The sequence below is a fragment of the Schistocerca americana genome, chromosome 9 (assembly GCF_021461395.2).
Source record: "Schistocerca americana isolate TAMUIC-IGC-003095 chromosome 9, iqSchAmer2.1, whole genome shotgun sequence".
Classification (NCBI taxonomy): Eukaryota; Metazoa; Arthropoda; class Insecta; order Orthoptera; family Acrididae; genus Schistocerca; species Schistocerca americana.
In genome coordinates this window covers 151806061-151878149 of record NC_060127.1, presented here as the reverse complement: position 1 = coordinate 151878149, position 72089 = coordinate 151806061, and the positions used below count along the sequence as shown (strand labels likewise).

At 42.5% G+C, this 72089-nt stretch overlaps 1 pseudogene; it reads right to left on the bottom strand.

Moving 5' to 3' along the window:
• Nucleotides 1-19902: 19902 nt before the first annotated feature.
• LOC124551514 lies at nt 19903-20019 on the bottom strand (annotated as a pseudogene).
• Between the last annotated feature and the right edge of the window lie 52070 nt (nt 20020-72089).

Genomic DNA, 72089 nt, shown 5'->3' with positions numbered 1-72089 from the left:
TATGCACCCTTAAAAAAATCGATTTTGGCATACTGGGTCCATATGTTTCTGGATGTCGTGAATTCGTAGCTCATGTGCTTCCTTCGAAGACTTGACCTCAGTTGCTTCGAAGGAAGTACTTGCCCTACGAATTCACGACATCCCCCCCCCCCCAAAAAAAAAAATTTAAAAAATTGATTATTTTTCAGATGTGCGCATGGGGCCTCAAGACGGCATAAGGTGATGCCGAAACTAGTACTAAAAAAGAAATAATATCTCACTTGCACGGCTGTTTGGCGAATTTCATAGTTAAATAAAACTGTTAAAACTCTGAGGAAAGGTGACCTCGAGATGGGCTACCTCAGCTATCTTCCTCTCATGGTCCGATATAACATGCGCCCTGTGAACCAAGGAACCAAATGAAATAGTGAAGGCAGCAGAGGAGCAAGTAGGTAAAAGTACGAGGGCTAGTAGAAATCCTTGGGTAACAGAAGATATATTGAATGCAATGGATGAAAGGAGAAAATATAAAAATGCAGTAAATGAAGCAGGCAAAAAGGAATACAAACGTCTCAAAAATGAGATCGACAGGAAGTGCAAAATGGCTAAGCAGGTTTGGCTAGAAGACAAATGTAAGGATGTAGAGGCATATCTCACTAGGGGTAAGACAGATACCGCCTACAGGAAAATTAAAGAGATCGTTGGAGAAAAGAGAACGTATGAATATCAAGAGCTCAGATGGAAACCTAATTCTAAGCAAAGAAGAGAAAGCAGAAAGGCGGAAGGATTGTGTTGAGGGTCTGTACAAGGGCTATGTACTTGATAACAATATTATTGACATGGAAGAGGATGTAGATGAAGATCAAATGGGAGATATGATACTGCGTGAAGAGTTTGACAAAGCACTGAAAGCCCTAAGTTGAAACAAGGCCCCGGGAGTACACAACATTCCATTAGAACAACTGACGGTCTTGGGAGAGCCAGCCCAGACAAAACTCTACTATCTGGTGAGCAAGATGTACGAGACAGGCGAAATACCGTCAGATTTCGAGTAGAATATAATAATTCCAATCCCAAAGAAAGCGGTTGTTGACAGATGTGGAAATCACCGAATTATCGGTTTAGTAAGTCACGGCTGCAAAATAATAACACGAATACTTTACAGACGAATGGAAAAACTGGTAGAAGCCGACCTCGGGGAAGATCAATTGGGATTCCGTAGTAATATTGGAACACGTGGGGCAATACTGACCCTACAACTTATCTTAGAAGATAGTAATAAGAGTCGAGGGGCATGAAAGGGAAGCAGTGGTTGGGAAGGGAGTGAGACAGGGCCGTAGCCTATCCCTGATGTTATTCAATCTGTATATCGAGCAAGCAGTAAAGGAAACAAAGGAAAAATACGGAATGGGTATTAAAATCCATGGAGAAGAAATAAAAACTTTGAGTTTTGCCAACGACATTGTAATTCTGTCAGAGATAGGAAAGGACTTGGAAGAGCAGTTGAACGGAATGGACAGTGTCTTGAAAGGAGGATATAAGATGAACATCAACAAAACCAAACGAGGATAATGGAATGTAGTCGAATTAAGTGGGGTGATGCTGAGGGAATTAGATTAGGAAGAATTAAGTCGGGTGACGCTGAGGGAATTAGATTAGGAAATGATACACTTAAGGCAGTAAATGAGTTTTGCTATTTGGGGAGCAAAATAACTGATGATGGTGGAAGTAGAGAGAATGTAAAAATTAGACTGGCAATTGCAACGAAAGCGTTTCTGAAGAAGGGAAATTTGTTAACATCGAGTGTAGATTTAAGTGTCAGGAATTCATTTCTGAAAGTATATGTATGGAGTGTAGCCTTGTATGGAAGTGCAACATGGATGATAAATAGTTTGGACGAGAAGAGAATAGAAGTTTTTGAAATGTGGCGCTACAGAAGAATGCTGAAGATTAGATAGCGTTGCAGATCCAGCACAGAGACAACGCCGTTGCAGATGCTACTTGGTAAAGTACCATTGTACATTAGGCCACAGTAAATGCTGAGTCGAGATTTTGCTCACTCCAACTTGCATACGCGTTGACCGTTGAATATCAAAAGCTAGGATACTAACCTACCCTCCCATTGAGTACATGAGAGTTTTTTCATTGATTTAAAAAAGTAAATTTAATCTCCACCAACTCACATAGGTAGATCACGTAACTAATGAGGAGGTACTGAAGAGAATTGGGGAGAAGAGAAATTTGTGGCACAACTTGACTAGAAGAAGGGATCGGTTGGGAAGACATGTTCTGAGGCATGAAGGGATCACGAATTTCGTATTGGAGGTCAGCGTGGAAGTTAAAAATCGTATAGGGAGACCAAGAGATGAATACACTAAGCAGATTCTGAAGGATGTAGGTTGCAGTATGTACTGGGAGATGAAGAAGCTTGCACAGGATAGAGCATCATGGAGAACTGTATCAAACCAGTCTCTGGACTGAATATCACAACAACAACATCAGCTACCTCTCAAACGCACCTAAATATAATCACGTCTTCCGTAGCGGAATTTTTTCTTTCCAGAGACAGTTCGAGAACATAAACTCTACAGACATTAACAGAGCCGTTCTACCTTCGATCTCTTGGCCTTAATGAAGATAGGAGCTGTGTACGGTAAACACGGTAAACATCCACAGGTACCAGGTTTCCGGAGGCTGCTTTAAGGAACGTCTTAGAAGCGGCAAGGCTAGTGCAGTACTGCATTCTCCTTGATTAACTTTTTCCGGCGTTGCTCTCAGATCGTTACGACATCTACTTCTCCTTTCCTTTCTTTTTTTTTTTTTTTTTTTTTTTTTTTTTTTTTTTTTTTTTTTTTTTTTTTTTTTTTTTTTTTTTGCTACCCGCCACGAATTCCTTTCCTGTGCTAACCTCTTCATCTCAGAGTAGCACTTGCAACCTACGTCCTCAATTATTTGCTTGACGTATTCCAATCTCTGTCTTCCTCTACAGTTTTTGCCCTCTACAGCTCCCTCTAGTACCATGGAAGTCATTCCCTCATGTCTTAGCAGATGTCCTATCATCCTGTCCCTTCTCCTTATCAGTGCTTTCCACATATTCCTTTCCTCTCCGATTCTGCGTAGAACCTCCTCATTCCTTACCTTATCAGTCCAGCCAGAAATGCCTTTTTTGCCATAGCGAGTCTGCTTTTGATGTCCTCCTTGCTCCGTCCGTCATTGGTTATTTTACTGCCCAGATAGCAGAATTCATTAACTTCATTGACTTCGTGACGATCAATCCTGATGTTAAGTTTCTCGCTGTTCTCATTTCTACTACTTCTCATTACCTTCGTCTTTCTCCGATTTACTCTCAAACCATTGCTTCCTCGATGTACAGATTGAAGAGTAGGGACGAAAGGCTACAGCCTTGCCTTACACCCTTCTTAATACGAGCACTTCGTTCTTGATCGTCCACTCTTATTATTCCCTCTTGGTTGTTGTGCATATTGAATATGACCCGTCTCTCCCTATAGCTTACCCCTACTTTTTTCAGAATCTCGAACAGCTTACACCATTTTATATTGTCGAACGCTTTTTCCAGGTCGACAAATCCTATGAAAGTGTCTTGATTTTTCTTTAGCCTTGCTTCCATTATTAGCCGTAACGTCAGAATTGCCTCTCTCGTCCCTTTACTTTTCCTAAAGCCAAACTGATCGTCACGTAGCGCATTCTCAATTTTCTTTTCCATTCTTCTGTATATTATTCTTGTAAGCAGCTTCGGTGCATGAGCTGTTAAGCTGATTGTGCGATAATTCTCGCACTTTTCTGCTCTTGCCGTCTTCGGAATTGTGTGGATGATGCTTTTCCGAAAGTCAGATGGTATATCTCCAGACTCATATATTCTGCACACCAACGTGAATAGTCGTTTTGTTGCCACTTCCCCCAATGATTTTAGAAATTCTGATGGAATGTTATCTGTCCCTTCTGCCTTATTTGACCGTAAGTCCTCCAAAGCTCTTTTAAATTCCGATTCTAATACTGGATCCCCTATCTCTTCTAAATCGACTCCTGTTTCTTCTTCTATCATATCAGACAAATCTTCACCCTCATAGAGGCTTTCAATGCATTCTTTCTACCTATCTGCTCTCTCCTCTGCATTTAACAGTGGAATTCCAGTTGCACTCTTAATGTTACCAGCGTTGCTTTTAATGTCACCAAAGGTTGTTTTGACTTCTCGTATCCCCCGAAAAATTTGTCAGTTTCGTGATCAGGGGCTACTTTGCCTCACTGCTCGTAAAAAGATTTAGCTATTTTTCCGTGGAAGTTACGTCATTAACCAGGAGTAAACAAGGCAGTAAGCAGTCACAAATCGCAAAACATGATGTAAAAAGATGTGACTTTCACGAAGTTATACCAGTACTGGGCTTGATGTATGTAGTAAATATTTTAACTGGTAGTATGTCCCGAAAACTTTCGCCTGGAGGCTAAGCTAAAAATAGGCTGAATATAATTTTGCATGCCATCAGTATTAGATAATAAGGTGCGAAACTACCGTAAGTGTGGAAAACAATGTAGATAATATTTTGAACATTTGTGAAATTATGCATATTATTTTTAAAAAAAAATATGCTTTTACTTCTACATCTACATCTACATATATACTCCGCTAGCCACCAAGCGGTGTGTGGCGGAGGGCACAATTCACGCCAAAGTCATATTTCCCCGCCCCCCCCACCCCCCCCCCCCCCACCACCCTCTACTCCACTCGCGGATCAAATGGTTCAAATGGCTCTGAGCACTATGGGACTTAACATCAATGGTCATCAGTCCCCTAGAACTTAGAACTACTTAAACCTAACTAACCTAAAGACATCGCACACATCCATGCCCGAGGCACGATTCGGACCTGCGACCGTAGCGGTCGCACGGTTCCAGACTGTAGCGCCTAGAACCGCTCGGCCACAACGGCCGGCACTCGCGGATCGCGAAAAGGAAAAACGACTGTCTGAACGCCTCAGTACGAGCTCTAATTTCCCTTATCTTGGAATGGTGATCATTGCGCGATTTGAAAGTTGGTGGTAATTGGTCGTAATAATATATGCTCTACATCCTCGGAGAAGATCGGATTTCGGAATTTAGTGAGCAGCCCCTTCTGTTTAGCGTGCCGTCTATCTGCAAGTGTGTCCCAGTTACAATGAGATTTGTAACGCTCTCGCGATGGCTAAATGTACCAGTCACGAATCTTGCCACTCTTCTTCGGACCTTCTCAATCTCTTGAATCGGACTCAACAGACGAACAGACGAACAATACTTCAAGACTGGACGAACTAACGTATTGTAAGCTATTTCCTTTGTTGAAGGACAGCATCGCTTCTGGATTCTTCCACTAACCCACAATGTAGAGTTCGCCTTACTTGTTACTTCTGTAATGTGACCATTCCATTTGACTTCATTTCGAATAGTCACACCCAGATACAGGGCATTTATTTTGTACTCGTACATTAATGGGGATTTTAGCCTTGTTATACGCAGTAGGTTACACTTACTAATATTGAGAGATAACTGCCAGTCATCACACCACGCATTTATATTCTACAAGTCCTCATTGATTTGTTCACAACTTTCGTGTGATACTACTTTCCTGTAGACTACAGCATCATCGGCAAACAGGCCGCTGTCAATACCATCAACCAATCACAAAAAGCAGAGGACCTATTACGCTGCCCTGGGGCACACCTTAAGTTACTCTAACCAAAGCAAGCCCAAAATGAGGATGCAGTTGAACTAGAATTTGGCGATGATTCTGAAAGTGTTCCTCAAGTGCAAGATGATATCCAGCAACAAAAAATGTTTATACATAATTCTGCAGCCGGGCAAAACATAACAGTTTAACACGACAAAGAAAAATGTCCCAAAATTGTGACTATGGTTAGTAATGAGGAAGCTAATACGAACTGCAGATCGAAAGGCAGAGTCGTGCTATAAATGACGAGAACAAAAAGATAAACTATTTTGTCCTTGGGAGGATTTGATAAGAATTTACAGCCCATCGCCACTAACAAATCGTTGTTATTTTCAGGAGCCAGAGCTTCAGTTATTTGTGTAATAAGGCGCATAGCTATGCTGCACACTGTCCTTAACACACGATATATTGCGTTTAGAGCTACAATAGTGTAACATGAAACTTGAAAATGAATTAGTTAATTGCTCATTGTACACTTGCATATTTATTGCAGCACTTTCTGAATGAAGTACGGTATTTCCTGTTTCTGACTTCAAAATTTACTGTTTCATTTGTTCCCCACACTCCTGTATGTCTACTGTTGAGACACTCATTGAGTTTGATTTGTCCCAACATTGTATCAGCCCTTTTTATTGAGAAATGTCTGAGTGGGTCAAAGTAGCCCCCAATTCGGGTAACACCGGTCCTCTTTTTAATGGTATCACAGCAACAACTTGTGACGTGTTTTGATTAATATCTTTCTTGAATGGTGGCACAAATCTTTGAGAATGCTAGGAAATAGAACGAGGAATTCCGACGTATGCCGGACACCTTCTTTGTTTGTAACATATTATACATCTGTTGTTCATAGTTCACAGCTGACATTTGTATTATCGACCTGCTGCACTGTGTGTTGTTTATAACATTATCTCTAAAGTTCTAGTTGTAATTAATTGGCAAAGGTATGTGTGCATCATGTAAGAAATGTAAACTAATGCACACATCCACTCTTCTGTCAGTTAAACTATAGCTTTAGACACAATGTTATAAACAACACACAGTGCATGAGGTCGATAATACATATCTCAACTGTGAACTATGAACAAAGGATGTATAATATCTTACAACAATTATTCATTCACAATTGTAAATGTTATGTACCAAAAGTTTCGCTAAATATTAATATGTAACAACAATTTTACAGTAAGAAAATAAAAAATAGCCCGCTGAAGGTAGCACAAAAAGTGCTGAAAAATGTCTGGGTAAAACAAAACAGAAAATGTGTCTTGCATACGCTGGAATTCCTCGTCCTATTTTCATAGGAAGCACGGACATAAAAAGAAGAACTGCAACATCACAGATCTTTAATACTAGGAAAGTGTCTCTGAATTTTTCTCTCACCATCAATCTTATGTTTTCTTGCCATTTACAAAAGGGCAGGCAAAAATTGGGTCAAAGTAACCCCAGTTTACGGTTTTTAATTTGTTTTTCCTTGTAGTTTTTGTTTTCTTCAATACACACACCGCACTCTCGCCCCGGTTCAGGTACTCTTTCTCCCCAGCATGGGGCTACAGTACACAAGATTACTTTTAGGAAAATTTTTATTACTCTTCTAATAGTAATTGACAATAAATAGTAATTGACAATAAAACTTTTACACAATGTTCCCAAGATTTCAAACTAGGTGTAACTGATATAATTATGCTGCAAATCTTCTTTCAATATTTAGTAACACGAAAAATGCTTATTTTTACCCCCACCAACCCTACTGGCAGTAGAAAATATTCCACAACAGGAATCGAAGGCAAGAGTCGAGCGCCAAGCGGCAGGCAAGCGTTGGTGAGCGCGGTGTAGTATGTATGCATATATGCGTACATACTTATGTCGATTTTAGTCCTCTCTCTGCTCGCGACACTGAGTACTATAAAGTGAACGGAATATGCAAATCCACAGCGTAGCGCTTGTCGTATTGCAACATCGACAGTGAGCGAACTGGAAAACGAGCTTTCTGTATCTTGTTGGGCGTGCTTTGAAACGTTTCGTGCAAATTGCAGTGTAGTTATCTATCTATCGACCTTGGCGTTAAACCGTTCCCCTTCCATCCGGGCGCAAAACCTGTAATTCTCGTATCACTCGCGAAGGGCAATGGAACGTTGAGCCAATGTAATGTCACTCTGACATTAAGCAGATTCTCTCATCGGTTGTTGCCGATCAGGTTGCACATAGTTACCCTCACATGTTGGCCCGTCCTATATGTACACTAAATAATCTTCTTAAATATTACAACATCAGCAAGGACAGAACATTTTTATTTTTGTATTATTTCTGTCTGCGTTTCTACAACCCCGTATCATCTTCTGTAAGTCTAGCCTTTATTTCTGTGAAAATTACCTAAAACCTCAGACCCATTTGAGGTTAAGACAGGAGTCAGGCAAGGCGATGGACAAAACTCGAGTCTTGGTTAACTGTGTTCTTGAAAGTGTGAATGCAGCATGGAAACTGGTAGAACCTGTAAGATATTTGTAAGTTATCGATTTGCACGTCAGAGAAAGAGCAAGTTATGTTACTGTTAAACAATCTTTGGTGTTGTTGTGGAACTGTCTTTGCCTCTGAGCAGTCCGGTACATTCTTAGTTAAAATGTGGTAGGTGATGGACGTATTCAGTAGTGTTGCGTTGATTTATATTTGTATCTGTTAGACGAAGAAGGATTTATTGTAAAGGACAGCAATGATGAATATGAGGTTTGTCTTGGAAGGCAAAAACAATATAAATATTGAATAACGTTATTATTTTCGAAGATAAGAAATTTGAGGGAAGACTGCAGCTAGTTTGTCAGAATAGTTATTGTCAGCTAGTTAACTGCTCAGAGCTGAGAAAAAGACCACCCCACTTCTCTGAACCATGTATTAACATATTAACTGATTAAGCTATTTGTCTTTTACAGAAATTCTCCGTTAACATTGTACCCTTTCCAAATCATTGTTCACTTTATCAAGCATCGTATTGTTCAGACCAATGTGAACTCTGAAGTTCACGCGAAATTTCACTCAGTCTTTTTGAATAGATACTTTATTACAAAATCATTGCCTTGGAATGTTATTTCATAGCAATAGTTAGTCTTTCCATCCAATTGTTTACAAAACGTTTATCATTACGTCGTAACTTATCGTGCAATGTGCTATGCAGCAGTCTGAATATTGTTTGGAATTTTTATTTAAAAGTAGAAATCTAGCTTAGCCGCTATCTGCTTACTGTTGTACTTTCGAGAAATCTACAACAATGTTGCCTAGAAGCGAGGTAAGTGGATTGTTAATTGGGGCCAGATAATTATTTTACTTCAGTCGTCCGTTTAATATAAAAACAAACTGTGTTCAGACAAGCTAAAGTTCAATTAAAATTAGGTTCTCTTTCTATGTTAACCGGGGACCTAGAAACGACGGAGAGGCTCCGTCCCCGCCGCAGCCGCAGTGGTCCACAACCCCAGGACGACTACCACAGTCCACTTCACCCCTCCGCCGCCCCACACCGAACTCAGGGTTATTGTGCGAACGTCTCACACCAGACGTGTGTAACCCGTATGTTTGCGTGAGTAATGGTGGTGTACGCGTACGTGGAGAACTTGTTTGCGCAGCAATCGCCGACAGCTGAGGCGGAATAAGGGGAACCGCCCCGCATTCGCCGAGGCGGATGGAAAACCGCCTAAAAACCAACCACAGACTGGCTGACTCACCGGACCTCGACACAAGTCCGCCGGGCAGATTCGTGCCGCTCCGGAATAGGTTCTCTTTAGTCAAAGGTTAACATTTGAGTTTACGGTGGATAACAGAGTGTGGGTACCTAGTTTTGGTAATACAAAGATTTTTTATAGAGTGAGAGGTAAATCTGCGCTTAGTTTAGTACCGAAACCTCTAGTGGGGAGACTACAAATCCAGCATTAAAAGAGGAATACTAACTCCTTGCCTGGAAAAGGGATAATTTTAAAACTGATTGTTTAACATTCGCTGGTGTGGCTTTTTAGCAATTCTCATAGACAGTGAGCCTGTAAGAAAAAGAAACAGCAAGAAAAGCAGGGTCAAAAAATCTACTTCGAATAACTAGCTTTGCTGACAACAACAAGACTGCACCGTCAAAATGTAGCAAAGAGTATGGAAGTAACAGAAAAGTCGTCAACATCATGGAGACTGAAAAGTACCAATCAGGGCAAGATGGACTTGGCATTTTCCCGAAAAAAAGGATGCTTATAATTAAAAAGATATTCTAGACACGCAAAGATTCATCATTACAAGACAGATATTTGGACAAAACGCACTTGTGGATCAGACACTGATTTTAGGGTCAATAAAATATAATCAACGAAAATAGGGAAACGGAAGAGTGATTGCGAAGAAGATAAAACCATTCATAAGAAAAGCAGAAACTGTAACATAAAAGCTAAGGCAGAAATATATATACGAGGGCAGTTCAATAAGTAATGCAACACTTTTTTTTCTGAAACAGGGGTAGTTTTATTCAGCATTGAAATACACCAGGTTATTCCCCAATCTTTTAGCTACACAACACTATTTTTCAACGTAATCTCCATTCAATGCTACGGCCTTACGCCACCTTGAAATGAGGGCCTGTATGCCTGCACGGTACCATTCCACTGGTCGATGTCGGAGCCAACGTCGTACTGCATCAATAACTTCTTCATCATCCGCGTAGTGCCTCTCACGGATTGCGTCCTTCATTGGGCCAAACATATGGAAATCCGACGGTGCGAGATCGGGGCTGTAGGGTGCATGAGGAAGAACAGTCCACTGAAGTTTTGTGAGCTCCTCTCGGTTGCGAAGACTTGTGTGAGGTCTTGCGTTGTCATGAAGAAGGAGAAGTTCGTTCAGATTTTTGTGCCTACGAACACGCTGAAGTCGTTTCTTCAATTTCTGAAGAGTAGCACAATACACTTCAGAATTGATCGTTTGACCATGGGGAAGGACATCGAACAGAATAACCCCTTCAGCGTCCCAGAAGACTGTAACCATGACTTTACCGGCTGAGGGTATGGCTTTAAACTTTTTCTTGGTAGGGGAGTGGGTGTGGCGCCACTCCATTGATTGCCGTTTTGTTTCAGGTTGGAAGTGATGAACCCATGTTTCATCGCCTGTAACAATCTTTGACAAGAAATTGTCACCCTCAGCCACATGACGAGCAAGCAATTCCGCACAGATGGTTCTCCTTTGCTCTTTATGGTGTTCGGTTAGACAACGAGGGACCCAGCGGGAACAAACCTTTGAATATCCCAACTGGTGAACAATTGTGACAGCACTACCAACAGAGATGTCGAGTTGAGCACTGAGTTGTTTGATGGTGATCCGTCGATCATCTCGAACGAGTGTGTTCGCACGCTCCGCCATTGCAGGAGTCACAGCTGTGCACGGCCGGCCCACACGCTGGAGATCAGACAGTCTTGCTTGACATTGCGGCGATGATGACACACGCTTTGCCCAACGACTCACCGTGCTTTTGTCCACTGCCAGATCACCGTAGACATTCTGCAAGCGCCTATGAATATCTGAGATGCCCTGGTTTTCCGCCAAAAGAAACTCGATCACTGCCCGTTGTTTGCAACGCACATCCGTTACAGACGCCATTTTAACAGCTCCGTATAGCGCTGCCACCTGTCGGAAGTCAATGAAACTATACGAGACGAAGCGGGAATGTTTGAAAATACTCCACAAGAAATTCCTGGTTTTTTCAACCAAAATTGGCCGAGAAAAAAAAATGTGTTGCATTACTTATTGAACTGCCCTCGTATATATATATAAAGAGAGAGAGAGATAGTCGCTTTGCTGTCCTACTGGCAAATAGAGCGAGGGGAAAACGGCTATCTATATGGCTCCCTACGTGCCATAATTTCTCTTATCTTCGTGGTCCTCACGCAAAATGTACGTTGACGGCAATAGAATCATTCAGCAGTCAGCTTCAAATGCCGGTTCTTAAAATTTCTCAATTTCGTTCTTTGAAAAGAACAACACATTCACTGCAGACATTTCTACTTGACCCCCATAAGCATTCAGTTAATACTTCCGTCTTGATTGAGCCTATCGCTATCCGGTCTAACATCCCGCCCCTGAACTGCTTTGAGGTCTTCCTTTAATCCAGCCTCGTGGTGATTCCGAACACTCGAGCTGAACTCAAGAATGGGTCGTACTACTGTTGTATACCCGACCTCCTTTACAATGCAGTTTGCTAAAATTCTCCCAATAAACAGTAGTCGATCATTCGTCTTTGCAACGACAGTTCTTACACGATCGTTCAATTTCATGTCGCTTTGGAACGTTGTACATAGATATGTAACTGATTGTGTCAAGCAGCGCACTGATAACGCTGTATTAGAACGTTATGGGATTGGTTTTTCTAATCTGCACTAACTTACTTTTTGCAACATATACAGAGTGTTACAAAAAGGTACGGCCGGACTTTCAGGAAACATTCCTCACACACAAATAAAGAAAGTATGTTATGTGCACATGTGTCCGGAAATGCTTAATTTCCATGTTAGAGCTCATTTTAGTTTCGTCAGTATGTACTGTACTTCCTCGATTCACCGCCAGTTGGCCCAATTGAAGGAAGGTAATGTTGACTTCGGTGCTTGTGTTGACATACGACTCATTGCTCTACAGAACTAGCATCAAGCACATCAGTACCTAGCATCAACAGGTTAGTGTTCATCACGAACGTGGTTTTGCAGTCAGTGCAATGTTTACAAATGCGGAGTTGGCAGATGGCCATTTGATGAATGGATTAGCACGGGGCAATAGCCGTGGCGCGGTGCGTTTGTATCGAGACAGATTTCCAGAACGAAGCTGTCCCGACAGGAAGACGTTCGAAGCAATTGATCGGCGTCTTAGGGAGCACGGACCATTCCAGCCTATGACTCAAGGCTGGGGAAGACCTAGAACGACGAGGACACCTGCAATGGACGAGGCAATTCTTCGTGCAGTTGACGATAACCCTAATGTCAGCGTCAGAGAAGTTGCTGCTGTAAAAGGTAACGTTGACCACGTCACTGTATGGAGAGTGCTATGGGAGAACCAGTTGTTTCCGTACCATGTACAGCATGTGCAGGCACTATCAGCAGCTGATTGGCCTCCACGGGGACACTTCTGGGAATGGTTCATCCAACAATGTGTCAATCCTCATTTCAGTGCAAATGTTCTCTTTACGGATGAGCCTTCATTCCAACGTGATCAAATTGTAAATTTTCACATTCAACATGTGTGGGCTGACGAGAATCCGCACGCAGTTGTGCAGTCACGTCATCAACACAGATTTTCTGTGAACGTTTGGGCAGGCATTGTTGGTGATGTCTTGATTGGGCCCCATGTTCTTCCACCTATGCTCAATGGAGCACGTTATCATGATTTCTTACGGGATACTCTACCTGTGCTGCTAGAACATGTGCCTTTACAAGTACGACACAACATGTGGTTCATGCACAATGGAGCTCCTGCACATTTCAGTCGAAGTGTTCGTACCCTTCTCAACAACAGATTCGGTGACCGATGGATTGGTAGAGGCGGACCAATTCCATGGCCTCCACGCTCTCCTGACCTCAACCCTCTTGACTTTCATTTATGGGGGCATTTGAAAGCTCTTGTCTACGCAACCCCAGTACCAAATGTAGAGACTCTTCGTGCTCGTATTGTGGACGGCTGTGATACAATACGCCATTCTCCAGGGCTGCATGAGCGCATCAGGGATTCAATGCGACGGAGGGTGGATGCATGTATCCTCGCTAATGGAGGACATTTTGAACATTTCCTGTAAGAAAGTGCTTGAAGTCACGCTGGTACGTTCTGTTGCTGTGTGTTTCCATTCCGTGATTAATGTGATTTGGAGAGAAGTAATAAAATGAGCTCTAACATGGAAAGTAAGCGTTTCCGGACACATGTCCACATAACATATTTTCTTTCTTTGTGTGTGAGGAATGTTTCCTGAAAGTTTGGCCGTACCTTTTTGTAACACCCTGTGTATCCAGCTGTCATACATGACACCAATTAGAAATTATTTTCAAGCCATCCTGCACCCTCCTACAGTCATTGAACGATGACACTACTCGTACACCACAGCGTCATCAGCAAACAGTCGCAGATTGCTGTTCACCCTAACCGTCAAATCATTTATGTATACGGAGAACAAGAGTGCTCTTATCACGCTTCCCAGGGGCACTACTGACGATATCTTGGCCTCTAATAAACAATCGCCGTCGGAGATAACACCGTAGCTTGTAATAAGAATTCTTCGAGTCACATATCTGGGAACCTGTTCAATACGCTCCAATCTCCGTTAAGTCTGCATTGGGGTACCGTGTCTACCACAGTACGAAAATCTTGAAATATGGACTGTTGCCCTTAATCCACGCGTTGCACGAAATTACGTGAGAAAAGTACAAGCTGAGTTTCGCACGAGCGATGCTTTCTACATTTATGATGATCTTGGGTCAGCGTATTTTCTGGTTTAAGAAAATACAAGGGATTGAAAAAAGGGCCGAATACTTTGAGAGGAGGCAGTACCCATCGAAACAAGAAAAATAAGACAAATAAACGTGGATCTGGTAATGCATACTTTGTGAGATAAGTCCCATAAATATGGGTCCGGAAATGCGCACTTACTGCAATAAACACGTGTTTATAGGAGGTATTAAGGTTGGCGTCCGTTGGTGACAATGCAGTCCTCTGCCTATGTAAGGAATGACGATCCCTTTGTAGTATACGCGTATGTTGTTGTACCTGCCACCGCGCATTGAAAACGCGACCCTGAAGGGTCCACACATCGTTGATTGACGTGGCGTAGGCAGGTCTATGGGACTGAGGTCTGGGGAAGGAGTGAGCAGTTCAATTCTGCCCCCTCCCCCCCGAGCAATTGTGACGATACTGTGCTGGTGCAACATTATGCACGAAACATATTTATATTCGTTGCTACAATGGCACAGCCTCCAGCAAGATAGGCGTAGGCAATACATTAATGAGAAAGTCCAGATAATGCATCCCCTTTAATCTTTGGTGTAATCTATAGCTAAGTAGTCATATCCGTACGTCTTGATTGAGAAAAGATGTTGATGCCCTCTTTCCTGAATTGCTTAAGGTTTTACATCTGCCCGTACAACACCAACTCTTGTGAACCTTGTCTCATAGGTGAACAAAATCTTTAATGTGGACACTGGATCTCCGGCAGACCTCTGTAGCAGCCATTAACATCTGCCATGATAATCCTTTGGCCTTAGGGTTTGAATGCGGTGTAGATGATTTGGGTACAGCAACTGATCATTAAGCTCCGCCCAACACACACACACAGGTACGATAGTATCTGCTAATAGTCGCACACTGGTCCCTGAGGTTTCTGGTTTCTACCAAACGTAGCACATGCTCCTCTGTGTCAGGCGTATGAACTTTGCGAGACCTTCCACTGTCGATCTTCCGAGATGCAAGGACACCTGTGTCCCTCAGACTGGGAAAGTCTGCCGAACAGCTTATCAGAGGACACTCTTCGCTGTGGATATTTTTCAAGGTAGAGGGTACGAGCTCGCAGGCTACGTGCGTTTGTTAAACTGTAGCATTCACTAGCCGGGTAATAGGCTTCCGTTGCTGACAAGTATTGGACGGGAGAAAATGTAGATGTACTACACCACTTGTACGTACAAACAACACGATTACAGTAAACGCATTAGTGAATCGGCGATTGTAAGAAAGTAGTAATGGCATTGGTGGCCGGGAGACCCCTCGCGGGGCGGTTCGGCCGCCGCTCCACAAGTTCTTTGACGCGATTACGGCGACTTGCGAGTGAATGAGGATGAAGAAGGCAGAAAAAATCCCTGACCCCACCGGGCCTCGAACCCGGGACCCCGTGCGCGGGAAGCGAGAAAGCTACCGCAAGACCACGAGCCGCAGACACTGTAACAAATTAAAAACACCATATAGTACCCAAGGTTGACAGTACTGCACAATAAGGCAACGAATATGACACAAAAACTCGAACTACAAAACTGACTGCAGACCACCTAATAGTAGGCACAATACTGTGAATAAGACAGTCTTGCTGCGACCCTTGTTCACTCAAGTACGAGCAGCCCTTAGCGGCTCGCCATCTTATTTACAACTATTCATGACGTCGCCTTTCCGGCTTAGATTTTTTTTTTAATGTGACTTGTAAATACTGCATCTCTTTCCAGTCAGTACAAACTTTAATTTTATTAATGTATTATATACCTAATGCGTTATAGAACAGTTAGCTTAATTCTGAAGACGACACTCATAGTAGCGTCGAAACCAGCTCAATTTTGACTTAATATTTGTGACCGAGGGCTTATTTGTTCTAATACATCATAATACCCTGGAGACGCATTTGACGGCGCGCCAATGTAACGACTGTGCTAATATCCTCAACCAAGCGTCGTGCAGTCCCTCCTATAAACACGCGTTTATCTCGGAAAGCATTCGTTTACTGACCCATGTACATTGGCCTTATTTTTCTTCAAAATGGTTCAGATGGCTCTAAGCACTATGGGACTTAACATCTGATGTCATCAGTCCCTGAGACTTAGAACTACGTAAGCCTAACTAACCAAAGGACATCACACACGTCCATGCCCGAGGCAGGATTCGAACCTGCGACCGTAGCAGCAGCGAGGTTCCGGACTGATGCACCTAGAACCGCTCGGCGACAACGGCCTTCTTATTTTCCCTGTTTCGATGATTACTACCAGCTGTCGAAGTATTCGACACTTTCTTTTGACCACCCTGTACTTTATATTCGAACTTTGTAAGAATACTAGCTGTTTTTTTGGTGTTCGGTGAAAGTCATTTTACCTCTATATTTTCGTTCGATGTGTCTTACTTCCTATCTCTACAAGGGATCTTTTCAAAAAGAAGTTTGCGGTAGTCTATCCGTTATGACACAGGGGTTCTCACAAGGGAAATCTCCCAACGCACCCTCGTCAGAGTTGGTGGTAAGATGGCCCAGTGAATAGCCCGTCTAAAACTGAACACAGGTCAAGCGTGAGAACAGGAAGAAGGTGTACTGAACGGTTAAAAAAAAAATTATAAAGTGGAAGGTCCAAGAACCAGACGTGCAGCACAGAGCAACCGGGAAAAGCAATGGCGGCGTGGTTAACTGGTTAAGGGGCTCCGGAACGCCCTATAGTTGCAATGTTAAAATAACGCTTATAAATTACATCTTTCCTCACAAAGTATTTGAGGTAGGAAGTTGAACTTTTTACAGATTATTTATTGGAATATGGGCTACAACTTAACACAGGGATTTTACAAAATTGTAGTTCAGTTATTAAAGATGATTTTTTTTCAATTTTAATGAAAATTCACAACATTTTTTTGCAATTTTTTATTTATATATTCAAAAATATACAGTTTTTTGGAAGAAGGCTGTGTTAAATTATGCAGAACGTACTGTGTAACATTTACTGAAAGTCTGAAACAAATATGTTTGGAAGATCCTTAGAAAACATGTAATTAGTGAGAAAATAAAAGTTTTGGGAATCGAGCGACAAAGATTGGATTAACTTTTTAGTGCATTCAAGGTCCATAGGATGGATTATCTTCATCCTCTGCATACTTCTCTTGTTCCTCCTCCTGTTTACTCTTGCTTGTATTTCTAGACTCTTTACAGCCCTGTCTGCAGCCCGAAGGCGTTCCTTGTCTAAAGCAAGCATCGCTCGTTGTTGTGTTCGTAGATTTTGCTACCATTTTCTTCAGTTGCAATTACTGCAACACTGTTCCAAAAGGTGGTCATGTATGAACACTTAGCACATTTCAGTTGTATTTCACTAGCAAGTCCTACGTGCTTTATTATGGAGAGTTCCAGACCAACTTCACTACAATGAATACATCTTACACAGTTTGAAAAAATTCCTTTGAGAACCGACATATCAAATATTTCATTCACATCCGATTCGCCCATAAAACATTCATAGTTTTCACTCATTGAACCAAGCTTCTTCAGTGAAGTATTTTCTTTCCCACTTTGATTGCTATGGGCAGGTGTACTTGAGAGGTTAGGTTCACTCACTTGGTTATCGTCTTTATTGTTTACAGTAATAACACATACCTTTGGCTTTCCAACATTTCTCCTTTTCTTAAAAGCCTTCAGAGGATTTCTAATAACTTTACTTTTACTCATTATTTTACTTCAACAAAACAGAGACTCAAGAAACAGAATTAATTACGAATATTTTCGAGATAACGACAGAGTAAATAAACATGAAACAATCGACAATCACACCAGCGATATATATTGAACCATCACAGGTTAGCCACAACACATACTTTATCTCACATCACTAAAATGTACCTGATGAACACTGACGTTAATAATAACACCATTTGACAGCAGTTTAACAGCGCCACAGTGGGTCACGCCCATGTAGAACACATTTTTAAAAAATTTTAAAAATAGTTGTAGTCTTCGGAATTGAATAAATTATATATCTATTAAAAGGTAATAGTCTGCAGATTCAGAAAACACAAAAAAGTAAAAATTGAACTTTTCATGATTTTGGGCCTTTCCGGAGCCCCTTAAAAAAAATTAGAAAGTGGAAGGTCCAAGAACCAGACGTGCAGTACAGAGCAACCGGGAAAAGCAATGGCGGTGTGGTTAACTGGTTAAGGTGTAGGACTGGTTTTCTCTCTTTCTGTAGTCTTGGAAGTTGTAATACTATACATTGGTTATAGAATATGAGTCTTGCGGTAAGAATACTTTACTATCGCAGGTAATAACGAGAGCAGACGAAATACCATACAGACGTCTGACAGAAATGAAAACAAGAAACAAACGGTTGTGAACAATGTTACAACAAACGACTTCAAGAGTCACGAATTTCAAAACGGAACGCAACATTAAAAACATATGTTGTGACAGAGCACATACAAAATGTGTGATTATGAAACCGTTGCGTTCATTTGTTGCAGCTTATGTAACAAATTGTTAGGTTTACTTCATTTCCTTGGGAGTGATCACATTAACATTCATACGAACGCCTGTATCGGACAAGGAGGCATATCTCACTCACTTATCAGTCGTACAAATTAGATGTGTCGATAAGAGATTATTATTGCATGACACACTTAGTGTCCCTATGCCGTGTATGACACACCAGACGTGTATTACGTTGGAGGCTTCGGCTGACCAGTCGCTTCGTCATCAAACGTTTGTAGTTCCCATTCCTTTCGGCTGCTAATAGAGTAGTTGAGCAGAATCAGCTGTCATTATAGGTCCCTACCTCACACCTCGCTGTTGCAAACAGACGTCAAACCACGACACAGACACAAATCTGAATAAAGCAAACTGCCGAAAAGAGACAAAAAATGGCATGAGCGAGGTTTGAACACACCTGGACCACTGGGCACGCCCATCACCATAACCACATAAACACGACGCCATTTATCTTCCAGGCTGCTCTGAACTGCAGTTCTTGTTGTTGGATTGTTCACTACTTCTATTTTGCTTTTTTTTAACAGTTTAGTACAGTTTTCTTCCTGTTTTCATGCTTGATCTGCGTTCAGTTTTTCACGGCCTTTACACTGGGCCCTCTTATCACTACATCTGGAGGGGGGGGGGGGGGGGGAGATGCGATGCGGGGTTTCCCTCGTCAGTACGAGCAATGTGATCTTTGGTTGCCATACTGTCGTTGACTGTGTAGCTTTCTGTTTAATGGTTTAAATGGATCTGAGCACTATGGGACTCAACTGCTGAGGTCATTAGTCCCCCAGAACTTAGAACCAGTTAAACCTAACTAACCTAAGGACATCACAAACATCCATGCCCAAGGCAGGATTCGAACCTGCGACCGTACTGGTCTTGCGGTTCCAGACTGCAGCGCCTTTAACCGCACGGCCACTTCGGCCGGCAGCTTTCTGTGAGAGGTGAGTGAGTCGGGTGTTGGTCGCACTAATGGTTGGTCTTGAAAATGCTAACAGTGCAGAGAGATAAAGACACAGGGGAAGTTCAGGTTTGGAAATATGATTTACTTCGTCCAAACAGGCCATGAAGGCCCAACGGCACCGACCGGCCGCCGTGTCATCCTCAGCCCACAGGCGTCACCGTATGCCGACATGGAGGGGCATGTAGTCAACACACCGCTCTCCCGGCCGTATGTCAGTTTCCGAGATCGGAGCCCCTACTTCTCAAGTAGCTCCCCAGTTTGCCTCACAGGGGCTGAGTGCACACCACTTGCCAACAGCGATCGGCAGACCGGGCGGTCACCCATCCAACTGCTATCCCAGCCCGACAGCGCTTAACTTCGGTGATCTGACGGGAACCGGTGTTTCCACTGCGGCAGGCCGTTGGTGAAATACGACTCTGGTGAAGATTAATATGAGAAGTGTCGCATCACTGTTTTCATTGTAAACACTGGGCTAACAAGTGAATTGATAATAAATACATAGAATTAATACGGATACAAAAAAGCAGACTGACAAAAACAGTAAAAACACAGAATCCGAAGCACTCAGAAAACTCAGAAAGAAACTCCAAACTGAAAACATCATTATTACTAAAGCAGGCAAATGAAATACAGTAGTTCTTATGCCCAAACGGCAATACATTGACAAAACACAAGAGTTCATTTCACAAAATAATATTAAAAAATTGAAATCAGACCCAACAAACAGATTTCAGGTCAAAGTAAAGAACATGTTAAAAAGATAGACTACACACTGGATGACAGAGAAAAAGGTAAATTAATACAGGAAGATTCCTACAGCACCCAACCTCCGATGCCAACCAAAAATCCATAAACCAAATATGATATGAAAATAATCAGAATAAATAGTAAAAGACATCTCCTAACACTACAGGAAAATTATCATATATACAAAACAAAGGCCGAAAAGAAACAACTACAAAATGACCAAGTAACTATGACTAACAATCACTGTTTACATTGATTGATCATATAATAGACAGAAATCCCAACAAATGATTGCACATCTGGATCCTCTCATAAGTATATACAGAAAAATTCACTGGAAAATGTAATAATAATAATAATTACTATTATTATTAGGAATAAATAAGTGAATAAAAAATAGTAATAAAAATAAAATAAATAATTTTACTTTATTTTTTAAAAAATAAGAAATCTGTCTCCCCCTCTAATACACACAAACACATACACACACACACACATACACACACACACACACACACACACACACACACACACACATACACACAAAATGGTTCTGAGCTCTATGGGACTTAACTGCTGAGGTCATCAGTCCCCCAGAACTTAAAACTACTTAATCCTAACTAACCTAAGGACATCACACACATCCATGCCTGAGACAGGATTCGAACCTGCGATTGTAGCAGCAGCGCGGTTCCAGACTGAAGCGCCCAGAACTACTCGGCCACTCCGGCCGGCACTCACACACTCACGCACACACACACACACACACACACACACACACACACACACACACACAAACACACAAACACACATATTCACAAAACAGTTGAATGCAGAAAACTGCGAATGTTCGTAACACTTAGAAAAACATATGAATCTCTGTACTAAAAGATGGCAGTTACAGTGATGTGTAACGTAAACAGTGAACTGAAAGTGAACTGTAAGATGTCCACCTGGTTACCAGATGAGAAAAAGCAGTTTGCTTACATGCAGTGAATTAGAAGTTACCTGAAAGTACCTTTCCATTAAAAAAAAAAAAAGCGTTAAGGAACTTTTATTAAATCTGTAACCTAGATGTGAAACCATAACCTATATGTAAAAAGGACGAATCATGTAATATTTCAGGATACCCGCAGAAGATGCCTTGTAAAAAATGCGAAACGAGTCTGGGTGCATAAATAAAAATAAAAATTTCGATGTGCAGTATACAAAAAAGGGATTTTCTTTGAAACAACTGCAATTTATATACAGCCGCTGCGGAAATGGCCACTACAAGAAACAAATATTAACGGTTACAAAAGTTGGTTTAAACACATGAAAAGCTTAAAGATTCATTAAAACAGTTCGAAAATGTACCAGACTAAGTACAATTGTAATCTCTTCTTCGTACAATTCTGATAATTGATAATTCTGATAATTGTTTGACATCTTTCACATAAGAAGCGTTTTTTCCCTCTGGCACCGATGCTAATTTCGTGGTACCAAACATTACACTTTTGAGGGCGATTCCAGTCACACTTTGCAAATTATTCCGCACTTTAATAATTCAAGAATCAAAATCCACGATTATTCTCGTTGTTTGCTGGGAATTTGACTTTTAATACCTCTTTAACCATTACTCAGAGAGCTACATTTCTGTTTATTGTATCGATGCAATTGTTTATTTCTACCTTTGTTCCCAGTTGAAAAAGATTTCTCTTCCTGCGGTTTTCCAGTTGATCATCTCAAGTGAATGGAATCGATGTATCTTGATTGGTGGAGTTGAATGAGCAGGAGCCTCGATTAACGATGAAGGCACAAATTTCTCCTCGGGAACCATGTCTTTGCAGAAGGGCATTATTCCAGTGCGCTGGAACCACTTGGCTGCAGACTATAAATAATAACATTGCTTCTACGTGTGAGGATGAGAATATAGATAAGATAATCAGTGATATTTCAAAGTACCAGAGCTCGAAGCGCTAATAGAAAACACTGATGCTAAAACCGTTATACGCACTAAAAGCTGGAGAAAGCCGGATATAAGCTCGGCCTAAATTCTTGCAAAGAACCCAACGGTGTTCCGAAAGGATAGGCTAAACATGGTTGGCGATGGAGTGTTTCTTGCTGCTAGGTGTAATTTATCTTGACACGATATTGAAGTAGATACTACCAGTGAAATAGTATGGGCAGAGGTCATTGTTGGCAACCGGAATAAAACAATGAGTGGAACCTTTTACCGACCTCCCAATTCAGATGATAAAGTTGCTGAAAGGTTCAAAGAAAACTTGAGTTTTGGTTTCAAACACGTGCCTGACTCATACAATTGTAGTTGGTGGTGACTTTAATTTACCCTCAATATGCTGGTGAAAATACATGTTTAATTCCGGAGGAACGCATACAACATTATCCGAAAATGTGCTAAGCGCGTTCTCTGAAAATTATTTCGAGCAGTTAGTTCATGAGCCCACACGAATAGTAAACAGTTGTGAAAACACACTTGACCTTTTAGCAACAAATGATCCAGAGTTAATAACGTGCATAAAAATCAATGCATGGATTAGTGAACACAGGGTTGTCGTAGCGAGACTGAATATTGAAACCCCCAAATCATCCAAAAATAAACGAAAAATATACCTGTTCAAAAAAAGCATTCACTCGACGCCTTCCTGAGAGACAATCTCCACTCCTTCCAAATTAATAACATAAGTGTAGACCAGATGTAGCTTGAATTCAAAGACATACTATCGGCAACAATTGAGAGATTTATACCAAATAAATCAACAAGCGACGGAGCTGATCCTCTTTGGTACACAAAACGGGGCACAACACTGTTGCAGAAACAACGAAACAAACATGCCACATTTAAACAGACGCAAAATCCCCACGATAGGCGATCTCATACAGAAGCTCGAAATTTAGCGCGAACTTCAATACGAGATGCTAATAACAGTTTCCACAACGAAACTTCGTCTCGAAACCTGGCAGAAAATCCAAAGAGATTCTGGTCGTATGTGAAGTATATTAGTGGCAAGAAACAATCAATGCCTTGTCTGCGCGATAGCAGTGGAGATACTACCGAAGACAGTGCTGCCAAAGCAGAGTTACTAAACACAGCCTTCCGAAATGTCTTCACAAAAGAAGACGAAGTAGATATTCCAGAATTCCAAACAAGAACAGCTGCCAACATGAGTAGCGTAGAAGTAAATATCCACGGAGTAGTGAAGCAACTTAAATCACTTAATAAAAGTAAGTCTTCTGGTCCAGACGGTACATCAATTAGGTTCCTTTCAAAGTATTCTGATGGATTAGCTTCATACTGTCCGCCCCCCAGTAGCTGAGAGGTCAGCGCGACAGACTGTCAATGCTAAGGGCCCGGGTTCGATTCCCGGCTGGGTCGGAAATTTTCTCCCACTACTGGGTGTTGTCTTGTCCTAATCATCATCATTTCATCCCCATCGACGTGCAAGTCGCCGAAGTGGCGTCAAATCGAAAGACTTGCTCCCGACAGTACGCTCTAGCCACACGACCAGTCAGCTCCGTAATTGACAATCATATACAACCGTTAACTCGACGAAAGGTCCGTACCCAAAGACTGCAAAGTTACACAGGTCACACCAATATTCAACAAAGGTAGTAGGAGTAATCCACTTAACTATAGGCCCATATGCAGCAGGATTTTGGAAGATATATATTTTTTTTTTTTTATTCCGATTTTGGCCGTCTAGGGACCGCGTTAAACAACTATTTTTCAATGTACATTTCTCCTATTGGGCTCCTCCTCTTTTCTCTTCTGCCAGTATGTCTTCATCCTCTCTCTGTGCTGCTCCCTTCGGTCTTCTGTCCACACTGTTCCTCCAGTTCTTCTCTTCTTCACTTCAAATCCTTCAAAATGTTGAATTTTGTCTCTCATTAAGTCTCTGTTGGCTATATCATCTTCTCCTATACCCATCTCCTCTAAGTCTGCTTTGACTTCTTTGAACCAGGTAATTTGGGTTCTGGGGTTCTTGTCAAAAAACATGAATATTTTCTTTGTCAGCCTTTCATCATTCATTCTTTTCAAATGGGCGTAAAAGCTTACTCTTCTCTTCCTCATAGTATCTCTTACTTTCTCAATTTTGTCATACACTTCTCTATTACTTCTAAGCTTCCAAGTCCCATTCTCAAACCTCGGCCCAAGTACTCTTCTAATGATATTTCGCTCCTTTTTTGCTATAGCTTCCATTTCCTTGTTAGTGTTCATTGCTAAACATTCAGATGCATACAGACACTCTGGCTTAATCACAGTGTTGTAGTGCCTTATTTTTGCGTTAATTGATATTGACTTCTTGTTGTACACATTCTTTGTTAGCTGGAATGCCATTTCCATTTTTCTTGTTCTTGTTTTATTTCCTTCTTTATCTGAAGCATTGGGCTGGATGATTTCCCCTAAATATTTGAAATTAGAAACCTTCTTTATCTGGCCATACTTTGTAATCATATTGTTCGGTGCCTCTTTTACATTGGTTAGGTACTCTGTCTTTTCAAAGGAGATTTTCAGTCCTGCTTTTTCTGCTGTTTCATTCAGAATATTGATCTGTTTGACTGCTTCTTCCAAACTTCCTGCCAGAATCGCTAAGTCATCCGCAAAAGCGAGGCAATATATATATATATATACATATATATATATATATAAATATATATATATGGAAGATATATTATGTTCGAACATTTTGAATTACCTCGAAGAAAACGGTCTATTGACACACAGGCAACATGGATTTAGAAAACATCGTGCTCTTCATTCGCATGAAGTGCTGTTACTGATAAGGCATTTCATAGAGATTCCGTATTTCTGGATTTCCGGAAGGCTTTTTACACAAGCAGTTATTAGTGAAATTACGTCTTATGGAATATCGTCTCAGTTATGTGACTGGATTTGCAATTTCCTGTCAGAGAGGTCACAGTTCGTAGTAATTGACGGAAAGTCATCGAGTAAAACGGAAGTGATTTCTGGCGTTCCCCAGTGTAGTGTTATAGGCCCTTTTCTGATCCTTATCTGCATAAATGATCTGTGAGACAATCTCAGCAGCCGTCTTAGGTTGTTTTCAGATGACGCTGTCGTCATAGAGTCATGAGAAGATCAAAACAAATTGCAAAACGATTTAGAAATGATATCTGAACGGTGCGAAAATTGGCAATTGATCCTACATTACGAAAAGTGTGAGGTCATCCACATGAGTGGTAAGAGGAATTCGTTAAACTTCGGTTACACGATAAATCAGTCTAATATAAAGGCCGTAAATTCAACTTAATACCCAGGAATTACAACTACGAACAACTTAAATTGGAAGGGACACGTAGAAAATGTTGTGGAGAAGGCTAACCAAATACTCCGTTTTATTGGCAGGACATTTAGGAAAGTAACAGATCTTCTAAGGAGACTGCCTACACTACGCTTGTCCGTCCTCTTTTAGAATACTGCTGCGCGATGTGGGATCGTTACCAGATAGGACTGACGGAGTACATCAAAAAAGTTCAAAGAAGAGCAGCACGTTTTGTATTACCTTGAAATATGGGAGAGAGTGTCACTGAAATGATACAGGATTTGGGCTGGTCATCATTAAAAGAAAGGAGTTCTTCGTTGCGACGGAATCATGTCAAGAAATTCCAATCACCATCTTTCTCCTCCGAATGCGAAAATATTTTGTTGATACCGACCTGCATAGGGAGATAAGATCACCACGATGAAATAAGGGAAATCAGAGCTCGTACGAAAAGATATAGGTGTTCGTTCTTTCTGCGCGCTATACGAGATTGGAATAATGGAGAATCGTGAAGGTGGTTGGATGAACCCTCTGCCAGGCACTTAAATGTTATTTTCAGAGTAGATGTAGATGTAGATGTACTAAGATTAAACGATATTGTTTCCACACACTTCGTCTGGCATGCGAACAGTGGCATTGGTGGCTGAGGTCGTGTGTTTGCTAAGTATTTTTGCATTACCGTGTGAAATATTGGACTTGTTGCAGCAAAATTGCCATGAAGATTGACTTAATGGATCTTTTATGCTAGGACTTTATAGTTTTCCATCAGACTGCACACAAACCTCTGCCACGTCGCAGCCGATTACATCATTGTTAAAACTAAAATAATAATTGTTGCTTGGCAGTACAGTCGATGCGCCTCTTTAAATCTGCCTATGTTCAGTATGTAACAAAATGTATCGAGTTAACGGAGCAATGACAAAATGCGTCCTTTTAGAAACAGATTATCTCACCACTTTAAGTAGCGCGAGAGGACGAAAAGCTGAAGTACAATATTAAAACATCTGCTGTTTTCTCACCGCAACTACGTATTGTTTATCGACAGCGCGAAAAATTTAATTATTGCTTTCGCGTGGAGATGAGCCCTCAAAACACCCAAATGATACAGTTTCACTCCAGGCATCACAGAAAATTGTACAGAATATTTCCTTCGTAAGGCTTTCATTGACATTACGATGAATCTACCCAGTTGCTTTTCTGTGATATTGGGCCTTCAGAGACTTGAAGAAAGTTCTGTCTAATGGCCGTAATACAAGCGTACTGTGTGGAGACAGTGTCAAAAGTTGTATACCATCTTCTCGACAGCACGCTACAGCATCCAAGCTCGTATGGCAGCCATGGTTGTCAATAAGAACGGTAATACTACCCAATCTTTTGTATTACTTGAAGTATCGAAGCCAGATCATAAACAGTTCTCCATTACTAAGGTGACGAGAATTCCGGATTAATCCGGACATGTCCTCCTTTTTAGTTCTTTGTCCTGGGTCCGGGCGGATTTTTACAGTGTCCGGCTTTTTCGCAAAGTTCAGCGTAATACAGTTAAATTTACAATTCGTCCCGTTCTATTGCTCTTTTCTTAAATACTGTAACTATTGGCACAGCCTTCGTGATAAACACGTACGAAGGCGGTGTTAGTAGGTGGCACCAGGATCGTCGATGTTATCGTTGATCGACCTATAATCGAATGCAAATATCGATTATTTCAAATTTTCGTTTCATATCTTCGTTTTGTATTGGCTTGACTTCCTGTAGTGCACGTGTGATTTGTGAGTGTAATTTTTAACCGAGTGAGTTACGTAAAATATTTGGCTATGCCTAAACGAAAGTGTACATTTTCTTATGTCCTTTCCTGCAAATATCCGGATTTAAGAAAGGGAGAAATGAAATTGAAGCGGAATGTAAGATATGTGAAGCTGGAACGTACGTCTCAGTGGCCAATGAAGGTAAGAAATAACTCAACAGATTATCTATCATGGTTTTATTTCATTGCTTCATAGTCATTCAATTTATTTGTCTTCGGAAGGTTAAAGTGCAGTTTACATGTCGTCAGCTGCTGCTTGAATTGTAGATGTTGATAGTGGTGAGTCGAATGAAGGAAGGTAAATGGTCTTACGTTTTTCGCTTTGTAAACAGTTCCGTGTTGTTGACATAACAAAACAATTGAAGCCACAGTCAATGTTTTTAATGTTTTTTGTATTTCTCAGTTAACCACCACCTGACCATCAGTAACAAAATGGCTCTGAGCACTATGGGACTCAACTGCTGAGGTCATTAGTCCCGTAGAACTTAGAACTAGTTAAACCTAACTAACCTAAGGACATCACACACATCCATGCCCGAGGCAGGATTCGAACCTGCGACCGTAGCGGTCTCGCGGTTCCAGACTGCAGCGCCAGAACCGCGCGGCCACTTCGGCCGGCCCATCAGTAACAATTAACTACTAGTTTTACCGGTAATTCCCAGCAGTCACGTGACTTGTCCAAAGGTTACTGGTGGTATCCTCGTCTGCAGTTGACACGTTTGATGTGTCCTCTTTATTGTTTCTTTGTCCTCCTTTTTGAAGCTGTTTTTCCTCTTTTTTAAACAAATGCATCTGGTCACCCTATCCGTTACTGTACCCCGAATCACACATATCCCTAAATAAAAGAGGCAAGCCGTGTTGGAATTTAGGTCGTTTCCTCACTCTTTTGAAAATAGCCATTCGTGCGAAATACTCACCAGAAGGTTTCATGCATGCAGCAACAGTCACATTTTGTCCTCTTTGCACGTTTATTAATGAAACAATTTCTCGCTTGCCTTCACGACTAACTATTTTTGGGGGTCACTTATTAAGAGGAAAGCCAGACCCATTCATATTATAACAACACTCTGGTTTATCAAACAAATTATGTCCCTTTAATATTTCCTCCAAATTCTGGCAATATTTACTTACTTCCGCTCTATTTAAGCCTTCAGCTCAGGCTCGCGAAAGACCGCCGGGTCTTCACACGCTAAAGTTAGCGCATCTCTTAATAAATGCTCTATTCAAATTGATTCCAGCAGCCTAGGTTTCCGAGTTGCATGGGTGTTCCAAATTATTTTTCTCCGCAATCAAAATGCAATTCTTCTTAACTGAAGTGGCGCCAGACGCAACCTTCCCTGTCCCAGAAATAAAGCTCACTGGAGCAAAGCATCTTCCCTTTCGGAACTGCGTACAGTCGGATGACCAATTCTGTTTTCTATAGTCGGAGGTAATCCAGCCAGCATTTCCTTTTTAGTTTGGAGGGAAAGTCGCATAAATCTGATGCAGCTTGAAGGCTCAAATTTCCATCCATTACACTTTTTATTGCCTCATGTAATGTAGCTGGACTCAATTGATTGTAGAATTCTGGTAGTTTCGAGGCTTATAAGTGAAAACATAAGAGTTTGCTTCGAAATATCGCCAGAGAAGATATGTTGAAATTATAGAACTTACACTACTGGCCGTTAAAATTGCTACATCAAGAAGATGATCAGTTACAGACGCGAAATTTAGCCGACAGAAAGAAGATGCTGTGATATGAAAATAATTAGCTTTTCAGAGTATTCACACAATGTTGGCGCCGGTGTCGACACCTACAACATGCTGACATGAGGAAAGTTTCCAACCGATTTCTCATACACAATCAACAGTTGACCAGCTTTGCCTGGTGAAACGTTGTTTTGATGTCTCGTGTAAGGAGGAGAAATGCGTACCATCACGTTTCCAACTTTGGCAAAGGTCGGATTGTAGCTTATCGCGATTGCGGTTTATCGTATCACGACACTGCTGCTCGTGTTGGTCGAAATCCAATGACTGTTAGCAGAGTATGGAATCGGTGGGTTCAGGAGGGTAATACGGAACGCCGTGCTGGATCCCAACGGCCTCGTATCACTAGCAGTTGAGATGACAGGCGTCTTATCCGCATAACTGTAACGGATCGTGCAGCCACGTCTCGATCCCTGAGGCAACAGATGGGAACGTTTGCAGGACAACAACCATCTCCACGAACAGTTCAAAAAATGGTTCAAATGCCTCTGAGCACTATGGGACTCAACTTCTGAGGTCATTAGTCCCCTAGAACTTAGAACTACTTAAACCTTACTAACCTAAAGGCATCACACACATCCATGCCCGAGGCAGGATTCGAACCTGCGACCGTAGCGGTCCGGCGGTTCCAGACTGCAGCGCCAGAACCGCGCGGCCACTTCGGCCGGCACGAACAGTTCGACGACGCTTGCAGCAGCATGGGCTATCAGCTCGGAGACCATGGCTGCGGTTAACCTTGACGCTGCATCACAGAAAGGAGCGCCTGCGATGGTGTACTTAACGACGAACCTGGGTGCACGAATGGCAAAACTTCATTTTTTCGGATGAATCCAGGTCCTGTTTACAGCATCATGATGGTCGCACCCGTGTTTGGCAACATCGCGGTGAGTGCACATTGGAAGCGTGTTTTCGTCATCGCCATATTGGCGTCTCACCCGGCGTGATGGTATGGGATGCCACTGGTTACACGTCTCGGTCACCTCGTGTTCGCATTGACGGCACTTTGAACAGCGGACGTTACATTTCAGATGTGTTACGACCCGTGGCTCTACCCTTCATTCGATCCCTGCGAAACCCTGCATTTCAGCTGGATAATGCACGACCGCATGTGGCAGGTCCTGTATGGGCCTTTCTGGATACAGAAAATGTTCAACTGCTGCCCTGGCCAGCACATTCTCCAGATATCTCACCAACTGAAAACGTCTGGTCAATGGTGGCCGAGGAACTGGCTCGTCACAATACGCCAGTCACTACTCTTGATGAACTGTGGTATCCTGTTGAAGCTGCATGCGTAGCTGTACCTGTTCACGCCATCCAAGCTCATTTTGACTCAATGCCCAGGCGTATCAAGGCCGTTATTACGGGCAGAGGTGGTTGTTTCTTAGGATCTATGCACCCAAATTGCGTGAAAATGTAATCACACGACATATTTGTCCAATGAATACCCGTTTATTATCTGCATTTCTTCTTGGTGTAGCTATGTTAGTGGCCAGTAGTGTATTTGTAGTAACTGTTTATAACATGTTCTCAGTAACCAGTCTTGATGGACTAAAGTAAAGATCTGCTTTGATCTTAATTGTACTAGGGTATCGAAATTGTACTTTTTTCTGATCGATAATGTACTATTGGCGAGTGTGAAATCGCAGCTAAATAGCAGTGAAGTGTGCCAGGAGATGACAGCAGATTTCAGTTAGTCGTTCTCCATAGTTGCTTCAGAACACTCAGGAATGGAAAACATGTCTATAGTACTCCGTCTTCTGGCCAAAACTGGCCCATCCGGACCATCCGACCGCCGTGTCATCCTCAGTTGAGGATGCGGATATGAGGGGCGTGTGGTCAGCGCACCGCTCTCCCGGTCGTTACCCCGAAAAATGGCAACAGTGCATGGCGGCCTGGATGGTCACCCATCCAAGTGCCAGTCACACCCGACAGCACTTTACTTCGGTGATCTCACCGGAACCGGTGTATTCACTGCAGCAAGGCTGTTCCCCCCAAGCATGTCTATAGCATCACTAATATTGACTTTACAAGCACATGCAAACTACTCAGTTAATAATAGCACATTAAAGTAAGTAACTTTACACACCTCTCAACAAGAAAAAGATTAGATCTCTATGCCACAAACTGTGTATTCAGGGAAAAAGGCCCGTGGGCGAGTACGGACCTTCCACACTGCAACACCACACAAAGGCAAGTGCTACCAACACTATGTAACTGAAAAGTTGCGCGAAACCTTATGTTGATCGGAACTGAATGGCAGCCCATTCTTCAAGAAGTGCTGCATATTGTCGAAAAAGTAGCCATACTAAATAAAGAAGTCTTTTTGACGTAGACTAATTGTCACGTTGAGATTTATGACTAATGGAGAATAATTACATTCATTGTCCTCTGCAAAAAGCAGCAAATACATTATTTATAATAAATAACATCAACAATCGTGCGTGATTCCTCTATTAACCCTTTATTTGGCAAATGGTGGAAATAAAAACAAAAAAAGTTTTTCTGTGCTTATATTTATTTATTATGCTTAACGAAATACAATTCAGTCGGTTTTAGAAATTTTTGACAAAAATTATGAAAATTATGAAATGTAGCTTACAAGCAGCATTGCCAGCAGTAGACCACATTTATACATATTATATATGTAAAAAAAGTGTTTGCCAATAACCTCAAGCAAAAGGTTTCCTGTACGTGAATAATTTAATTTATAAACATATTTACGCATTCCTGCTGTGTAATAGAACTGTTTCATTTTCCCTTCTAGTTCTTCTTACAATGAAATTTTTGGAAACAGTTCCTCTTTGGATCGAAGCACAATACTAGATTGCATTTTGAACACATGACTGTAGAATATCCAGATGGAAAATAACGACAACGACCTTTGGGACCGTATTCAGGCCAATGCTCCATATTATCAAATCAGACATCTTGTGTAACAGTCGGAGCTATTGGGTTCCTCCTCTTATCTTCTGGTGGTGTTATGTCTATTGAGAGCCTTCCTACATTCCTTTTCCATGAAAACATCAAACCATTGGCAATATCTGCCCTGAATGACTTCAATGAGGTCTTCCTGTCCAGAGATTCTCTTCTAAATACTAGCCAGGCGTTTACAACTCTCAGATCTAGCATAAATCCAAACAACCTCATGTACCAACACCTGGTTTTCATTGGTAGTCTGTAGAGCTCTATCAGCATGCCAGCAAGATCAACTCCTCCCATATGCTTGTTGTACTGACATACAATACTGGGACAGGGAACATCAATTCTTCTTTTTTCATTGCTGTCCCATCGTTTTACTGTTGAGAGTGGTTGGACACCACAAAATGAGCTTGCAAGTGTCACGATTTTATTGTCTGCCCACCTTACTAAAATGAGGTCTGAGTGGCTGTCCTTCCTGTAGTCATAGCTGCCTCGTCCCTGCTTCAGTAACTGCTTCAGTTCTTTATTCGGTTCTGCCTTATGGTGCCCATGGACTCAATGTTTTGATTTTTTAAAAGTATGTTATAAGTTAAAGACTGCAAAAGAAATTGTCAAAATAAACTGTGGGAGAAATACCTCTTGGAATACTTTTGCAAAGTGTAACCACAACTTGTCCTCCACTTCCAAATACTTACTCGTCATCAGCAAGATCAGTTCTCATCCCCTTGCCAGTATAGGGAAGAAAATGATAGACAACTCCGGACACACCAGCACGAAAAAAATCTTAAAACCCCACTTGTGTGGCTTGTTTTGAATATATTGGCGCTAATTACCTGCTCTTGTACCTTTATATGGAACCATCATCTCATCTATAGAAAATTCGGACTCTTGTTTCTGCTCACGGCAGTTCTTTACAATTGACTCAAGAACAGGTCTTATTTTGAAAAGTCTGTCAGAATAGTTCACAGCATTCTCATTGCTTGTAAAATGCAGATATCGGCGGAGTTTCTGAAAGCGCTTCAAACTGAAAATGCTGGTGATTTTTTCACAATTCATTGACTGAGACCAATAGTCAGTGTACGAAGGCATAGAAACAAGACCCATGTATATCAGAACAACGAAAAATTGTTCCATTTCATTTATATTGGTGTTTACTGACGTGGTAGTTCGTTGCACAGAGTATAAGTTCGCTTCCTGCATAATTTTGTCATTTAGTTCTGAATCAAAGAATCTTCTGTAATAACCCAGTGGTGTATTGCCTTCATCAGAAAACACAGGAGAGAGACTTTCCGCCCTAGCAGTTATACCTTCCTTTACCCACATGTAAGTCACTGCTTTTGTAATTTTCTTTTTCACTTGACTGGCACTTGTGCTAGAAGGATTCACTGCAGAAGGTCTTTGCACATGTTCAGCTTCTGAGATTTCACTTCCTGAATCAGAATCAGTTTCTGCTACAACTAGGTTATGGAACTGAGATTGACGCTCTGCAATATAATCTGGATCGTCATCACTACAGTCTGCCAAAACTTCGAGTTCATTCAGATTCGCATAGATCAGACTAAGCCGGTTTTCTGGTGGAACTACTATTCCTATCGCTTTTTAATTCCATAAAATATTCTGGAATCCATAGCTAAAAAGCCCCTGAAAATAAAAATGTCTACTCTGTCACGCCGTAAGCATATGTAATGTATTAATGGCAAATGTCCCAGCTATGGGCAATGTTGCTCACAGGCGACATAAAAGTTTTATACTATTTACGTAATTCAGGACAATATTAGATTGAAATATTTCTCCTGTAAACTCACCTCTGGGTATTTCTTACTGACAATTTATTGAAAACCACTCTTTCAGAACCAAAATAAGACACCCCTGATGCTCACACAAGGAGATCTCTGTAACACCACTGCACAAACTGCCATCTCATGTGGAAGACCTCGAACTATTACAACTGGCATTCGCAGTGTGTAAAGGAACGTTGCCCGGAGGCAACAATGCCAATAAAAGCCACTATGAAGTGTTTGTTGCCCCATAAGGCCAACGTAAATTTGATGTTGCTTGAGAGCAACACTGTCAAATAAAGGGTTAAATAAATAACAAAGAGCGAAAAATTTGAGAGGAACTGAACGCGAACCTTGTACCATACTCTTTTCAGCTAAAGGCGTTACCAACTACAACGGCTGTATCCACAATCTATTTCTATTTATCTGCAACAAAGTTTACAAAAACGACGCGCTTTTGATAGATCATTAGTGTGCTGTAGCGCTGAACGGTGTGTTTCCGTAGCACACGAGTTATAACACCAGAAATATCACTACGGGAAACGTTTAACTACCGACGTGGTTCCTTCTCCTTTTATTATAATAAACAGTATCTAGAACGACGCGTTTCCGAGACATTCCCGATGTGCTGATGCTACCAAACAGGTTATATTAATATCACGCACTCCGTAATAAAGTAAAAAAAAATCAAATACGAACTCTATACAACATTGCGGCACTGAAGTTCTGCTTGTGACGTAATAATAATGTCGAATCTCATCGTGCACGTTCCTCTCCATCAAACAAAAGTGTGACATGCCAGATTCTTCATTTCACGCTTCGCAAGTTGGTAGAACGTGGAATTCCACGCTGTGACGTCACAGGCTGTAGGCGCAGCAATCCGGCGCTTTTACCGAACCAGTTGCTGACAACATCCGCTACAAATATGTCATTTACAGGTGCAGAAGACGAAAAACAGGTGAAAACTTGGTTCATCATTATCATTAAGAACCTCAAGCAGACGCGAGATGACGACGGCAATTAATTTTTCAGAAGTGCAGCAATGTCCGGCAAAATACTGAGAGTAGACCTGATCGAAGAAGCGAAAATGGTGTCGTTTTAGATAACTCTCAAGGTGGATAATCGTAATCAATTTCTTCATAAATTTCAGTCAGCATGCTCTGCATCCTCAACACCACATAACCACAACGATGGAAAAGTAAATATCAGGGAATATAACTTAGCGCCATTTTCGTGTAGAGTTAACTCGGAAAACGGAGGAGCTGCCACATATGTAAAAGTTGGATACAGGCTCAAAAACATTGGAACAAATATATTTTGAATATTTCAGAACCTAGCATCATTTGCCTGTGAGGTGTTACTGCACGCCGGCCGCTGGTGGCCATCGGTTCTAGGCCCTTCAGTCTGGAACTGCGCGACCGCAACGGTCGCAGGCTCGAATCCTGCCTCGGGCATGGATGTGTGTGATGTCCTTAGGTTAGTTAGGTTTAAGTAGTTCTAAGTTCTAGGGGACTGATGACCTGAGATGTTAAGTCCCATAATGCTCAGAGCCATTTGAACCATTTTTGTTACTGCACAATTCTTCATTGGTAATTGTAACTGTCGTCAGCTCTGCTCTAGGTAACTTTCAGTTATTTATGAGAAATCTAGATAACATTTTGATCTACTTGTCGGACAGAAATACAGTTATTAGTGTGTGAAGATTTCAATAAAGATAATTTAAAAGATACCGACAGGAAAAATGAACTGGAATCATTATTTCGTGATTCAATCTAATTTCAGTAGCTACTTTTCCAACTTGGTTGCAGCAAGATAGTAGGGCCGTGATTTATATCGTTTTTATGCACAGTGCTCAAGCTGAACTAATGAAAGTGTAATCAACTATTAACTGTCTGATCATGAAAAATTTGGAAATTTGTGGTGAGTTCCTATGGGACCAAACTGCTTACACACTACTTAATGTAACTTAAACAAACTTACGCTAAGGACAACACACGCACCCATGCCCGATGGAGGACTCGAACCTCCGACAGGGGGAGCCGCGCGAACCGTGGCAAGGCCCTGAGACCGCGCGGCTACCCCGGCGGCTATCTGACCATGGCGCATAATTAATGGAAGTAAACAACGTAGCATCTTATACACTGAGGCAGGTTCATACAAAACAGCGAGGCTTTTCAATGAAAACAGGACACAATGTTTTACGAATAAGTTAAAAGAGACGGTATGAAATGCGGTATATGCTACATAGAAAGAGATGATAGAGTCAAATTCAGTTTATTCCATAGCAAATTACTGTCAATATCTGAAAGATACTTCCTTAAAAAATCCTGCAGAGGATCCATTAAAAACAAGTAAGTTGCAGATAACTGTCGGAATTAACATCTCATGTAAGAGGAAAAGGGAAATTTATATAAAGGGCAGAGTAGGTCAAGACCCGACACTACTTGCATACTACAAAAGGTGCCATAATAATTTAAGCAAAGTCATTAGAATGTTCAAAAGTTTGCACGGCCTGTCAGAAATAAATAACACAGATAATAAGATTAGAACTGTATAGTATATCGTCAAACAGGAGGCAGGACAGCCAGTCAGTGTACATGATACCATAACGGTTACAGTAAATGTCTATGCTGTGACTGACACGTCGCAAGCTGCGAATACTACTAACAACTACTTTTTAAATTTTACAGCAAAAATAGGATTCAATGATTCTGTTGAAGTAGCCAGAGATTATATTAAAAATGTCATTACACAAAGCTTCTAGCGAACCTCAGATAAGATCAACATCCTTCACTGATATTAATGGAACTATAGAAATTCTAAAAAAACGAAAGCTCTTATGGTATTGATGCGATTTCGAACGAAAATCTGAAAAGTTGTTCCAGATCAATAAGCATTGTCCTTTGAGATATAAGCAATGCACCACTGGCACAGGGCATTTTTCGAGGCAGTTTAAAATATGCAGTTGAGAAACTTCTTCACAAGAAAAGTGACAAGACACAATTAACCAATTATTCTCCAATTACCTGACATTACAAGAAAAAACTTTTTGTCATATGTTACCTGACTGTACCTCTGTCCCTTTTACTCAGGAACCTGTAGACGTATCAAGTTGGAATTTGTGACACGTACTGAGATCTGTAGTCTCTTTATGATACAAAAACGTTAAGCTTATCAGTCAATCCAATCAAAAGTTATCGCATTATTATGACATTTTTCATTTTGTATTCCTCGTGACCTGTAGCGTAGTAGATATTTTGTAAAGACATTTCCGGACATGTTTTTTGAAGCTTTTTTCAAGAGAGATGTACAGTTAGGCGATAAGCTGTTTTTTGGGTGCATTGCCTTATTCAAAAGACTTGCATATCATATCGTGGACATTGTAGTTGCTGTTGTTGTTGTGTTCGTCAGTCCGGGGTCTGGTTTGATGCAGCTCTCCATGCTACTCTATCCTGTGCAAGCTTCTTCATCTCCCAGTACCTACTGCAACCTACATCCTTCTGCATCTGCTTAGTGTATTCATCTCTTGTTTTCCCTCTACAATTTTTACCCTCCAAGTTTCCCTCCAATACTAAACTGGTAATCCCTTGAAGCCTCAGAATGTGTCCTTCCAACCTATCCATTCCTTTAGTCAGGTTGTGCCACAAATTCCTCGTCTGCCCAATTATATTCAGTACCTCTTCATTAGTTACATGATCCACTCATCTAACATTCAGCATTTTTCTGTACCATCACATCTCGAAAGCTTCTATTCTTGTCTTGACTAAACTATTTATTGTTCATGTTTCGCATCCATTCATGGCTACATTCGGCACAAATACTTTCAGAAACGACTTCCTGACACTTAAATCTGTACATGATGTTAACAAATTCTTCTTCTTTACAAACACTTTCCTTGCCAGAGCCCGACAACATTTCATATCCTCTCTACCCCGACCGTCAAGAGTTATTATGCTTCCCAAAAAGCAAGACTCATCTAATACTTTAAGTGTCTCATTTCCTAGTCTAATTCCCTTAGCATCAATTAAATTCGACTCCATTCCATTACTCCGTTTTGATTTTGTTGACGTACATCTTATATCCTCGGTTCAAGACACTGTCCATTCCGTTCAACTGCTCTTCCAGGTTCTTTGCTGTCTTTGACAGAATTACAATCTCATCGGCAAACCTGAAAGTTTTTATTTTTTCCCCATGGCTTTCAATTCCTACTTCAAATTTTTCTTTTGTTTCCTTTACTGCTTGCTCTATATACAGATTGAATAACGTCGAGCCGGCCGTTGTGATCGACGGTTCTAGGCGCTTCAGCCCGGAACCGCGCGACTGCTACGGTCGCAGGTTCGAATCATGCCTCGGGCATGGATGTGTGTGATGTCCTTAGGTTAGTTAGGTTTAAGTAGTTCTAAATTCTAGGGAACTGATGACCGCAGATGTTAAGTCCTATAGTGCTGAGAGCCATTGGGATAACGCCGGGGATAGGTTAAAACCCTGGCTCACACCCTTCTCAACCACTACTTCCCTTTCATGCCCCTCGACTCTTATAACTGCCATCTGTTTTCTGTACAAATTGTAAATAGACTTCCGCACCCTGTATTTTACTCCTGTCACCTTCAGAGTTTGAAAGAGAGCATTCCAGTCAACATTGTGAAAGCTTTCTCCACGTCTACAAATGCTAGAAACGTAGGTTTGCCTTTCGTTAATCTATCTTCTAAGAAGTCGTAGTGTCAGTATTGCCTCGCGTGTTCCAACACTTCTACGGAATCCAAACTGATCTTACCAGATATCGGTATCCACCAGTTTTTCCATTCGTCTGTAAAGAATTCGTGTTAGTATTTTGCAGCCATTACTTATTAAACTGATATTTCGGTAATTTTCACAACTGCTTCCTTTGGCGTTGAAATTATTATATTCTTCTTGAAGTCTGAGAGTATTTCACCTTTCTCATACATCTGCTCACACGATGGTAGAGTTTTGACATCCTTGGCTCTCCCAAGTCTATCAGTAGTTTTAATGGAATGTTGTCTACTCCCGGGGCTTTTTTTTGACTTAGGTCTTTCAGTGCTCTGTCAAACTCTTCACGCAGTATCGTATCTCCTATTTCATCTTCATCGACATTCTCTTCCATTCCTGTAATATTGTCCTCAAGTACATCGCCCTTGTATAGACACTCTATATACTCCTTCCACCTTTCTGGTTTCCCTTCTTTGCTTAGGACTGATCTTCCATCTGCGGTATTGATATTCATACAGGTAGTTATGTTTTCTCCAAACGTTTCTTTAATTTTCCTGCAGGCACCCCTAGTGATGTATGCCTCTATATCCTTACATTTGTCTTCTAGCCATCCCTGCTTAACCATTTTGCACTTCCTGTCGATCTCATTTTTGACACTTCTGTATTCCTTTATGCCTGCTTAATTCATTGCATTTTTATATTTTCTCCTTTCATCAATTAAATTCAACATTTCTTCTGTTACTCAAGGATTTCTACTAGCCTTCGTCTTTTTACCTACTTGATCCTCTGCTGCCTTTACTATTTCATTTCTCAAAGCTACCCATTCGTCACCACCTCATTAAATTTTCACCTATTTGCAGTGTCTTCACTTTTAATCTACAGTTCATAACAGATTGTGTCAGAGTCGACATCTGCACCTAGAAATGTCTTACAATTTAAAACCTGGTTCCTAAATCTCTGTCCTACCATTATATAATCTATCTGAACCTTCCTGTGTCTCCACGTCTACAACTTTTTTTCATGATTCTCAAGCCAAGTGTTAGCTATGATTAAGTTATGCTCTGTGCAAACTTCTACCAGGCTATTTCCTCTTTCATTCCTTACCCGCCAGTCCATATTCACTTACCACTTTTCCTTCTCTTCCTTTCCAGTCCCCTACGACTATTAAATTTTCGTCTGTCTGAACTATTAGAATAGTTTCTTTTGTCGCATCATACATTTCATCAATCTTCTCGTAATCTGCGGAGCTAGTTGTCACATAAACTTGTACTACTGTGGTAGGAATGGGCTTCGTGTCTATCTTGCCTCCAATAACGCGTTCGCTACGCTGTTCGTAGTAGCTTATCCGCATTACTATTGTTTTATTCATTATTAAACCTATTCCTGCATTACACATATTTAATTTTGTATTTATAACCCTGTATTCACCTGACCAGAAGTCTTGTTACTCCTGCCACCAAACTTCACTAATTCCCACTATATCTAACTTCAACCTATCCATTTCCCTTTTTAAATTTTCTAACCTACCCGCCCAATTAAGGGACCTGACATTCCACGCTCCGATACATAGAACTCCAGTTGTCTTTCTCCTTATAACGACGTCCTCTTGAGTAGTCCCCGCCCGGAAATCCGAATGGGAGACTATTTTACCTCCGGAATATTTTACCCAAGAGGACGCCATCATCATTTAACCATACAGTAAAGCTGCGTGCCCTCAGGAAAAATTGCGACTGTAGTTTCCCCTTGCTTTCAGCCGTTCGCAGCACCAGCACAGCAAGGCCCTTTTGGTTAATGTCACAAGGCCAGATCAGTCAATCATCCAGACTGTTGCCCCTGCAACTACTGAAAAGGCTGCTGCCCCTCTTCAGGAACCACACGTTTGTCTGGCCTCTCAACAGATACCCCTCCGTTGTGGTTGCACCTACGGTACAGCTATCGCTGAGGCACGAAGGGCCTCCCCACCATCGGCAAAGTCCGTGGTTCATGGAGGGAGCATTGACGCTGCAGCTGTCAAATATTTCTGCGTATCGTATTTGTAGCGCAGACTGAGTTGTTTTTGTTTATGTATACTTCTTTCTCAATAGTAGATGATGTTGTTGAGTAATTTTTGTAGAAATTTACGTTTTCTGTGAATTTGACAGCTTTAGTTGACACAGGTCAAGACGGGCCAAAATTTCGGATCCGCAACTGTGAGCACATATCGTTGACGTCTGTCAAGTAAATCTGTCATATTTATAGAAAACGAAAGTTGCAACGAAGTTATTCAACGACAGCTTCTACGGTTCATAAAAAAATATATATATAAACAAAAAACTCAATCTACGCTACAAACACAATAAGTAGAAATATTTGACAGCTACTAAATCAACAATGATACATGTAAATCACTTGATAGTTCAACCGAAATAAGCTTATTGCCTAACTGTATGACTCTTGAATAAAGCTTCGAAAATAGCAGCGTCCTGGTATAATACAAACAAAACGGCCTTACAGTATATTTTAATACTCTGAAATTCAATCATTAAAGTCTAGAGGTTACTTCCTCTTGAAGTCGGTTCATTACATTTGTCAAAAAGAAAGGTTTCACAATACAAGTAAAGGAAAAAGATCTGATCTGAAAATTTTTAATTTGTAATCATATCACACGAAAAAAATATCGTTTGTCACTTGTTATCCGACTTCAAACCTGAAATTAAAACATTAGCGAAAGTCTCAGAATCCCTGGACAGATAACTTGCCAGCCTTACTGCCGATAACAGGAGAAAATTGTCGAGTTCCTCGTTTCCCCGAATGGATGAACTGTCTATAAACAAAAATAAGTTAATATGGAACTCTTACGTGCCCGAGTGCTACTCGCCTCTAAAAATGTTTCAAATGGCTCTGAGCACTATGGGACTTAAAATCTGAGGTCATCAGTCCCCTAGGCTGACAAGGGGAAGGCCTCAGAGAGGCCCAACTGATTCAGCTCAAATTTTTCATGTCGCTTGTGTACAATCTAAAACGAAGGAATCTAAAATATTTTGAGTCAACACCACCATGTTTTTGAGCAAATCACCCCTAAAGCTCATTACGAGCGATCGACTCAAAATTGGCGGGATCGATAGATAATTGTAAATAGAGCATCTTTCATCATCAGGAATGGGGTCCGAAAACGCACACTTTTCCAGAAATCGAGGTAAGAAACTTTTACAACTGCTGCGTCTCTACCCACATGGTTAACGCCTATCGCCGACAGCGCCGATAGCGCAACGGTCAAGGTAACTGGCTGGGAATCTGAAAACCCGGATTCGAATCTCGAAGAAACCTAGCGAATGTTATTCTTCTCGTTTGTATTTTTCCATATCTCAGTTGATAGGGATAGGAGGGTTAATAAGATAAGTAAATCAATAAGGAATGATAATAATAAGGTGGGCAAACTAATTTGCCAAACGGCCTGAGTTAGTAAAGTATTAAACTTTTATGCCTTGTTACATGAAAACAACTCCGAGTAAAAGGGCTACGACTTCCTCACGAGGAATCACAGATAGCCAACCGTGCGACGCTTGTTTACAGCGAGGCACGGGATAGAATGCACGCGGGGAGAGTTATGTTGTCCCGGTTGCCTCTTCGTCATATCACAGGGAAGGAACAGTGTAGCTGTCGAAAGATTGCATTCATTAGATGTTCTTGGTGCCGTGAGTATATTTGTTTCGAATGCTTATATGACAAGTACCATCCATCTAGTTGTTCGAAGAAAAGTGAGGACACGTAACAGTGACTGGAAGAGCCATTGTAAAGTGACCTGGAGTAACATTTTAGTTGTTTACTATCCCAAGAGGTTTGAGAAATTTATTTGCCTACCTTATTATCATTTCTTGTTGATTTACTTACCTTATTGAACCTCCTATCCCTATCAATTGAGATATGGAAAAATACAAACCTGTCCGCAGCTCGTGGTCGCGCGTAGCGTTCTCGCTTCCCGTGCCCGGGTTCCCGGGTTCGATTCCCAACGGGGTCAGGGATTTTCTCTGCCTCGTGATGACTGGGTGTTGTGTGATGTTCTTAGGTTAGTTAGGTTTAAGTGGTTCTATGTTCTAGGGGACTGATGATCTTAGCTTTTAAGTCCCATACTGCTCAGAGCCATTAGAGCCAAAAATACAAACCGAAAGAATAACATCCACTACGTTTCTTCGAGATTCGTAGCCAGCTACCTAGGCCGTTGCGCTATCGTTGCTGTCGGCGAAAAGCGTTGACCATGTGGGTACAGAAGTGGCAGTTGTAAAAGTATCTTACCTCGATTTCTGGAAAAGTATGCGTTTTCGGACCCCATACTTGGTGATGAAAAATGCCCTATTTATAATTATCTATCGATTTCGCCAACTTTGAGTCGATCGTTCGCCATAACCTTTAGGGGTGATTCTCTCAAAACACGGGGGTGTTGACCCAAAATATCTTAGAGTCCTTCGTTTTAGGTTGTACACAAGCGACCTGCGAAATCTGAGCCGAATCGTTGGGCCGTGTCTGAGGCCTTCCCCTTGTGAGAACTACTTAAACCTAACTAACCTAAGGACATCATACACACCCATGTCCGAGGCAGGATTCGAACCTGCGGCCGTAGCAGCAGCGCGATTCCGGACTGAAGCACCTGCAACCGCTCGGCCACAGCGGCCAGCCGCTACTCGCAGCAGGCCAGTTTTTCGGAGTGATGATTACAACATTCTCTAGGACCAGACCTTCAGATCTTTCCAGAAAGTTTTTTGCGAACTGTGGGGGAGTATTTCGATCAGGAGCCAGGCTGACAGAGCGAACCGCAGCGACGTGTTAGTGGAGTAGGCCGCTCTAGAGATCCGCTTAGTAACGCTGCGTCGCGGTCACTTGTTTGCCAGCGAGGAGCATGAGAATGCAGCCCACCTGCTGTTGACCACAACTGCGCAATCGGTGCATTTTGTGTGGGAGCTGAGTCAGTGGGGGGCGCTGGAGACGCCACGTGTTCCAACCACACAGAGCTGCCGACAAGGTTATGAAGCAAGGCGACAATGATCCGAGCTTCCGAGAAACGATGCGGCAAGATTTTGCATTTGCAAAGTCGCAATGTAAGCACACTTACCACAGCTGCAGTCGCCGGACGCTGGATACTCGCGAACACTGCATCCTCTGTCTCCTTAACAAAAGGTAATTTTCTTGCTGACCGGAACAAAACTTGAAAGGTGGCCGTTTTCATAATGAGCTCCCTTATACACGGCGCATCAGAATTAAAGAATCACTTTTCTGAAACCCGGTAATTGTCTCGCAACGCGACGCGTAAGTCTGAAATTTGGCACAAAGGTGCCTACAACCTTCTTGCATGGGGTAAAGGGTGTCGTCCTGAAATGTCACCCTCGGAGTCTACGGCGTTTCAGACCGCGTGATATGGAAACAGTTTGGAAGTTCATGTGAGCTTTCAGGTGAGGTTATGATGTTACATTGGCACCAAATTTCACCACAATTTTGCCCATATGTATGTGACGTATGATGGGAAGTTCGTGACACGCCCTCTTACCCACACGGTATTCCATCTTTTGAAGCCTTTACGACCTTCATCTACATGTACATGGTTACTCTGCAATTTACACTTAAGTGCATGGCAGAGGGTTCATCGAACCATTTTCATACTGGAATGAGATTTTCACTCTGCAGCGGAGCGTGCGCTGATATGTAACTTCCTGGCAGATTAAAACTGTGTGCCAGACCGAGACTCGAACTCGGGACCTTTGCCCCTTTCGCGGGCAAGTGCTCTACCAACTGAGCTACTCAAGCACGACTCACGCCCTGTCCTCACAGCTTTACTTCTGCCAGTACCTCGTCTCCTAGCTTCCAAACTTAACAGAAGATCTCCTGCGAACCTTGCAGAACTAGCACTCCTGAAAGTAAGGATTTTCATACTACTTCTCTACTATTGCACCCTCGAATGGCGCGTGGGAAAAAGGAACACCTAAATCTTTCCGTCTCTAACAATACCACCACTTGCAAAGTAGATTAGAAATCAGATTACTAATGTTGCTCACGTAGCATATGTTCGCTTTATCGGGCAACAACAAAACTATTGACTGTGAATGGTATAGTTAGGATCGAAATAATGAAGTCACTGTAAATAAGTCATTAATTTGGCACTTATTTTGAACGGATTCCCACGTAGATTTCGTCGAAGTCATTATGGCTCATCTTGTTGATTCTAGGGTGATTCCACTTTGGCTGCTAGAAGGTCCGGATCTGTATTTTAGCAATATTTGAAGACCCAACAAATGCGTTTTTCAGGAAATTCTTAATGATCAAACAATCCCAGATCAGAACAATGGCATGGTAGAAATAACTTGTGACTTGGTGTTCTCGATTCACATTTTTAATAAACTTCTTGTAAATTCACATATGCTTCTTCTTAATTGTCACATCATCAAGAAAACAGTTTTGTATCAATCTTCACATTTTTAATTTCCGCTTTAACCAAACGCAAGACTTGACTGTTCTTTTACAAAGCGAAATAACAACATAATTTCTGCAAAGTGAAACAAAGACTGCTCTCTGTGCGCATTCACGCCAAAACGATTACAAGTAAGTCAAAGATTATGACAGTCTCACAGAAATGAATACACACAAGAACCATATCAGTGTAATATATCGATACATAGGAGTAACTATACATTAATAAAACCGAATGTGAATATTGTCACAAAAATATGTCTGTTACTTCACAGAAAAGTAGTTCGATATCACCGGTATCGAGAACTGGGGTTGGAGGGCCGCAATGGTCACGTAAATAAAGAACCATTACACGTTCGAGCTCTGATTTGTCTTATTTTATTATGATTATCATTTCTCCCAACGTAGGTGGGTGTCAACAAAATATTTTGTCATTCGGAAGAGAAAGTTGGTAATCGAAATTTCGTAAATAGATTTCGTCGCAAAGAAAACCGCCTTTGTTTCAGTGACTGCCACACCAACTCGCGTATCATATCAGTGACACTCTCACCCCTATTGCGCGATAACACGATACCAGCTGTCCTTCTTTGCACTTTTCCGATGTCCTCCGTCAACCTCACCTGGTAAGGATCCCATACCGCGCAGCAATATTCCAGCAGAGGACGGACAAGTGTAATGTAGGCTGTCTCTTTAGTGGGTTTGTCGCATCTTCCAAGTGTTCTGCCAACAAAGCGCAGTCTTTGTTTCGCCTTCCCCACAATATTATGTATGTGGTCTATCCAATTTAAGTTGCTCGTAATTGTAATTCCTAGGTATTTAGTCGAATTGACAGCCCTTAGATATGTGCGATTTATCGTATATCCAAAATTTATCTTATTTCTTTTAGTACCCATTTGGATGACCTCGCACTTTTCTTTGTTTAGTGCTAATATCCACTTTTCGCACCATACAGAAATTCTCTCTAGATCATTTTGTAATTGGAATTGATGGTCTGATGATTTTACTATACAGTAAATTACAGCGTCATCTGTAAACAATCTAAGGGGGCTGCTCAGACTATCACCTAGATCATTTAAGTAAATCAGGAACAGCAGAGGGCCTATGACACAACCTTGCGGAACGCCATATACCACTTCTGTTCTACTCGATGATTTACCGTCTGTCATTACAAACTGTGACCTCTCTGAGAGGAAATCACGAATCAAATTACACAACTGAGACCATACTCCATAAACACGCAATTTCATTAATAGTCGCTTGTGAGGAACGGTACCAAATGCCTTCTGGAAATCTGGGAATATGGAATCGATCTGAGATCCCTTGTCGACGGCACTCCTTACTTCATGGGAATAAAGATCTAGCTACGTTGCACAAGAATGCGTGTAGGTTATGTACCAATAAGTCATAAGGTGATTCATAATGTTCGAGTACAGTATATGCTCCAAAATCCTATCGCAAATTGAGGTCAGTGATACAGGTCTGTAACTCAATCGCATGCTCCTATTTCCTGTCTTGAATATTGGTGTGACCAGTGATACTTTCTAGTCTTTAGGAACAGACCTTTCGTCAAGTGAGTGGTTGTATATGATTGCTAAAAAAAGGCGCTATTGTGTCTGCATACTCTGAAACGAGTCTGACTGGTATACCAACTGGAACAGAAGACTTGCCTTTCTTGGGTGATTTGAGTTGTTTCGCAACACCTAAGTTGTGTGTGTGTATGTGTGTGTGTGTGTGTGTGTGTGTGTGTGTGTGTATGTTGGGGCTTATGGGTGCTCAACGTCGAGGTCATCTACGCCCTGACACACATTAAAGGGAACGAATGTGGACAGACCTAATAAAAAATGTCTCTGAGCACTATGGGATTTAACTGCTGAGGTCATCAGTCCCCTAGAACTTAGAACTACCTAAACCTAACTAAGGACATCACACAATGCCCGAGGCAGGATTCGAACCTGCGACCGGAGCGGTCGTGCGGTTCCAGACTGTAGCGCCTAGAACCGCTCGGCCACATTGGCCGGTGGACAGACCTAACAAAACTGAAACACACACGCAATGGAAGCAGGAAAAGAAGGAAAATGCTACATAAGAAAGTAGAACATAAGGAAAGGGAAAACGTAGCAACAAGAATGCCACAGTCAATTGTCATTGATTGGCCACTTACATAAAATATGGGCGAGCTTGTCACACGGTGAGCAAACTAAGATCCTCTTCCTAAAATCTTTGTCAAAACATTTGACATGGCACAGAACTTTAAAACTTTAACCACATTCGTCTGAGTGTTGCCTAAAAGAGATGGCAGATCCGCTGCAAAGTCAGCCGCGGCCCGCTGGTCAGAAAATATAACGGAATCCAATAAAACGTGGCGCAAAGTGACCTGGACGCCACAAGCACCACACATTGGAGGATCCTCCCGCCGGAGTAGGAAGCCTTGCGTCATAGGGCTGTGGCCTATCCAAAGCCGAGTGAGGAGAACCTCATCCCGTCAACGGGGCTGAAAGGAAGTACACCACACACGCATTGTGGGCTTGACTATACGGAGGTTATTGTCAGTCACTTCCAGCCACTCATCCTCCCACCGACGCATGATTCGTGAGCTCAACAGCGACGTGAGTGCGAGCAGGGTTATAGCACTCTGACATACTTGTGGATCGAGACACGCCTCCTTGGCTGCGAGATCTGCCCTTTCATTCCCAGCAATGCCGACATGTATGATTATATGATAGCGGAACAAACACTGGTAGCAGTTACATCTGTAAAATATCTGGGAGTATGCGTGCGGAACGATTTGAGGTGGAATGATCATATAAAATTAATTGTTGGTAAGGCGGGTACCAGGTTGAGATTCATTGGGAGAGTGCTTAGAAAATGTAGTCCATCAACAGAGGAGGTGGCTTACAAAACACTCGTTCGACCTATACTTGAGTATTGCTCATCAGTGTGGGATCCGTACCAGGTCGGGTTGACGGAGGAGATAGAGAAGATCCAAAGAAGAGCGGCGCGTTTCGTCACTGGGTTATTTGGTAACCGTGATAGCGTTACGGAGATGTTTAATAAACTCAATTGGCAGACTCTGCAAGAGAGGCGCTCTGCATCGCGGTGTAGCTTGCTCGCCAGGTTTCGAGAGGGTGCGTTTCTGGATGAGGTATCGAATATATTGCTTCCCCCTACTTATACCTCCCGAGGAGATCACGAATGTAAAATTAGAGAGATTAGAGCGTGCACGGAGGCTTTCAGACAGTCGTTCTTCCCGCGAACCATACGCGACTGGAACAGGAAAGGGAGGTAATGACAGTGGCACGTAAAGTGCCCTCCGCCACACACCGTTGGGTGGCTTGCGGAGTATCAATGTAGATGTAGATGTAGATGTAGAACCCAGCAGAAAGCCACCACCTTCCCCAATCGCTGTAGGTGGAGGAGGGCATCTAAGACATCTACTGTTATGTCACTCATGCTAACAGCTGTTCTGGTTTCGAATTCTGGAATATTTACTTCGTCCTTTTTCGTGAGGGAATTACGGAAAACTGTACTTAGTAACTCCGCCTTAGTGGCACCATCATCGGTAACATTTCCATCGCTATCGCGCAGTGACGGAATTGACTGTTTTTTGCCACTGGTGTACGATGGAGGTCAGGATTGCAACACCCAGCGTTGAAATCACGCGGTTATCTTCTGGGTGGCCGAGGAAAACATTTCAGACACGCCGACGCTCAGAATCGACACGAAAAGGCCTCAGGGGGTGGCATAGAGGTCGTCAACGAAACCACTCTGGTCCCATGGTGTTGATTCCCACACATCTCTCAGGAGTTCCCTGTGCGGTGAGGGACAGGAAGACGTTCTCGAAAACCTTGAACGTTGCTGACACCCTCGGACACTTTGAAAGGTGGCTTTCATTGGTGACGTTCATTTCGCAGATTATTCTGCATGTTTGAAGTAAATAAACCCATATAATGGTTAATTAGTCTTATTAGGTGGTGTTGTGTACATAGTTGCGCGTAGTCAGCATGCACACAACTTTCCCACTAGATCGCGCCCCGCTAAGCACAACAGCGCAGCCACAGCGCTCATCCGTCTCCGCACTACGAGATGGCGCTGCCTTAGAGACGGACCAAATTCTGCTTCCGCCTATCCGCGTATTAATATGTAACGCAGCCAATGACATTGCTGCTAATGTAGAACCTTTTCTCCTCGCGGATCACACTCGTGCAGTGATACCTGAATGTGCGAAGTATTATAACGAGTTTACAGACCTCCTATTAGTCAGTCTGCATTTGTCTGCACCAGTCTGTACCAATCTGCATTAGTCTGTACCAGTCTATAGTCAAGTTTCAGTCTGCACCTAACAAGATTACCAGATTCCTGTAGATAGCCATGAACATAAAAGTATAGACACTTTGTCAAGTAACAGAGATATGTGAGAATAAGATTAATGTACCAAGACCACAGGAACTTCAGATCGTCAATTGTAAACAGCATCCAGAATCAAGTTACTTGATGTCTATGCTTTTAATAAATGTGTGTGAAAATTGATCAAGTTCTGTTTAAAGTTGGTCACCGTCAATCTGCTACTCTAAGGGTGCAAGTGGCATTTCTATTGGCTGACCTAACCGCAGAAGATAAACACGCCACGATAAGACCACGAGACATTTTGCTGACACTCGCCTACTTCGTTAGAGCGAAAAGTCAAATAATCTGATGGTTTGTGTACCCAAGGTCTTACAGTACGCACACCACAGGTGGATTAGAAAGAAAGAGATACGTGATGATTAAACACATGTCTGAAATAATACGGACTTTGGTAATGATAATATTTAGTTGCATGCTGTAGGCGTAAGCAAAGTAAATTTGCCAGTGGAGGCGAGCAGTGGACGGGTGCAGCCGGGGAGGCGAGGGCCGGCGAGCGCCGGAAGAGCATTGTGCAGGGGCCGGGGGTCCCAGGGGATGCGGCCGCTGACCTGTAAGCATCAAAAAGGAACACCGCTGGGTGGCAGGTGAGAGAGAGAGGGGAAATGTCGAGCAGACAGAGAGCGTCCGACGTACGCGTTGGCGCCGCTCGGTCGCGCGCTGTTTCAGCGGCAAATGGGCTGAGCTCTGGTTGGGCAGTTCATAAGAAAGTGCGGGAATCGCTGAGGGTCAACGCCCGCTGATTGAACAGAGAAATTTTTGGATAGATGGAGAAATTGTATCACTCCGCGAGGGAGATGTGGGAAGCCTTTGCAGCGTCGGGATTGGCTGATTAAAGTTTGGCGGTAGGATTGTCGCAAGAGCATCGTGCAGAGCGAGGCAAAGGGGAGAGCGTCTTGTGCCGTGAAAGCGGACAGTCTCATAGTTCGGTAGCTCTGAGATAGGGACTTAGATTCTGAATACTGTGCTGTGTATGATATAGAGTCTGCAGCTACAGTAGGGCATCGGCGTCCACGATAAGCATTGCATTGACTACTAGTATGATTGCAGTTGATTCCGCCTTATAGGCTGGCAGTCACCATTGAACGTAGTCAACCAGCGCACAGAGCTGTCATACTGGTATTGCACGTTAGTACAAGACACACTCGGCTGCACCTTAAAGGTTGTTGAGCCAGTCTTGAAAGCGTTGTATACCATTTAGAGGAAATATAGGGCTTGTGGTATTAGCAGTTTCTGAGTAGTTTATTCTGCTCAAGATATTTGAGATACTTATCGTAATTCAGCGATTTCGCGCCTGCACTCTTTGCCCCAGCAGTATCGACGGAGCCAGCATGCTGATAGACGGTATTGTAAAACTTGCAGCAGCGGCAGTAAAGTTCAGAAATAGTTGTTGGATCGTGTTCTTGCCATCCACTGAGCATCTGTGCAGTTCTTCTTATGATGCGTTATTGGTTATTTGTCTTTTTGCATGTTGTTTGGTTTGTTTCTTGGTGGTGGTGTGCAAAGTACATATTATGTCAGACACAAAAGAGATTATACGAACGCAGTCAGATCACATTTACCATTTGCTTATCCAGGGGCATAATTAAATCTCACTTCGCATCAACTTAACATTAAGAGCTGAGAGCCAATCTTACCCGTGTAGCATATCTAAGAACAGTGTACAATTTGTTTTCACTCATGATTTGTTCAATATGATCTAATTTCTATCGTGAGATAATTTACAATAAATACAATTTATTTACAATATCGCTTTTGATTCAGCAGTAGTGGTAGTTAGCCGTCACTGTCACATTAATATATTTTATTCATGTTTAATATTGTGGCCACTACCCCAATAAGAAGACATCCAACTTCAACCCATCCCTAAACACATAGTAGTGGTGCTGCTTTCCACTCAGTGTGATGTCAACCCTTTCGAATGCAGTGCGATCGCAATTTTTGATTTTGTGTATAGGTTGGAGGAAACACCAGCAACAGTTCAAAACCACTCGACGACATTCGAACGTAATCTGAAGGAGCACACGGTGCTTATGCTTTTACAACTCTCCTGTTTTCCGACCCCCTGTGGAATCATGGCGTGGGAGTGCGACATTAAGATGTGGGCAAAGGATCCCTCTCAGATCCCCAGTTCGGCAACGCCATCAGTGCCACCCAGGCTACTTTATTACATTAGAGACTGAGAAATTTCGACACCAAATCAACTTGGCGGATGCTCTAGCGCGTGCACCTTAGGCAACCAATCGGAAACCGCTTCGGCGTGGTTTCACAACCTTAGGTCGCCAGGCTGATCGGTGTCGGATCCATTGCTTAACAGAGATGCGTGAGTGGCACTGAGAAAGTTGCCTAACTTGGGGGTATTAGAGGGTGTCTTTGCCCTTATTCAGTGGTAGCCTAAGCAGTCGCCATCTCACCAGTCGGAGGTCGATTAGCAGGCGCTGGATTAAGTTCGCCTCACATGAGAGAGGCCAGAGACACACCCGTAAGCAACATTCCGCCAACGCCCTCTCGACAGCAAGTCATTAGGCCACGGCTGCTGACCAGGGAGTGTCGCTAACCCACACTTCAGTTGGCGTCAGTTATTTCCAGAATGGGTCACGGGCTTCGACAGTAGATAGCAACCAGATTAGTGTTGTTGCTGTTGTGGTCTTCAGTCCTGAGACTGGTTTGATGCAGCTCTCCATGCTACTCTATCCCGTGCAAGCTTCTTCATCTCCCAGTACCTACTGCAGCCTACATCCTTCTCAATCTGCTTAGTGTATTCATCTCTTGGTCTCCCTTTACGATTTTTACCCTCCACGCTGCCCTCCAGTACTAAATTGGTGATCCCTTGATGCCTCAGAACATGTCCTACCAACCGATCCCTTCTTCTTGTCAGGTTGTGCCACAAACTCCTCTTCTCCCCAATTCTGTTCAGTACCTCCTCATTAGTTATGTGATCTACCCATCTAATCTTCAGCATTCTTCTGTAGCAACACATTTCGAAAGCTTCTATACTCTTCTTGTCCAAACTATTTATGGACCACGTTTCTCTTCCATACAAGGCTACACTCCATACAAATACTTTCAGAAACGACTTCCTGACACTTAAATCTATACTCGATGTTAACAAATTTCTCTTCTTCAGAAACGCTTTCGTTGCCATTGCCAGTTTACATTTTATATCCTCTCTACTTCGACCATCATCAGTTATTTTGCTCCTCAATTAGCAAAACTCCTTTACTACTTTAAGTGTCTCATTTCCTAATCCAATTCCCTCAGCATCATCCGACTTAATTCGACTACATTCCATTATCCTCATTTTGCTTTTGTTGATGTTCATCTTATATACTCCTTTCAAGACACTGTCCATTCCGTTCAACTGCTCTTCCAAGTCCTTTGCTGACTCTGACAGAATTACAATGCCATCGGAGAACCTCAAAGTTTTTATTTCTTCTCCATGCATTTTAATACCTACTCAGAACTTTTCTTTTGTTTCCTTTACTGCTGGGTCGATATACAGATTGAATAGCATTGGGGGGAGGCTACAACCCTGTCTCGCTCCCTTCCCAACCACTGCTTCCCTTTCATGTCCCTCGACTCTAATAACTGCCATCTGGTTTCTGTACAAATTGTAAATAGCCTTTCGCTCCCTGTATTTTACCCCTGCCACCTTTAGAGTTTGAAAGAGAGTATTCCAGTCAACATTGTCAAAATCTTTCTCTAAGTCTACAAATGCTAGAAACGTAAATTTGCCACATTAGTGTAATAGCAAGATTACTTATACTGCCTGCAAGAGGACTATTACTGATGAGCTTGTACCACGAACGTGGGCTCTATTCAAGTTAAGAAGCAGTTTCTTGAAAATAAATGCATTAATCCACATGTGCATCTGTCTTGTAGAAGTAGGATACGGGCCACACATAACAAAATCCACTCCCTTGCTTCCTTGGTACAGGACTCTACATATTCAGCATACGTCAATGTAGCACTCTCATGAGGCCAAACCACAGGAGAATGAAAAACAAGATGGTCCAAACTTATGCATCGCAATGGGAAACAACTACGGAATTTCGAAAAAATGACACTTTAATTTTGATGTGTAGTGAGTGAAAGGAACAGTAGCGCGCTCAGCGCAAGTTATTTGTGCATGCGCAGAGTCTGATCTTCCCGCGAGAGCAACTCGTCTGAGCCACAACGAGGAACTGCTGCCTATCCTGTCGCAAAACCGTTAGGTTCTTAGCCAGCTTTCAGTGCCTATACAATTTGAGCCTCATTGCTTTCTACTAGCGCTTTGAGCTCTGGTACTTTCCCAACACAGCTACGACAATTTACAACTGTTATACCGACGGTTCCCGCATCTAAGTTCTTCCTGTGTTCAGCTTGTACCCCTTGTGTTTTCCCTAAGCCCCCTAACCTAAAAAACCGACCAGTTCACGCCACACAGCCCCTGCTACCCGTGTAGCCACCTCCTACGCATAGTGGACACCTGACCTATTCAGTGGAACCCTAAACCCAAACACCACATGGCGCAAGTCGAGGTATCTGCAGCCTACACGGTCCAGAACCGTCTGAGCCTCTGATTCACCCCCCTCTGGGCTGGACCAGAGGTTGACAATCGGTCCTGTCGACTGTGCTGCAAATGGTGAGCTCTGCTTTCATCTTGCAAGTAAGACTGACAGCCTTACCACTTTGCCGGTCGAAACTAGAGAGAATCTCTTCTGATCGAAAGTGACATACATCATTGTTATCAACATGAGCCACCACCTGCAGTTGACTGCACCCTGTGCTCTTCATGCAATCTGGGAGGACCCTTTCCACATCTGGAATGACTCCACCCGCTATGCACACGGAGTGAACATTGGATTTCTTACCCTTCTTGTCAGCCAAATCCCTAAAGGGCACCATAACGTCGGAGCTCCCAACTACCAATAATCCCACCTTCTGCGATTGCCCGGACCTTGCAGGCTGAGTGGTTTCCTCTGGAACAGGACAGGCGACAGCATTTGGCCCAGCGACAGTGTCAGCCACAGACAGCACCTGGAACCTGTTTGTCAGACAAACTGCGGAGGCCTTATGTGCGGCTGTCTGGGAAGTGTTTCGCCACCTGCTATGCCCCGGGGCGACCTCCCACTCGACCACAGGTGAGGGGATCAGTCTCAGTGCGAGCAGTAACTGGGTTGGCGACAGGTGGGGATCGATCGGAGGACTCTGACGTGCTGGACGTCTGTTGGATCCCCACGGCCAGCCCACAACAGTGGTGCCCATCCACTGCAGCCTCAAGCCGTGTAACCAAAGCCATCACCGCCTGGAGCTGTGAGTGGAGTGTCACCAACTTCAATCACATCCGCACACGGCAGTCGCAGTCCCAGTCTATGTTAAAGACTGTGGAAAACTAGACTATGCAGATAAACCAACTATCGGCACATGCTGCACAAGTCTGCTGCAGACACTGACGAAAGTGCAGGAACTGTGTCTAATAAAGTAGATTAATATGCAGACATTCAAAAACCAAACTACCGAAGCCCTCAGGTGGCACTAAATAATTCTGCCCTGATTAGGAACTTGTAATATGTCCCAAAATCGGTTTACTTTCCGACGAAAACGAAAACGCGAGAGCTGTGGCTATTAGATATTAAAGTAACATGTAGAAACTCAAGAGACTAAACTATTAAAGCACCCAGATGATATTATAAAATTCGCTCCTGGTTAGGAATTCGTAAAACTCACGTGTTCCCCTCTGGGCCTCCGTGTCAAGGGCAGCAGGCATGGATAGAAGTCCTGTGGGGCTGTGACACTAAGGCCTGTGAAGTTCCCAGTGGGACAGCAGGTTCAGCCTGGTCTAGAACCAAAGGCAGCTGCTGACGCTGCCGCCAGATGGTCAGTCAGTGCTCCGACATCATGGTGTGGCTACTCAGCGATGACCAGGTCCCCAAATAGAAAGATATCCTGTCCTCAAATTCAGCCCCATTTTCACCCCACTACTACCCTTTTGTTTCTCTAAAACCTGGTGTCCAATCACGCCTAATCATAACAAAGGGTTTCGCTCGAGTTTGGTTGCAACGATACGCTTACTACATCGTTGTTTGCTGGTGGCGCAGTTTACTACTGCACTTCGTAGTGCGCTTGCGCATCTGTTATTGTGCCCTACATGCCGACATAGCACGTCTGGCAGGCACCGCTGTCACTGCAATACTTGTAAGGAGCCTGTTTGTATGTTGGCAGCACTGTAGCCTGTGTTAATATCGCTGGCAGCGCTCTGCGCCGTCGCCAAGAATTTCTGTGGTTGGACGGACTAGCAGTTAGTGAGGGGATAAAGAAGTGTATGGACATGTTTTTCTCAGTGTAGACTCTGTGTTGGTAGTACACGAGGTGTAAAGTGAAATGAAATTTCTTATAAAAAATGTGCAAGGAAAGTTATGACAATGGACATTTCGTTGATAATGTTTGTGTAATGGAATTATTGACAAATATATTATTTTTGGAACTGGATGTCATAAGAATAAGGTAAAATTTTCTAAATACATTGTTTGCTCTTCAACAAAATCTTTCTTTTGCTAACCATATGGCTCCTAGTAGTTAGAGTCTGTAGTAGCTAGAATCTTTTTATTTAGCTGGCTGTTGTTGCTACTTGCTGTAATTGTTGTAATTCGTGTTATGAAGATTTTCTGTGAGGTAAGTGACTTATGAAAAAGAATGGGGTTTTCACTATCGGGATTCGTCATTGAAAGGAGTTTAGGCAATTAACAGAGTTGGAGGTAGTTTCATATTTCTGTAATTTCATATTTTTTGGATTTGTATTATCGTTACGTTTTCTTGCAATTCAGGGCTATTCTCTCATGGTAATTATTTGAAGTCATGTTATCAACGTATAGCAGTCAGATTGCGTTGAGCTTGTATATTGTGGGTAATAAATGAGTAGATTAAGTTTGAGTGGCTTTGTCAGGGAAAATTCTGTAGGTCAGTGTTTAGTAAATAAAATAAAGAGGTGGCTTCATGCTCCGCGACGGTCTCCATGCTACTTTCAGTTACATTAAAATTTTAATACCTTTATCTAACATACTGTGTAGTGCCACTAGGAACCCGAAAGCTCAGAAGTTTGCATCTCGCATCTGGCCGCTGCATTCCTCGGAATTCGAAAGCTGGATGGCAGCTCAGAAATTTACGTGCGCATCAGAGTGTTGCACACCCCAGAACTTAAAAACTGGATGGCAGCTCAAAAGATTACGTAAGTCCTCCAGGCACCGCATTCGCGGGAACTGCAAGCTGGATGGTGGGTAAGAAGTTTAAATCGGGCATTCAGCTACCGCATTCCCCAGTACTCGAAAGCCAGATCGGTGCTCGGGAGCTTACATCACATATCCAGTTAATAAGTTTCCTTTAATTTACGTCTATGGTCACAATCTTTTTTGTTTAACAGGTTACCGGTTTCGGTCTTTAATGACCATCATCAGATCTGCTCCATAAAAACAAAGTCCTAATGTACTGCAGCCATAGTGGCATCGTCAAATATTTGACGATGCTGTTGCTGATCCCGCATTTAACATTTGACGATGCCACTATGGCTGCTGTACATTAGGACTTTGTTTTTATGAAACAGATCTGATGATGGTCATTAAAGACCGAAACCGGTAATCTGTTAAACAAAAAAGATTGTGACCATAGACGTAAAATAAAGGAAACGTTACATATGCGGGTCACTGTTTTTTCGCGACGACTTCGCAGCTTGTGAAACATATCCAATTATAACAGTCCTTGGAACTCGAAAGGTGGACAGCAGCTCAAAAGATTACATAATGCCTCTAGACACTGCATACCCCAGAACCGGAAAGCTGGATGGTAACTCGGAGATATACATTATGCATCCCGGCAGTGCATTCTCCGGAACTCATTCACTGGATGGTGGCTCGGCAGTTTACGTCACGCGTCCAGGCGCTGCATTCCCCCGAAATCGAAAGCTGTGTGGTGCGTCGGAAGTTTACATCACGAATTGTACACTGCATTTTGCAGAACTCGAAAGATGGATGTCGGCTCGGAAGTTCATATCACACATTCGAGCATAGCATTACTCGAAATTCGAAAGCTGTGTGGCATCTCAGAAGTTTACATACGCATCTCGGGTCTCCATTCCCTGGAACTAGAAAGCTGGAGGGCAGCTCAAAAGTTTACATAACGCCTCCAGGCACTGCATACCCTGGAACTCGGAAGCTGTATTGGAGCTTGGTGGTTTATGTCACCCGTCTGGGCACCAAACTTCCCGAAACTCAAAATCTGGGTGGCGGCTGAGAAGTTTACATCGCGCATTGGGGTATTGCATTTCCCTGAACTCGAAAGCTGGATGGTGGTCCACAAGTTCTCTGATGACGATATGTGACGGATGTTTTCACAAATCACTGCTAAAAACCGTTTAAAATGTGCCAAAATTCGCGAGGCAGGCGTCAGGGCAAAAAAGGAAATACACACTGTTGTTCATTCTCTTTACTCACCAACGATAACTCGATAACGATAAAAAGGTTACTAAATGCTCATTTTATTTCTTGTTCTAAAAGTTGGTGTAAAATATGATTTAGATGAATGGAAAGGAGAAAGATGCCAGAAGCTGTAGGTGAGAGTAGCTATGCTGAAACTCTGTGATGCCAAAGAATCTACTACGACCGTGAAGCTAAGCACTGAATACTTCGTCGATAGTCATCGCATACCACTGATTAATTGGTTAAAAGTAGTTGTAGCGCTGTTCATTAGTCGAATTTTAACGTATGGGGTTAATGGCAGCTGCCTGATGCTATGTGCACAAGGCAGATTCATCTAAGATGCCTGCTATGGCAGTTGGCTGTTGAGTTTTCTACCAGATGACTATGTCGACTTTAAAGAATTGCTTACAGTCGTAACCGGCCAGAGGTCACGTCAGGATAAAACAATTATCGCGATTGTAACGTGATACGATTCCCTCGAGTACTATCTTATGTTCACATACGAGATGGTAGATGAACCGAATTCAATTTATTTGTCCATTTAAGAGTCCTGCACTAGGGAGGTAGTTAGGGTGAGAAAACCACTAATGGTCATTAATTCAATATTTCTTCGTTAGCAAGTAGAATTCAGTTATTGGTGATGAGTGTAACACACAACTGTGATTGGTATAAGTTCCGATTAATTTTCCGACGTGAAGTAGTCTGTGCAGAATCATATCAGTTGCGAGCGGTTTCTGCATTTTGTTGTAGCAGGAATTTGTTTTATTGCTTTGAGTGCTGGAGGTAGCCTAGAGAGAAATTTGTTATTCTAGCAAGGACTACTGACGGAAACCAGGAAGTCAGTTGTGAACTATATTTGCTATTAAACTAAAATTGTATTTAATCGAATTCTCTATTAATTTTGCGTGGCAAACAGCGTTGTTAGTCATCAATAAGCCCAATCAAATATCCACCTTTATTCTAACAAACTTTGGGAAGAGCAATTAGCTAGAACCCAATCACTGAAGTGATGGAAATTATTTTTAATATTGTTTCTGAGCCGTGTATCGACTCGTGCTACACGCTACACCTTGTGTTTAGATTGCATTGGTTTTCCTTTTCTTCCCCTGACATGTTTGTTTGATATGTTGTCTGTCATTAAGTGACTACTTGGTTGTCTTTTCCCTCTGCTATCGATATCTGCGTTTTTGCTTCCGGGAAACTGCTATGGAGGAAGTGAGATCTTTGACCGGTGGTAACTTCGTGTGGTGGCGCGGAAGTAGGGGCGTTGCGTGCAGAGAGTGTGGTGGACACGGGAGGGCAGTGTGGCTCTCCAGCGCGAAGCAGGCGTGGTCGGTTGTACCGAGTCACCACGTGATGTATGTCGGTTGTGTGTAACGAGCGGGTCGAGTTGACGGAAGAGCTCCCCGCGTGTTGGTTGTATACAGAATCGCCCCACGAGTAGTTGCTGTTCATTTCACCTTGGTGGGACGTTAACAAGCTTCTTTAAGTCCTCCGTTTCAACACTGGAGTTTAAAAGGAGACACTTAACATGAAAGAGCGGTCACTACCCGTCAACGTTGCAGAAGACGTGAACTTCGGTGACAGAGCGTGTTGTCACGTGACCGTGGCGTGTTGGGTACGCTGGCGACGCGTGTGCGGTCGGATGTGTGGATCCTTGCCATCGGAGGTCGTGTACTGCTTGTTCGGGCATAATTGCAAGTTAAGTTCGTGGAAGGTTTCATCATTAAGTAATAATTTTGTGTAACCAGCGTCTCTTCTGCCTTGTGGCCTCCGGCGATCGGGTTTCCTGTCCCTGGCACCGGTGTAATTGAAGACAGTGATCTTTCCTCCTCCTCTCGTTACTGCCCGATGGGAGGTGTAGTTTTGGCAGTTTAATTGTTTCGCTATTCTGTCGTGGGTTATGAGTAAATTCATGCTTCTTGTTGGTTGATCACGTGGTCGCTCATTCAGGACTGTGTGGTGTAATGTTTCCTTGCACGAGGTTAGCTTTAATTCTGTCAGCAAGTTAAGCCATCTTATAACAAGTTTTCGCTGGTTAAAAGTCGGTGTGTAGTGACCAGCCTGAGAGTGGCAATTGTGTTTACGGGCGTATTTAAATTGGTCAGTATTCTGCCTAGCCTGGGCATCCCTGAGTGGGTGATTTGTGGCCGCCTTACATGGGTCCGTCGTATCTGTTATGTTCTAATGATATTCCAGGACACTTTTGTTTAAAATGTTTTTCAATTCCTCCAAGTTTGTAAATTCCTTTTATTGCCATTAATCCTGTGTTTGCTGAGACCTGTTTAATTTTTTAATGGCGGTGTTGGTAGCTTCACTACCTCACTGTACCTTACTAACAAAGTTCTGTATTTAATTTAGTAGCCTGTTTACTAATGTTCTTTAAATTTTTTTTGAATTGTTGTATTGCTATAAATTACTTGATTGCTGTTAGCGGTTGTTTAAAAGGCTGTTTATTGCCGTACTGCTAGTTTCTGTAAGATACGAATAAAACATTTGTGAAAATCTCAACTCGACAGTAAACTACTAGAAATTTAGCCCCATTTCCCAACTTATGGTGTGGCTTGTAGTAACCGTAACCAATGTGTGTGTCAGTTTCATTGTCAGGGATTAGGTCACGTTGGCAACACTAAATTTTTTACACGCTAGACGAGGATATGGTTGTTCTATACTGTAGCTCGTTTTCACCATGTGTTCTGAATTTAAATGTCAATAAAACCAGTCTGCCTTACAGGTTTAGGAAACTAAATCCTGATGTATTTATTCAGTAGCTATGTGGTCTGCAAAGCCAACAGCCTTTCCACAGTGGTAACACCTGTTCGCATCAGATCTCCGAAGTTAAGCTCAGTCGAGTTTGGCTAGCACTTGTACTTGGATGGGTGACTATCCGGTCTGCCGAGCACTGGTGGCAAGCGGGGTGCACTCAGCCCTTGTGAGGCGAACTGAGGAGCTTCGTGAGTGAGAAATAGCGACTCTGGTCTCGTAAACTGAAAAAGGCCATGAGAGCGGTGTGCTGACCACATGCCCCCCCCCCCCCCCCCCCCCCCCCCCCGTTATCCACATGCAGTGACGCCCACCGGTTGAGGATGACACGGCGGCCGATCGGTACCGTTGGGAACTCATAGGCTGTTTATAAGGTGTTCGATTTGTTTTTATTTGGTCTAGAGAGTGTACCATCACTGGAAAGAAAGAATAATATTACTTTCCAAGGAAAAAGAACCAAAGAAAAAGGAAAGAGATGAAAGAAAAAGATAAATTTTATTCCAAGTATAAGCATTCGATAGCTTTGTGTTAAAACAGAATTTGAAATGCAGTCATATCAGTGAATAAGACGTTATTCAGTAAATATAGAAAAATACTTCCGCTAAAGAAAATATTGGGCCATGTAAAATAAAATCATGTTTTCACGATGTATCACTGATGTATCTTAAAAGGAATTGACCATTCTAATATTCGTAGCATCTGTGGCAGGGGACGTGTTAGATGTCTGCTATCTTAATTCGTGCGATGACAAAAGAAAGATAAATTCCAATATTTCATGAAGTCCGGTTTTAAAAGGGAAATGTTTAACCTCATATCGAGACACAGTTATTTTGAGTTATCAATTTTGTGACAGTTTTGATGCAGCGTCCCACGAATGAATTCATCTCCTGTGCCAACTAATCCATGTGAGACTGGCAACTTCAACCTACGTACTCAATTAGTTTCTGTCTCTGTCTTCGCTACAGTTTCTACCCTCTGGTACCACAGATGTTATTCCGTGATGTCTCAACAGATGTCCTACCATCCCATCCATTTTTCCTCGTCAGTGTTTTCCTTACACTCCTTTCCTCGTTGATTCTTCGAACCTCCTCATTCCACACCTTGTCAGTCCATCTAACTTTCAACATTCTTCTGCAGCACCACATCGTACAGGCTTCGATTCTTTTCAGTTTTCCCCACAGTCCACGCCTCACTACCAAACAACATTGTGCTCCAGACGTACATTCTTAAATATTTCTTCCTCTAGTTACGACCTATGTTTCACGCTACTAGACTTCTTTTGACCAGGAATGCCCTGCTTGTGCCAGTGCTAATCTGCATTTTAGGTCGTCCTCGCTCCGTCAGTCATAGATTGTTTTGCTTTCTAGGTAGCACAGTTCCGTAACTTCGTCTACTTCTTTATCCCCAATTCTGAGAATGACTTTCTCGCAGTTCTTATTTCTGCACTTCTCATTGCTTTCGTCTCATTAGAATGTTCATTCCATTCAACAGATCCTTTAATTCTTCTCTGACCAGACTCAACAGTAGGGGCATCACTGTCTTACAGCCTTTTTAAACCCAGCACTTCGTTCTTGTTCTTCTACTGTTATTGTTCCGTCATGTTTCAACCTTTTTAGTCCTAGCACTTCGTTCATGTTCTTCTAGTGTTATTGTTCCCTCATGGTTCTTCTACATATTGTATACTATCCACCTTTCCCTATCTCATAATTTCGAACATCTTGCACAATTTTACACCGGCCAACACTCTTCAAAGTCTAGAAATCCTATGTGTCTTGATTTTTCTTCAGTCTTGCTTCCATTATGGGGGACTAGTCCGGAACCTTTTGCCACTGAAGAGTCCATCGTTACATTACGAGGTTCGTTCAATAATTAATGGCCCACATTTCTTTTTTCAGAACGTATTTATTGTTAAGAGGATGAATTTGGTGACATGTCCACGTCATATTTTTCTACGTTGTCTCCATCACGTTCTATGGCCGTACAGTAACGTTGTGGAAGATTATGTATTCCCTGCTGGTAAAAGCTCTTGTCCTGCAGGTATAACCATGTTTTCACTGCATGACTGACACTCTCGTCATCTTCAAAGTGTTCTCCCCGTAGAGAATCTTTATGCTCCAACAATTCAGATGAAATGGCCTTTCTTTGAATCTTGTGGTCCGCTGTGAGCATTCGTGGAATCCATCATGAGCACATCTTTGAATATCCGACAGTCTCGATCGTTGCAGACGCACTCCCAATGCTGACCAACAACTGTAGAGCCAACTGTCAAGATGTGATGCCCCGGTCGGCAGGAATCAACACTGCACGATTCAGCACGTCTGGAGCAGTGGCTGTGACAGGACGTCCCGAGCGCGGCTGATCATGGAGCTCTGTTTCTGCATTTCCTGAGGCTGTAACTCTCTTTACCTATCGCCCAACTGTACTCCTATCAGCTGCACCATCGCCATTCATTGCACACAAAAGTTTATGGATGTTCACCACGGTTTCTTTTTCTGCACACAAGAATTTAATAACAGCACGCTGCTTGTATGTGGACGCCATACTGACACCTTGCTACGGCCCTGCTATCTGCCAGAACGGTTCGAAACTTCACCTGCGCACAGAACAAACATCAAATGTTGAGCACTAACAAGGACGTTTGTTTCTATATATTAATGGTTTCTTTTAAAAAAAAAAATTGAGTCGTTACTTATTGAACGACCCTCGTATTTCAGTAGCATGTCCTGTGAATACAGATTGTGTTTCTTTAATACAGTGATTTCCCCAGCGTTCTCGACCCATATACCGTTGATCATTGCTGATTCATCCGCCTTTTAGGGGCAGTGTTGCAGCCAAGAACAAGAGAGTGCTGGCCGCGGTGGCCGAGCGGTTCTAGGCGCTTCAGTCCGGAACCACGCTGCTGCTACGGTCGCAGGTTCGAATCCTCCCTCGGGCATGGATGTGTGTGATGTCCTTAGGTAAGTTTGGTTTAAGTAGTTCTAAGTTCTAGGGGACTGATGACCTCAGATGTTAAGTCCCATAGTTCTCAGAGCCATTTGAACCATTTTTTTTTTTTTTTTACGTGAGAGTGCCATGAACCTCTGTCCTTTTTTCGCCCTCTTTGACAACGCTGTTGGCAGAACGAGGTGACGCCTTATGACAGAAGTCTTCGGCGGATCAGTGATGATTCAAAATGTAAAAAATGGTGACGGCGTTTTAGGCGTAGCACTGAGGAAACTTTGACAGCCAGTCAAAGACGCTACTCTTTTTTCTTTTTTCGTCTGGGCAGACATCACATAACACTCATTCAAGTTAATCGTTGATTATTTTATTCAGTTTTTGTTTATTACAGGGGGCAGCCAGCCCTGTGACCGAACTGAGCTACCGTGACGACGTTGACACAGGTGATAACCCCAAGACTACAGATCGTAGCATACACTCTAAGCAGCCTATTCACAAGGGAACCTCCCCATCGCAACCCCCTCAGATATAGTTATAAGTTGGCACAGTGGGTAGGCCTTGAAAAAGTGAACACAGAGCAGTCGAGGAAACAGGAAGAAGTTGTGTGGAACTGTGAAAAAAATAAGCAAAATATACAGACTGAGTAGTCCATGCGCAAGATAGGCAACATCAAGGATAATGTGAGCTCAGGAGCGCCGTGGTCCCGTGGTTAGCGTGAGCAACTGCGAAAGGAGAGAGCCTTGGTTCAAGTCTTCCCTCGAGTGAAAAGTTCAATTTTTTATTTTCAGACAATTATCAAAGTTCAGGCACTCACACATAATAAAGTTCACTCTCCAAAATTCCAGGACATGTTCAGATTTGCTTGGACATATGCAGGATTTGACTGTTTACACACGGAAAAATTTGAAAACGTTAAAAACGTATGTTTTGACAGAGCACAGGGAAAACTGTGCGACTGCGAAACTGTTGCATTCATTTGTTGCAGTTTATGTGACAAACTCTCATGTTTTCATCACTTTTTTGGGAGTGTTTATCACATCCACAAGAAAACCTAAATCGGGCAAAGTAGAAGAATCTTTTTACCCATTCGCCAAGTGTACATGTTGGGTGGGTCGACAACATATTGCTGTCATGTGACGCACATGCCGTCACCAGTGTCGCATAGAATATATCAGACGTGTTTTCCTGTCGAGGAATCGGTTGACCTATGACCTTCAGATCAAATGTTTTCGGTTCCCATTGGAGAGGCACGTCCTTTCGTCTACTAATCGCACGGTTTTGCGGTGCGATCGCGAAACACAGACACTAAACTTATTACAGTGAACAGAGACGTCAATGAGCGAACGGGCAGATCATAAAGTTACGAAAATAAAGAAAGTAAACTTTTCACTCGAGGGAAGACTAGAACCAAGGACCTCGCGTTCCGCAGCTGCTCACGCTAACCACAGGACCACGGCGCTCCTGAGCTCAGACTATTCTTGATGTTAGCTGTCTTGCGCATGGACTGCTCAGTTTGTATATTTTGCTTATTTTTTTCATAGTTCCATACTTCTTCCTGTTTTCTGGATTGATCTGTGTTCAGTTTTTCGAAGCCTATCCACTGTGCCAACTTATAACTAAGTCTGAGGGGGGTGCGATGGGGCGGTTCCCTTGTCAGCTTCAAATCAATAGCTTCCGGTCCCGACCAGTTTGTAGTGCCACTTCGATTCCCCGTGACGGCGGTGCAGCAAATGATACGCTTTCAGACAACTCTGTAGGGTCCGTTTACACAGGCGTTGCCAGTGCAATGTGTTGACGTGCATCATGAAACATACTCTTTGGAGCTCCATCCCGGAGATCGTGATGACAGTCTGACCTGACAGTATGTCTACTTCCATCGTTACGTTCCAGTCTGCCATAGAAGTTTCCTATCGGAAACTGCGATGGTGGCCGCTTCAGTACATAGTGACAGGTGGCAAGCAGGCGTGCAGCTAGCTGATGTTATCTCCCAGTGAGCGAGTCATGCCGGCAAATGGGACCAGGGCTGGCCAAGCAGTTTGGCCTGTTTTATTTGGACTGCCTGCTCGGTGCTGAGTGCAGCCTCATGCGGCGCAAGAAGCGTTAACTTCCTTTTGCTTTTGGCCACACATTTGGCCTGCAATTCATTCCTGTTCCTCCTAATGCTCTCAGGATTCAATTACACTCTCGGCCAGGGGCCATTCAGCCCATTATCCTCTAAATTGCAAGGGGAGGACAAGAGTAATTCCTCAGAAAACATAGAGGGGGAGGGAGTGAGTGAGTGAGTGTGTGTGTGTGTGTGTGAGAGAGAAAGAGAGAGAGAGAGAGAGAGAGAGAGAGAGAAGGTGAAGCAGGTACTATGAAAGACAGAACAAAGGGAGGAGCAACGGTCTGACGCAATATACTGGGCGATCAATAAATCACGGTATAACATAGACAGAGAGGTACAAATTGACACACATGCTTGGTTTTATTAGAACCAAAAAATACAAAAGTTCAAAAATGTCCGACAGATGGCGCTTCATCTAATCAGAATAGCAATAATTAGCATAACAAAGTAAGACAAAGCAAAGATGATGTTCTTTACAGGAAATGCTCAATATGTCCACCATCATTCATCAACAATAGCGGTAGTCGAGGAATAATGTTGTCAACAGCACTGTAAAGCACACCCGGAGTTATGGTGAGGCATTGGCGTCGGATGTTGTCTTTCAGCATCCCTAGAGATGTCGGTCGATCACGATACACTTGCGACTTCAGGTAACCCCAAAGCCAAGTTTCGCACGGACTGAGGTCTGGGGTCCTGGGAGGTCAAGCATGACGAAAGTGGCGGCTGAGCACACGATCATCACCAAACGACGCGCGCAAGAGATCTTTCACTCGTCTAGCAATATGGGTTGGAGCGCCAACCTCCATAAACATCGTACGTTCCAGCAGGTGTTTATCAGCCAGGATCGGGATGATGCGATTCTGTAACATATCGGCGTACCTCTCACCCACCACAGTAACAGTTACTGTCATTTGCTGTCCAGCGCTATCTGTCGGACATTTTGTTAGTTTTTTTGGTTCTAATAAAACCCCATGTCATTCCAAGCATGTGTGTCAATTTTTACCTCTCTAACTACATTATTCCGTGGTTTATTAAGTTTTCAAATTTATACTGACTTTTTGATCACCCAGTATATGAAGAAATGGGAGGCTAGGAGATGCTAGACAAATTTACCGAGAATACCCTATAAAAATTAAAAATCTTACATTACGTCTCAATTTGCATCGCCAGCTTCAAAGTAGTCTTTCACGCTTGTGTGAAACGCTTCAGTGATGTTGCCATAGTTTGGATACAGAGCTGTAACTACTGTTCAAAATTTGTTACCATTCTACTTGAATCTCTTCCATGGAGCATAGGCGTCTGTAGTAATTTACCGAGGGCAGGAAGGACAAGATTCTAAAACTGCAATTTTTTGTGCAAATCGGTTACCTGGCCCTTCTCATTCTCTAAATAATTCAATCCTCAAGGATAAAATGCGTATTGAATAGACTAGTAGAAAAGAAACTGTTGTGTCAGTAGGTGAAAGAGGAGACACAGACACTTGAATATTTATTGAATGATTAGAACGTGAGCAAGTTTACTTGAACTACACTGCACAACAGAATTAAGGGATCACTTCTTTGAAACTCCCTGTCTCCCATTGCGATGCGTAAGTTTGAAATTTGGCTCACAGCTGCCTAAGACCTTCTTCTGTAACGGTGCAAGACCATGCACGATGCGGGGTCACCCTCAAGCTCAACTACGCTTCAGACAGCAAAGTGTCATTAAAGGCCAGAGCTCGGAAGTCCACGTGACGTAGAAAGGGGCTTAAAGGTGCCACATGGACACTAAATCCCACCACAATTCTATCCAACACCACTGTGGGCGTGTCACATGATGGGACGGTCGTCACACCGCCTCTTACCCACGTTTCACGTCTTCTTCTAATACCCCTGCGATGGCGACCAGAATCGCGACGCCCAGCGGTGTATCACATGGTTTTTCTTGTGAGAGGCCGGAAAAAACATTTCGAAGACACCGCTGCTCAGAACCGACACAGAAAGGGCTCACGGAGTGGCACGCTGTGCGTCAATGAAACCATCCCTGTCATTAGGACGTCGAGTCCCTCGACATCTCGTGTTCCAAAAGCACAGTCGTTTGATGTGCAACACGAAGACTTTCTTGACAATCTTTGATACAGCTGACATCTCCATCATGCTTCAATCTTTATCTAAGGACGTCGTGGACTGGTACCACCACTGAACGTTTCCTCACACCTTCGGCGTGCAGTGCAACTGCAATTTTTGCTCTGGAGTACAGGGTGGGGGGACTAATCAACACCATTCGACGAAATGTGAACGTGATTCGAAGCAGCAAAGCGTGACTTAGCTTTTTTACGTCCCAGTTTCAGATCCGGGCATGATCATGGAGGTTTGCGACGTTGACACATGTGCGAATAAAACGGCACAATATCTGCATAAGGCAGTACAATTAAACAATAACTTACTAGCACCTGTCCGCATACATTTAGAATTTTAAAAATGTGCGTTTACAGAAAAAATCTGCAAAATAGCCCCAGGCGTCTGCAGGTGGGCAACCACTTGACACACATCTGATGCCTGTTACCTACTTGCAGGAGCATAGGGCTACTTCGCAAATTTTCTCTGTAAAGTCACATTTTTAAGATTCTTTGTAAATGTGGGTGTGTGGCACACAAGGTTTGCTGAACTGGTGTGTCTTAGAAGAACTTTTTTCTGTTTTATTCATGCATGTGTCAATATCACACCCCTCTGTGATCGTGCCATAGGAGGATGTCAAAAAGGACCACTGAGAAAGCGTACAAACCGTTTTCTGCTTAGGATCACGTTCAGATATGGTCAACTGCCTTTGAACGGTCGCTGTTGGTAATACAGTGAACCTCAGAGCAGAAGGAGCAGGCGTACTCCTCTTGAAACCAGTGGGATTGCATGCAATGCGGTTGCAGCCCCACAATGTCCATCAAGAAGGTCTGAATCGCCCAGGAGTCGACAAGTGTCAAAGGTTGTCAGAGGTTGTCAGAGGTTGTCAGAGGTTGTCAGAGGTTGTCAGAGGTTGTCAGAGGTTGTCAGAGGTTGTCAGAGGTTGTCAGAGGTTGTCAGAGGTTGTCAGAGGTTGTTCACTGCAGCCCAAAACTGCGGTTTTAGGCCGCAAAGTGTGTGACAATGAACGTCCCAAAGATAGGGGAGGTTTATTTGATCCTCTACTATAATAATGATTCGATTAACACGCTTGCTTACCTGCAGTTAACTTCCTTTTTATTGTGTTCAAGAGCTCAGTCAACTACAAACTTTTAGTGAGAGAATTCCTATTTTGTATTCTCGCCATTTGCCCAATGTTTTTATATGCTATTAATCAGTTTGTGTTGAATGTTATTTTCGCTGTAAACAAACGTAGTTACAATGTACCTTTATTTTCATTTTGTTGCCTTTATTCAGAAAATTTTCAAATTTAAAAATATCACAATTTTATGTAAAAAAAGAGAAATTATTTAAAATTACAAGAAAAACTGCGAAGTGAAAAATTAACAAGAAAATGGGTTCATTATGAATCAGATTTCACAAAAGAATAGAACTTAAATATTAAACCATTAGGAATGTAACTAAGAAAATAAACTTTTGTGACAATCGTTGTTTTGTCTCTACAGGTTTTTCCCCCAGATTGAAAAATCTGCCTTCAGTGAAATGGTTAATTTTGATTAATTTTTTAATTTTTTTTTGAGGGGGGGGGGGGGGAGGCGGTGTGGTCATCAGACTGCTTTTATGTGGCCCACCAAGAACTCCTCTCCTGTGCTAACCTCTTCATTTCTCAGTAGCATTTGCAACCTACGTCCTCAATTATTTGCTGGATGTATTCCAATCTCTGTCTGCCTCTACAGTTTATTCCTTCTATAGCTCCATCTAGAGCCTGTAACGGAACTGAAATGATGGTGGGCTGACAGTAATTTGGAGCCCGCGCGTCGGAAACGGGCGCGCTGGTGTGAGAGTGCCAGGGAGTGCACCCTGATGCCATCTATTGGCGAAACTGGGAATTAGCGCTACCCGTCAGACAATGCACTAAGCTCTCGGAGTCAAATGTATTCTTTTTCTTGGTAATTATAAGTTATTACTGTATGATTTAATGTTATAAAGCGCTAGTAGTAAATTATTATGACTGGTATGAACTCCAGGGTAATGAATATAAATATTCTTCAATACTAAATGATTTCGGTGAAAAGGTGGTAGGGGAACGCCCCCACTCTTGGTGATACGAGCGTAGCTAGAGGTAGCTGGAGACACAGGGACGGAACAATGGAATGGCCTGGGGAGTGTTGACGTGACCGAACGTGCGTAACTGTGCTCACGCAAAAGTGATTGTGCAACAGCGAAGAGGCGAATATCGTCGCTGTTTGTGGAGTAGAACGCGACGAATGGTTGTCGAAGCCGTCTCTATGCCACTGGGGCTGATTGTAAGAGTTCCTGCGCCCAGATTTTATGGCGGACGTGCAGTAGCTTATACGAGTGCTACAACTTGTAGTTCCAGCCGCCATTAAGGGCATGAGGCGTGAAGAGCTGCGTTAGCCACATGCATCTCACCACCAGCACCGACACGTCTACCCAAGGCAAGACTGCTTGCAATTGTTAAGTCGAACTTTGTATACATGTAAAAGGAGAATACCAGTTTTCTTTTATGCAAGTGCAGAGGACAGAATATAGTAATGAGTAAAATTACGAGGCATGTTGTTCATTGTAAAGTGTAGTAACCTGAAACATAGTGTAGTGAAATCAGACTGAGGCCACCATCGCCTCTTTCATTTACAATTCTTTTGGTTGTAGAATACTTTAGCGTATAAGAATGTTGAAAAGAGCAATGGTCACACCAGAATGAGTCGCCTATTTATAGTTACTTAAATTTTTCTGAGTAACCTTTCAAGTAAAGTCACTTAACTAATTCTATATCAATTGTCCAAAGAGTAATATCCAAAATCATTAAATAAGTTGAAGGATAGAATTTTGTTAACCTAAGTTGTATAAATTGTCTTGGTGGTAATTACCAAGCCAACTCACAAAAATTGAGAGAGTATTTGCTTTGTAGAATCACCTAGTATGATCAGAAATAGTAATATTCAGAATTAAGTTTAAAATTCAACTCAAGCCGTTTCACTTTGAAACGAGCCAAAAAAATGATTTATTCTTTTGCTCCTTCAGAGCTGGCGACCGTAGTTATAAGTGTTTTCAGGAGGATTCGATGGTAAGTCTCCTGCTCTCGTCGTGCTGATAGGATTATCCACTGCTGCTAGCAGTGGTGATTGGATACATAAGCTGACTACCAAGTTAAGTGGGTCAGGTAGGCAGTGTTACCGTGTGAACTGCAGGGCACTGTAGGCCGTGGATCGAACCCATTCAATCATCACAGCTCTTTGGGAAATAGTCCGGTTAGGAGTGTACTAATCATTAGGTAAATACTGGCGAGTAACGGTCAAAAATGTATACGCAAGTGAGTTTAGCAAGGTCCATGTAGCACCTAGTTAATGTGGTGCAGTGGCGAGGGTAGGAGTGGAGTAAAAGTGAGCTGAGCTTGTGGCAGCTGTGCTGTCTTCAAAGATTAATAACGTGAATTCACTACTACCTCTTACCATTAGGGCTGAGCTATTTACGGTTAAAATACGTAGCAGTAAGCGCAAAGGCGTGACAGCTACAAGTCCGTATTGGCTTTATACATACGGAAGTAGGAAGCGGGTCATTCCGTCAGTGGAGGGGTTAAAACAACCGAGTCAGTTGAGAACATACCCCATTTACTGATGGAAAGATTCGGCGGTTTGGTCGCATGTGGCGACCGTGACAGGACTTGCCAAGTTTGTAGAATAATAGCTGCAATAAAAGTGTTTTATATAAACTTGTAGTTTCAAGAAAATTTTAAATTTAAAATTCTGTTGTAGACAAATATACCACAATTGGTAAGTTCAAGACGACAACCTGCAAAGCAGCAAAAGAAAGTCCAATAGTAGGAGTTAAACAAGTAATACTTGGTTTAATAAACATTTCTATTAGGCACGAAACACAGCAGCATAAGATGGAGTCGAATAGTAACAAGCAAGACGAAAACATTACAAGGTCAGACCCAGAATTAGGGACCATAGATACTGTTGTAGGGTTGGAAAATCTTATAGATGAATCCACACCCACAAGACAGGAGGAACGGGAAGTGAAACCAAAGGTAGTGAAAAGTGAACCCAATGTATCTGTCGATGCAAGTCACAAGGGAGAGGATATGGAATTAACAAGTTTGTTAAATAGGATGATGGCGCAAATTCGAGAAGGGAATGCTAGTTTGAAAGCAGAAATGGCTAGTCATATATCCGAATTGGATGAAAACCTATCTGGTAAAATAAAAGCCAATTTAGATATTTTGAATACGCAAAGCCAGCGTATCACAGTGGTAAAC